Source organism: Drosophila busckii, chromosome 2R (genome assembly GCF_011750605.1).
Source record: "Drosophila busckii strain San Diego stock center, stock number 13000-0081.31 chromosome 2R, ASM1175060v1, whole genome shotgun sequence".
Taxonomy (NCBI): Eukaryota; Metazoa; Arthropoda; class Insecta; order Diptera; family Drosophilidae; genus Drosophila; species Drosophila busckii.
Window position 1 is genome coordinate 8,828,124 of NC_046605.1, and position 72,089 is coordinate 8,900,212.

The window sequence follows — 72,089 nt, forward strand, 5'->3', positions numbered from 1 at the left end:
TTTGTTGTCGTCGTTGTTGTTGCTGTCGCGTCTGTCAAAAGTTTTATTTACAATGCAAAACATTGTCGTGCATCACCAGTTGTCGCTTTATTTTTATGTGTGTGTCTGTGTGTGTGTGTGACAACTATTAAAACCAGATTCCAATTATGCGCAACTGCAGCAAGCAGCACGTTATGGCTGAGTCCTTGTTTAAACCAGTCTGTGTCAGCGGCATTGTCATTAAAGCTTAATTAACACAACCACTGCTATTTGCAGTTTTAATTCTTATTTTTTAAAATACATATTTTTCGTATATAAAGTGCAGCATGGCTTAGCGCATGGGTTAAAATTTAATTGGCTGTTAAGCCAACATTTTTAAATATTTATTGTGATTGTTGGCGCGTATACAAAACTAAGTTGCGATCTTTAAACTTTTTGCACGTAAAATTTATAAACTAAAAAGAAGCTTTGTATGATATATGACGCTAAAATAAATGGAAAGCGATCATTAAAATAGACTAGTATAAATAAAATGATCAATTAGACTAAGAGCACAAAAAACTGGCGAATGTGATAAGCTAAAGATGCTCGACTGGCTCCTTGTCCCAAACAAGCTGCAGATGAGCACCAAAGCTCTGCCTATCACAGCAATATTAACACCGACTTGGACCTACGCAATCAAAGTTTGGGGTACAGCCTACAAGCACCAACTTAATAGACTGCGTGTAGTCACAGTCGCGTGCGTCCGGCCTTCCTGGGTATGTAACAAACCAGGCAATTGAAAGCGACTTTCGATTTATACTGATCGGAGATTAAAGCAGCCGATACGCGGATAAACTCATGGCACATCCCAACTCGCTACCAATAAGTAGATTAAAAAGAATTCACCCAATTCTTCTATCTACCTGATAGAAGAATAACATAAATACATTACATAAATAATCCCATTAATTAACAATATTAATACGACCAGTCATATTCAAAAGTTTGAATGATTCCAGCCGCAATAAATAATTTAATTTAAAAACAAAAACAAGCTTAAAATGCTGCTAGCCGGCGAGTTGCTTTGCCTTGAGCAAATAATAAGTATATGATATTTTTGTATAATATTTATGCCATAAAATTCATAAAATCTGTAGCCTTGCACAACATTAAGCGGCGCTGCATAAAAGTCCAGTCTTAGTAGCTGCCATTTAAATTTTAAATTATGCACGAGTTGTGCTAACTTGTCATTTAGTATGCCCACAATTTTTGACATTATGCTGTTTGCATGTGCCGCCGCCGCAAATTATGCAAGATGCAGTTTGCTTTCGCGCCAGCTGAGATAGAGGGAGCGATAGTGGATGGGGGACACGGACGGGCAGCTGGTTAGCATAGTGGGGCGTAGCTGGTGCACGTTGTCTGCAAATGAGCACGACAACAATGTAATTATCATAATTAAAAGGTTGTCCCTCCACGCACAGCAAAACAGAGCCAAACTACCGAAAAAATAAATTCCTAGAAAAAAACCAACACACACAGCGTCAGAACGGCCGCAAAATTTCCAATTAAAAGCAGTCGCCCCGCATCTGCAGTAGCAACAATGACAGCGACTATGGGAACTAGGAGAGGAGCACTCAGGTGGCGGCACTTGGGATGCAGTTAGAGGTCACAGCTGCTGCTAACAGCGCACTGCATAATTGAAGCTGTCTACTAATTGTAAATGTAGCGCAGCTCATTTTGTGCTTAGTTTAATGTGGGGAAGCCCCTTGCAGTTTTACTTAACCGACGCGCGGCCAGCCGCAGTGCCCCCTCGGCTTGATGTAATGATGTAATTAATGCAGTGACAGCGGCTTGTTTGTTATTGTTGTTGCCGCAGTAGCGAATGCAGTCTTATCAGCTCTTATCAGTTGCTTTGAAACTCACCACACCCGCAGATTGTTCAACAGCTGGTCGTAGGATTAGTGCTCTTTCCAATGCTGCGCATGTCCTGGAATGCGCAGTTTGCCTTACAATTTTTAATATTTATGTTAAGAATTTTAAATGTTGTAAACAAAGGAAATATATAAAGATAACACATTAAAAAATATAGCGCTAACTATGCTTATTATTCTTTTTGAACAGTAAGTCTCACTGTAGAGTATAAATTTAAAAAACAATTGTATTTAAATAATGAGTCAAACTTATTCTTAAAAGTGTCACAATTAAATTTTATATTAGCGCATTGAGCATTAATATTTAAGTATTTAAATTTTCTGATTTGAACAGACATAATTTAAGCATTAAAGTTTCCATTTATTATTTTCTATTTGCTTTTAGTTAAAAACAAACCTTAAATATTTAAGTATATGCCAAATCTTGTAAAACTTTTATGCCGTTGACTTTATATTTAATACATAAATGTATAAAGTTCACTTCACATAAGAGAAATAATTATTAAGCTTACAAATATATATATCAAATAATATAATAATTATATTTTTATTAGTTTACTTAAATAAATCAAAATATTATTAGCATATATATGTATTTACAATATTTTAATATGTGCTGCCCGCTGCATGCAACAGTTTAATATTTGTTAGCAAGCGCTTATCACTTCCCAATAACATCGCATCTCGAGCCTTATCAAAATATGTAAACATCGCTGGAAGCAGCCGACGACGACTACGGCGGACACACTAACCTGCCTCAATAAAGCGAAGCGAAAGGCTTTTCACTTTCGTCGCTGGCCCACAGACCCACAATGAACGAGCCGTGTGTGCTCGAGCTCGGTTCGTCGTGCGGCGGCGTCTGTGGTGAGTTTCGAACACGAAATAGTCGTTACAAAATCTCGGACTTTGCCGAGTTGTAGTACGTTTTGAAACGCGTCGCGTCGTGGTTGTGTTTGGGACTAAGCCAGCGCTGAGTTTAGAACTCGTTGACAGCCAAAGGCGCTGCGACTCGAACGTTCAAGCGGGCCCAAAGACTTAGAGAGCCTTAAGTAGTTAAAGTGTGTAAATAACAAAATAAATTTAAAGTTAAACTAGTGCTGACAATGACTAAGCAACGAATTTAATTATTTTAAAATTATTATATACTCAAACTAATTGAACTCCTGAAGTTCTAGTGAGAGAAGCAAAGGTAAGTGACAAGTCCTTAGCAGCTTAAAGACGCAGGCGCTCAGCTAAATCCTTTAACGTGCTTGCTAAGCCCCGAGGCTCTTGATTGATCAATTTGCATAGCCAAGGCTAACAAGCACTTGGGGTGCGTGCGAGTGTGTGTGTGTGTGTGTGTGTGCAAATAAACGGAATCAAAGCTTTAGCATTTATGCGCATTATCGAGCAGCCTGTGCGTATGAGTAATGCAATTGTTATGCACTTGCTGCTGGCAATACAATTGCGCAAAAAAAATAAAGCGTAAGCACAACATTTACATACATGTGTATTATTGTTATGGCAATGCCAACTTGAGCTGCGGCTAATGCTGGCATAATAAAATTATATGTAAACTCAATTCAACTCAAGTCGAGTTAAGTCTGTGGATCTGGCATTGCTCAACTCAGTGGACTGCAAATTTTAAACGTAGCGTGCAAAAGTGTTCTGACCACGGCCCTTTCGCAGCTCACTGCGTACTGCTGCCCCCAAGCAGTTGTCAAGCATGGCAAAGGCTACGGATTCAATTCAATTAAACTGAAAGCTTTCCAAACCTGCCATATACAAATAAATTTAAAGCAGCTTGCACTTGCTGCTGCTGTTTGGCATTTTACTTATCTGCAAGCGATAATTTGAGCAGCACTCAGCGCTCGTGGGCCGCGTTGCAATTGATTAAGAGCTAATTAACATTGTTGCAGCCGAGCCGCAGCACAAAAAAAAATTGAGTATGAAATTGCCTCAAGCAAACTCGCGCACACACAGGCAAAGTAAAAGCGAATCAAAAGCAGCAATCGCACAGCTCTGGAGCGTGGCAAGTCAATTAATTAGGCAAGCAGTCTACAGGATACATGGCGCACAAAATGGCGCCACTCGCAAGCGGCACAGTTAGTCAGTCAAAAAGCCAAAAACACACAAACATACACACACACACACACACACCCATTGAGTGTAGCGAACGCACATTAAAAGCAAAGTCAGTTGTACCCGTTGTGCGTTGGTGGAGTTGGCGTAAATTGCGCATACGACGCGTGTGCCCAGCGCTAGGCTGAGCCAAAGAAAATAAATAGGAAAAACTGGCGCACAATGAACGCCAGACGAAGTGTGAAATTGTATTTTCTGTTCAGTTCTGTTCTGTTCCGTTCCCCCACCCACCCCCCCTTGCTGTTGTTGAGTGCGTTTTTGGCAAACTTTGCGCCGCTGTTAGGTAAATTAATTAAACTCTTTTGTTTGCCAACAAATTGCAATTAACGCCTAATTAATTCGGCAAAAATTTGCGCGTGCGAGACGCCGGAATTGGTCATATTTAATGTCATTAAGCGGATTTGTGTCTCTTTCTCTTTCTTGTGCGTGCAAAACGCACAAATATAAATAATTATGCTTCATTCGGCTTAATTGTTGCGCTTTCAGACACACACACACACACACACACAACTAAAGTTAATGCTTTTGCTTTTAATTGCAAAACGCTTTGTTGCACGCAGCTTTGTGCATTGTGTCTGCGTATACTTAACAAATGTTTGGCAGCTGTTGCTGCTCAACAACAACAACAACAACAACACTCAAAGGTCAGCATATTTGCATAATCACCTCATAGCAGCTTAATCGTTATCATAATTATATGCAAGCTACTTTGCTTGCATTGCGCGCTGCTCTTCACTTCGCTTCGTTATATATTTGATTATTATTTGAGTTAAGCGCAACGTTTTGTTTACATAAGCAAATATAATTAAAATCAACACACACACACACATAAACTGTAGGTAAATCAGTTTAAATTGCGCTGTCGGTTAGCCAAATGCTCAATTCAATTTAATAACAAGCGCTGCCTGGCTGAGTGGACTTAATGCTCACTAATTACTGCTAACTGCAGCAAAGTGCTTAGAAATTGAAATTGAAATTGAAAATGCAATGCCAACAGATTGACCGCATGATAAATAAATTTAATTCTGCGCTGCCAAATATTTATTTAAATGCTTAAAAAATAGCAAAATAATATTCAAGCTTCAACCCATTCAATTACTGCAGCGCTTATAATAGCCGCAGACTCACCACACATTACAATTTAATTAAATTCATATTTTTTTAGTTGTTTATTTTATTTGCCATTGCAAGCTGTGGCTTTGGCTCTAGCCAAACGCAGAACGCTGCTTTGTCAATTTCATAGAATTAAAGCTTAATTTATGCAAGCCACAGATTGAACGCAACCAAAGCTTTATACACTTTGAGCAGCGTAACAAAGTTAGGTAGTTAGAGCTAGAGATTGATATTTTCTATTTCCATTGCGTGTCGATATTTAAAAATGTGCATTAAGTCTGCTTGTTGTTTATTAAAGTTGGAAATTTTGAGTCCAAAACATTCTTTATGCGCTAAATAATAATTATATTTTAATTGGTAATTAATAGTTACATTTTTAAAATAATATCATTGATAAGTTGTGTTTTTATTAGGCTATACAATATTATTAATAAAAAGCATTGAAGTCGTGCGGTTGAGCTTTATAAAAAAAAGTTACAAATCTTTGATAATTTCTATTTTATACTTTTATTTTTTAATGCCGACAATTAATGCTTCGGCTTAAATTTGTAAATAAATTGTCAAATAAAATAATTAAAATGGAAGGTCAATGTAATGTAATATTTTCAGCATATAATGATTAAGTTAGTCTCATTTAGCTAGACGCTCAACTAAGTAGACAAAATGACTAATAAACATATATAAATGTCTAAAGTTGATGGGGACAGACTAGCTTCAAACAATCTTTAAATTTAAATAAATCATCAAAGTGTATTAAAGAGCAAAAGACAAGTGGCAGCTCAGTTTATGCGGCTTGAAGGACACTCACGGCGCTGGTGGTGGTGGCGCTTGAAATAAAATGAAAATAAAATGCGCTGATTGAAATATGGCCACAGGTAGCTGCTGAAGTAGCGTGCAAATAAAGCAGCCAATGCTGAAAGCTTGTTTATTATATGGCCAATTAATTAGCAACTGCTCGCAGCTGCTGATTGGCCGACCGCAGCCAAATTAAGCAATCAATCTAATTACACGTCGGGCGCCACTTAAGTGCGACGGCGCGGCGAAAACTACAAAGGCACGTTTAAGTTTTATTTAAAGCCACGCCCATGTGTTAAACGTTTGCCTAAACTGCCAGGCACGCCAAGCAATAAACGCATGCAAGTCCCTTGGCAGGGCCGTAAATTAGTTATGACTACTGCGTGTTAATCATTAATTAGCTTCGTTGATTGCGGCCAGCCAACGCATCAATTATGAAACGAACTTAAATGCCCAACGGGCCAGTTGATTGAGTGACAACATACAGCCCCCAATGCCGCCACGCCCATGCCTTCATTTTAATTAGCCAGCATTTGCTTTGATTTCAAACTGCGTCCTTAAATTTCCATTGCTTGCACCTGCTCAAGGCTGTGTCCCGACTGCTAATCGCTTGCCTTGCTGTTCTATCATTAATAACGTTTTGCGCTTTTATGAAATTTAAATATTAATGCTGCACAATTGATAGACCCCAGCCCAAGCTGTCATTTTGACAGCCTGTCAGCGCACATAGAACGAAAAAAAAAAATGAAACAAAGAAACTTGTCAATTACAAACATTAAAGTGTATAAATGTCATTCGAGCGTGTGGCCTTTGTGCTTGACCTTTCGCTAATGAGGGTGCAGTGCTATTGTTCAAATGTCAGCAGAGTTTGCATTTCATTGCTGCTATTTAATTATAATATTTAATTGAACATAGCATAGAAATTATGCAGCAGTTTACATTTGTTTATATTGCTTAATTATTTAAGCGTTTTGCTTTTATTGCTATATAACAAATTAATAAATAATAAAAGAAATAAGGTTTTTTATTTGTTATGAAATTTTACGATGTTTCTTACTTATTGTGCCCCATTGTATTTAACGACCAAATTCAGTTAGATGCTAACTTTTCTCGCTTTATGAACAAAAAACATATTAAGAAATCATAAAGTAAAAATAAATAAAGGCAGAACTTAATGATCTATATAACTTTGCAGTCGTCACAAGTTAAATAGGTCTTTAAATAAATATTTGTTCAAAATTTGTCTTTCAATCGAAAGTTCAAATAAAAACAAATTAATTAACGCGCAGTAAACATTTAATATATATTTTTAAATTAAAAGCTTTGCCTTAACCTATGCGCAATTTATTTATTATATGCATTTAATTATTGATTAATTGATTTATTAAGGCAGCCTTTAGCTCTAACTAGTTGCAGACTCTTATCAATAATTGTGGCAAAGTTTTAAGCTGCTGGCAATAACTGAGCACAAACTACGAAAGCTGCACAAAAGTTTGTCGTAATAAAGAAGAAAAATGCAAAGAAAAAAGAAAGCAAAGTAGCAAGGCAAAGGCAACAAAAAAAATGCTTGAATTGGTAACCTTTTGTGGGAAAGCAAACTGACAGCTTCTTGATTTGGAACTTGCACCTTTTCAGGCGCGTTCACTTTCTCTCGCTCTCTGTCACTATGTAGCGCCTTTTGATGTTCTGAACACTGTTTGCAAATGATTGCTACGCGTTTTTTTTTTATGTGCGTTGGACAGCGATTGCAGGTTACTGTGCTTGTGTGTGTGCGTGTGTTTGGTTATCACTCAGGAATGCTGCTGCGTGTGGCTGTGATTGAAGTTCATGGCGGCTAGCAACAGTTACGTGGGGGTGGACTTATGAAAACAAATGGCCAACTAGCGCAGGTAAGAAGACAAGGCTCGAACAAGGACGCGCCAGGCAAGTCAAAGTTGTTTGCCCAAGTGTCGTTACCAAGTTTGACGGCTATATGTAACCGACTATGTGTGTGTGTTTAAGTTATGGCGACAGTTGTCAGCCCAAGGGAGCTGCCGCTCGTGGTGGGGTTAAGCAGCGTTGAGTGCTGCATTGTCTGGCAGCTTTTTGTGTGTGCGCTCGCGCTGACAAAACAGAGCGAAAAAAAACACACACAAAACTTTATGCCAGCGCGCTTGTAATTTATCAACACTTGGGCTGGCTTAAAGCGTTGCCAGTCAAGTGTCAAGGTCGAAAACTACAGACGGCAACAGCTTTAACTTTCACCTATAAATATGTAAGCGCGTGTGGCGCGCTCATGTGTGTGTGTGTGTGTTAGCCTAGTTTGCCAGCTATTGTTTGCCTTGTTTTTATTTTATGTGCTTATTGTCGTTACGTATACTTAATTTCAGTTTTAATTTACGAGCGGCTGTAGCTATAAAAATAAATGTTAATGGACACACCTCTTTGCTGTTCAGCCACACACACACACATACAGCACAGCGTGTTATGTATTCATGTTCAAGGCTTATCAATTGACGGCCTGCCGCATTGATTGACATGAGCAGGAAATTAAAAATGCGCCAGCATTTTGCAGCACACAATAAATAAAATCGTAGCTAAAGTTGAAACAATTTAAATTTTATTTAGCACAAAAAGCAGTGACAAGAGTATAAGCCATTAACCAATTGGATTTTTATTTATTTGCATATGCAAGCTAAAAATGTGTGTCTGTGTGTGTGTGTTGCTGTCATGTTCAAAGCCAAGCAACCCCTTTTGGCCATAAATCACAGGCAGAACGCGCACAAAAGTCTGTCTAAAGCGCTGACTATAACATTCGCGTCGGAAGTGTTATTGATGAGCGTTTAACTTTTGTTATTTCCGACTGCGGTCGGTCTACGCTTTAAAATGGCGACAACAACAAAAAAAATCAAGTGGGGGAAGTAGCTGAGCGCTGACGTCAGCCCAACTATATGTTAAACTAGTGTTGGGGCATAATTTGCTTAACAGTTGGCAGCATGGCTTTGTTTATGCTTACATACGCGCTATTTGCTTTTATTTTATACACACACACACACACGCACACACACATGCACACAGACCAGCGGCCATTTTGTATGTGCGCATTTAGGCAAACGTTTTTTTTCTCTCTCTCTCTCTCTTTTGTTTTTGTTTTTGTTTGAGTGATTGGCCTACGTATTACTTGTAACTGGTTGGTCAATAAAGTGCGACGTCATGTTCAAGTCCTTGTTGTTATTTGCCATAAATTAAGCGCGCAGATTCCATTTGACTGGCATTTTACTTTTATAGCATTTTGTAAACTTGAGCAGCAGGCCCCAGAAATTTATGACCGCACGCTTACTACATTACTTGCCTTTTTATCAAGCCCGTAACAGTCAACCAAAAGCAAACTTACATAAAAAGCAAAAGCACACATGGCGTATGTGTAATGTGTCTGTTGCAACTTAAAGCTGCGCTTTAAAAATCATTTGATTTTCACGCTAACCATAATGAGGCATTAGCATGTTGCACAAATAACAGGCAAGCCGCAAAATAAAAAAAAAAAACAAGTGGACAAATTAATGTTGGGCGCCAACAACGTTTAGATACACTTTGACTAGAGCATCGATGGTAGGGGGAGGAAATTAAAAAAAAAATAAAATAAAAGCGTTCGGATTTGGATATAGGAGCAACTATATAACAAATTTGGTTGCTCTAGCATTTATAGTTGGTGAGATACACGCACTCATACAGACGGACAGACGAACAGACGGACATGGCTATATCGACTTAGCTTGTCGAGCTGATCTAGAATATATATACGCCTTCTTCTCCCTGTTACACACATTTGCACAACTTCATGCTACCCTTTTTCACAAAAATGTCAAACAAACCAAAGCGCTGCGTAAATTTTTACAACAATTTATGCGCATAATATATGAGCAACGTTTGGCTGCTGCGGTTTGGCGTTTTGCTGTTTGCCAAAATCAAAATTAATAAAATGCAAGTGGCATGCAACATGCTGCAATTACAGTTGCCGACGCCTACAGAACAAATGTTAACTTTTAATTTTCACAATTTCGAACAAGCGCAATTCCAACTAATTCCGAAATTCAACAGAATTAATTAAATGCCAGTAGTAGTGGCCTGAGGTCTTAAACAGCAAATTAGTTAACTAACATTTGTGCTGCTGTGTGCTGTTGTCTGTGTGTTAAATATCACTTGAAATAAACAGCTTTGCCCACTGGCTTAGCATTTAGGCAGCTGCTCAATTTTATGCCACACGTGCTACTCGCTCTAACTCTCTCTTTCTCGCTTTCTCTTTCTCACACTGTTTCTGTTTTTTTGCGCAATTTATGCGCTCACGTATAAATAGAATTGATTTTGCTTAAGCATCGCATATTTTACCTGCTGCCAGTGATTTAATGGCTGGCGACATAATCTGCCATTTGGCGCTTGGATACGTTCACATCACGTACGACTACACAACACACACACACACACACACAGCTTCACACACATACGTAGAAAATCCAAATCCATTTGCGCCCAAATTCTGTTGTGTGTGTAGTCGAGACAAAACACGCACAAAAGCTCGCTACGCAATTATATTGAAATAATATCTGAAACACGCTTCTCTAACTTTGCATTGTGCCTCGCTCCACGTAGTCGATTGTTTTACTTTTCAAGCGACAATCGCTTGTGTGTGTAAAATAAAAAGTAAAGCTTTAGCTCACGATTTTTGCGCAACTGATTGATAGCTGCTGTTGAAAATTATTAAGGTATATTAAGCATGTGCATGACGCATGCATAGACTTGAGTAAAATAAATGACGCACATGGCTGTGTGTGCGGGCGCATACTTATGGTAATAACTGTAGTAGGCATACAATCATTTAGTTGCTAATGCTGCAAACTTTTCAACTTTACAGATAAAAACTTGCTGACCCACAAAGGCAGCAGATCTCTTTGTTTATCTGATTAATGTTCAACTAATTTGAGTAAATTTGTGTGCTGCAGACTCTACAAAACTTTATGTTCTTATTGGGGCCAGTGACTGCTAAAAGCTTTAACTGATTTAACTTGGACTTATGGCTTGAAATTAAATGCAAAAAGCTTAAGGCAACAAAATTAGCTAAATAAATTTTTATGACAACTTACAGCTTAGAACTTGTGACAAGTCGAGCTGGCTTAAAGTTAATAAAACAAAGAGAAAGAAAGCAATGTTGCAGTTTTGTTTACATAAAATATAAATCAAATATAATCATGCATTTATTTATATACAGTATTCTTAGATATCTTCATTATATTCATTATTTATTTATATACATTTATTATATATATTTTTTACAATTTTAAATAATTAAAACCTTTTTGAAGAGACAATAAATTTCTTACGCCAAGACTTTAATTTGTAATCTCAGCACTAAGCGCATTTTTAGCTTAGCGACTTTATCCCCAAATAAATATATATTCCTTTTCTTATCTGCAGTCAAATTTAGCATACTTAGCTCATTGTGTGTTACTTAAAATGATTTATGTATTGACTTCAATTATTTGTAGAGTCGTTCGTATAAATGTCAAACTTCAAATTACGAGTTGAAGAATTTTTGCAATTTGCTTGTGAACGTTTGAGAATTAATTTTACCAACTGACTATAAAGGAACTGCAGCTTTAACAACTTTTTTTTTAATGTTATTATGCAGTGACAGGCGCTCAGTTCCTTAGTCAACTATTACGAGCAGCGACAGTGCATTAAAAGTAAATTATAAAGAGCGAGACGCATAAAGCATAAGATAACTTTTTTTTCACTTTACACTTGACATTTCGCATTGTGCGCAAGTCATGCATAATTTTCACTTTTTGCATCAAATAAATTTTTTAAAAGTACGCTGAATCCTCCTGCCTTGGACACATAAAGCCTTAACACAGCCCAAGTGCCACATAATCTCAGCAATTTGCGTGCTTTTTATGCGATTTTTGTTACTAGCATTAGTGGCCATAAAGCACACACACACAAACACACACACACACACACACACATACATTTGGTGTAGTGTTTTTTATATGCAAATTGTCAGCGCTCAATATATGAGCATAAATTTGAGAGCGCATTAGCTTCGTATTAAGCTGAAGCTCGCTAGGATTTTAAATTTTATATAAATATTGGCTTGGGTTTGGGTTTGGGTTTGCGTCTTGTTGCTGACCTAGACAAATAAGAATTCCGGCAGCAGTTTAAATTATTTTCAGCACTTCCGTTTCCGTTACTGTTCACTGCGTATCTGCGTCTGCCCTGTCTGCTGCTGTTTAAAAAAAATTATCCAATTTAAAAGTCAAATGTCATTTGTTGTGCGCGCTGCTGATGAGTTGCGTCTCAAACAAGTATAACTGTGTCTATGACTTGCCAACAGACAGCCAGACACGCAGACAGACAGACAGACAGTCGGACAGACAGTCACTCAGACATTTCATTTTGCGCAAAAAGGTAGAAGCAGAAAAATAAAATATACGTGAATTCCATTTAACGCGGCAACTTTGTCAGTCAGAGCCGCGCCGCGCCTACTTGTCGCCCAGCCAGGACATGCGTCTGTCACAGCCTCAGCAAAAAGGAAAGTACCTTGAATTTTGTTAATGTGTTTGCATAAATTTTGCGTAGAGGCGTCGGCGTCAAGTACGAAATAAAAATAAAAACTTTACCTGCACACGTAAATAGAGCTCACATTATGCTGACACACAGATCTGTCTTGAACGTTAGTTGTGCTGCCAACTTTTACATTTCAATTTGAACGTAGCTGCTGTTCAATGTGGCGTATGCGTAATGTGTCACGCACTTACTCCGCAGCGGCGTCTTAATCAGACAAATGTTTGTACTCAAATAAACGCAATGGCCAACCATCTATAAATGTCTGCTCCAGCGCTCAGCTCAGCTGTGTGCCAAGTTTAAAGTTTTCCAACAATTTCACCTGTCTATAACTTTTTCTTTTTTTCATATGCTCATGCATTAGTCCAGCTGTCTGGGGAGCGGGCCGGAAGCAACATTTGTCAAGTGGGCGGCACGTGGCCTAAGCCACTGCCAATTGATACACATCCTTTGCCTGCCCGCCTGTCTGTCTGTCTGTCTGGGGAGCTCACAACTCTCTATAAGGAATACACAATTGCTAGCTGTCAACATTTTGTGATTTTTGTGATTTTTGCTTGCTTGCAGCTGAGGTGTCTTTTAGCTACTATTTGAATTTTCATCAGCACGAGTCTATTTATAATTTATCATTTTGTAGGCAGCATAAATATTTTGCTTTTGGGCTTTGTTTAACGCGCTTGGCACGTAAAAGTTTATCAAATATTTATTAGATTTTTGCATTTGCAGCTTTACATGTGACACGAGAGTTTTGCAAACTTTACGAGCAGACAGAAAATATTTTGAATAAATTTTTGCTTTCATGTTGCCTGCAAATATTTGTAAGAAAAGTTATGTTTTGTTGGATTTACAACTAGCTGTCTGAAATTACAAAATTCAAACGAAATTATTTATGTAGTGTGAATTTTTAGAAATAATAATGCCAAGCAAACAGTTTAGCATTGAAAGAGTCAATTAAATGTAAAAGCTACTTATATGATTTTTAATATTCCACATACGCATTCGATTTTTATAATAAATATTATTGAAAAATCAGCGCATGTTCTGTAAACTGCTGTGAATTTGCATTTTACAATTTTTGTAAAATATATACGCAGCTCGCTGCCAAAGTAAACACAAGTTCCATAAATAAGATGCGCATATCGCGAGCGACAGGCAAACAGCAGCATATGTGACCAGCAGACAGGACCTGCATAAAAGGACTGGTCAAATACCCTATCAAAGTAGAGACAGGCAACAGTAGACGACAGCTGCTTGATAGCTGGCAGCCCTTCTCAACGTCTTCCAGCCAGCAATTTGCATTTCAAATTTACTTTTTAAAAATAATCAGTAAGCTAAAGCAGCTAAAATGTTGTTCATAAGTCGTGCGTTTAGTATTTAAATTTATTTATTTATTATTAAAGAGAAGTTTACAAAACTAGACTTACTTAGTTGGTAAAGCGCTGGCGACGACGACTTCAGCTTTTAAGGTTAATGATATTATGTCTATTAGTTTATTTGATAGTATTTTATTTAGTATTTAAATTAAATTGCATAGTTTGGCACAAGCAAATAAAAGATATACAAAAAGTTACAATATTATAAAGTAGCATGAGCTGCACGCTTTAAATTTCTCGAAGTCAGCGCCATTATATTTATAATATTCCATGACTATTAATGGGAATATATAAATACATCAATTTTAATTATGCATTGCGACTTTAATGCATAATATTTATAACGAAGCATATTTAATATGCAGCATATTCATCAGTTTCAATCATAAAGTTTCAGTATTAAATGATTTTAATGTCAGTTTATTTTGCGCTACTGCGACTTTTTGCGCTTAAGAATATATTGAGCTTTATATATTATTGGAATTCCTATAATAAAAACTTCAAATGCACCTAAGTCGCTGCTATTTGAATAAGCTTATAAATATTTAAAAAAGTAACAATTGTTTTGGTTAGTAAATTTGAAGTTCTTTGAGTTGTAACATATTTTGACATTCATAGCAAATATGCCGAGACTGCAGACTCATAAGCCATGCAGTCGTATAAGTAACGCCTCACAGCACTAAAAATTCGCTGTCAATTTCTCTGGAGACTGTGAATTGTCGCTACACTATTTATGGCCAACAGACGCACGCACACACACACACACAGCTACATTGTCTGTGTGTGTGTGTTTTGGGCGCAATTTTTATGGTTCATAAAACTCGAAATTAGAGCTCAGACCCCAAGAGATGACTGCGTAGCGCTCATATAAAGCACTGACTAACAATTTGTATGCTCTGCTCATGCTCATGCTGCTAAAGCGTGAAAAATCTGACAGGCCACTTGGTTTTGGTCGTGGTTAGCAGACGGCAGACGCGAAGTGGATTTTCTTATTAGTATTACATTTAAATGGCATATAATTTGTTTGTGTCATAATATTTATGTGGCTTGCCTTGGCTTGTGCGTCTTGTGTACACACACACACACACACACACATATATAGTATATAGACTTTGTTGTTGTCTAACGAGACGCTGGCGTGCTGAAAGTAATCCGCAGTGCAAAGAATCACACAAGTTTGTTTTCTTGGAAATTGTTGTATAATTTGTAAGCTGCTATTATTTTAAGAGTGCACACGCGGCGTATGCGCAATGTTTGAATGCAAAATTGCGGAAGTGTTGTAGAATTTCAAGTGAAAGCCAACAATGGCGTTGGCGTTGGCGTGCGGAAATTTTTAATTGCTGCTTTTAAATGGGCGTGCCAACGAAAAATGCCGCTCGTTGCCCATTTGATGTTCGAGGCGAAAGGCTTGTTGGGCACACAACTGGCCTCTGCAAATAAAAGCAATGTTGGCTTAACACACACACACACACACACAGACACACACGCAGGCAGGCAGGCAGCAATATCGCATGTCCTTGAGGAATGCGCCTTTGAGCATGTCTCAAGTAAATAGCTGAGCAAAAGAAAAGTAAAGAGAAAAGCGAAAAGAAATGCGCATAAATCAAAGCAAATATTTTGCTTACGTTTTTTCGTTAAATCTAAAGTAAGTAGCGTAGCTGCAGGCAAGTTATCAGTGCCCCCCCCCCCCCCCGCACCCCCTTGCTTTTGGTAAATGCAACGCAATCAAAGTTGTTACACAGGCTAATCAGTTTGCTTTTTTTTTTGTTTGCAGCAACGCAACTTCCTTCAACATACTACAGACTAGGAAGGCGCCACGCAGCAAATCGACAGGTATTTTACACTGAAGCGGATATGAGCTCAAGCGCCGCGACGCGGGCGCCCCAAGCGCTCAGCCAGCCGCTGTCTGGTTTTGTGGGGGCGTCAGCACGGCGCTTTTGAAGTGTAACTAACAACATTTTGTACTACCAACAATTGAAAGCAAAAGGCAGCAAAGCAAACCGCATAACAGGTTAACGGGCACTCCCCAGTCTGAACAGCAGGCACAAGAGCAGCTGCAATTAGCATTCATCAAAAGTGGGCGCAATGCAGCTTAGTGGGCAGTGTTTGTGGCTGCTGCTGCTGCAACTGCAACTGGTGCACGGCAATGTTACAGCCAATGCCGGCGATAGCTACAACATACGGCACGGACGCTCGAGGACACATTTGCTGCACAATAGCAATGGGAATAGCACGAGGCTGCTGCTGATCAGTGAACCGCTGGCCACGCCCACGCCCACACAGCCAGCGGGCGGCGAGGCAGCCGTCACGCATAAAATACGCAAATTGCACAAGAAGAAAATCAACGAGAGCATACGCAAGAGCGTCGACAAGAGTCTCGGTTTAGTGCATGCGGCCAAAAATCATCGCAGTCTGGCCGAGGCGGAGCATCTGCAGGGCCGTCCCACCGACGATGAGAGTGTGGGCGAGACGGCGGCGCTGAGTGAAGTTATGCAGCTGGCGGATGAGATTGATTTGGAAAACTCATTAGAGTCGGCAGCTTATGCCAGCTCGGCCAATGGGGCCGAGGGTAAGCAGCAGCTGGCAATCGCAATGCGTCAATTTGTGCGTGATGATGGCAATTATGCGGATAGCGATGAGCTGTCAAGCACGCCAGTGGCCACAGTGGCAACCAGAACACGACTGTTGCCAGTCAGCAGCACAGCGGCAACCACAACTACAACAACAACAGCAGCAGCAGCCACACTAGAGCCAGAGGTTAACAACTCAGCTGCTGACGACGACGACAACGACAACGACGACGATGATGATGATGATGATGATGAAGTGGTTGATTTGGATACTGATACGGTTACTGATGTCAACAGTGGCAGTGGCAACAGCACAGATGCTGCTGCCGCTGCTGTTGTCTGGTCAGAGCAGCTGCAGGCCATAACGAGTGCACAAGAGCGCGATAGCTCCAGCATGGAGCTCAAGCAAATCAACTTGAACTTTGACAGCTTTCCCGAGCTGGATGCTGCTGAAACGGCCACGGCCATAGTCACCGAGTCAACGCATCAGCATGAGGAGGTTAACATGCTGGACACCTCGGAGGTCACCATGGACGATGGCTATCCGCCCGAGGTGCTAATCGACGACAATAGCAAACAGCTTGTCATTGGCGATGTCGATGAGAGCGTCGCCGTCGAGTCGAATCAGATAACCGCCGATGTGATAAATGCGCGCGATAGCAAAATTGACTTGGTATCCAAGTTTCTGCAATATATCGAGCAGCAGCATCTGATGGGCTCCAACTGTGTCGCTGGCACGTCGCTGAATTTGGGCGAGGGCGTCGTCGACCGCTACGCACAGGATCGATTTCGTGTCGAGGCCGAGGTGGCTGTCAATCGTGCCAATATGCTGACCAGGTAAGCAGCCTCAAACTCATTCATATGCCATTTGAATCGACCACATGGCCATGCCGAAACTTTTCTAATTCAAAGTTAGCGCCAGCAGCGTCGCAGCTGAAATCAAATCAGCACACAAAATGACCAAAAATAGTGACTGGGTGTGTGTGTGTGTGACTCAAATGCAAATTCAAAAGGATTTTAATAAGCATTTCTTGGAAATGCTTGCGTTCGATTATAATGCCAAGCTATTAAAATTGATATGCATTTAATTAGAATTTAATACTTTTGAATGCCTTTGTAGTCGGATTATTGACAGAACACATGCTGCGTATACGCAATAATTAAATGATTTGCTTTGAATTTCATTTTGACGAGAAGTCAAACACCTGCACGCAAATAAAGCAAAATGAAATTGAAAGCTGCGTATACGCAATAATTAAATACTTTGGCTTAAATATGAATTTAATTGAGCTGTGAATGCAAAACTATGTGCAAATAACTTTCACACTACTACATTAAATATTTATTTAAATAGCTTAAGTGGTAGCAACAATGAACTTTATTTAAATACATAAATATTTGCATTTAAATTTAATAAATGCGCAAGCAATGTAAAATTAATAAAAAAATATTTAATAATTGCGCTTTAAATTTAAACTTTTACGCTATTTAAAGTCTTTCAAATATGTTTATATTTGAAAAATATCGATTCATCTTATTAAAATATATATTATTCGTTTACTGTCACACTGTTTATCCAAGTGTGGCAAACAAAAACAACTAAACACACATACGCACACACACACATACATATAACTGTGCCTTCGGCTATGAAAAGTTGTCTGCACTTTTTGATAAAAGTTCAATTACTTAGTGCGCCAGGCAAAACAGTACGTGGCAGCAGCAAAGATGAATAAAAACGTAACGTAAGTCTGCAAAGTTGGGGCCAAAAAACGAAAGCTAGTGATGGGCCCAGGCATTGATTTACTTTGACAACCGCAACTATGGCAATTTTTTTGCGGTTATTCCTTTTTTTTTTTTTGTCTGTGTGCTACAAAAATCTGCAGCTGTCAGCTGTGCGTATGTGTGTGTGTGTGTGCATAGTTTTTGTATCCATTGATTTGAGGGCTGAATACTGAGCACAGCGACAAACTCAAGGACACGGCTTTACTCTTATTTCAAATGCTGTTGCTTTGGGGGCGGCTGCCCAACCAGCAGCGACATAGCCTCGTCTCCTTCTGGTCAGTCAAGCACAATAAACACGAAAGTTTCCAACTCGTACGTATGCTATGTGGGTTCAGTTTCCATTGGCACTGTCATAGCCACAACCTGCTTGCAGTGACTGTTGCTATTGGTAACTAACTGTCTGTGTGTAACTGAGTGCGTAGCTATGTGTGTGTGTGTGTGCTCACAGCATGTGCGTGTGCTCGCTGCAGACATTAGACATTGAATTTATGTTTCTGTGGCTGCAAAAAAAAAGAAGACAGACGCTTTCATATATACTCTACCTTAATGGCTTCAGTTTTTGAGCTTAACTCGAGAGCAGTTTATAATGCTAATAGACTGATTGCTTTTAAGCCTAGAAGTCAAACGAGAGTGCGTAGGCTAAAAAGAATGAAGAGTTAATAACTGTAAGGCAATAGATTGCTAAGCACATTTTTTTATGCTTTATATAAAATAACGTACATATATGCTTTTATATTAAATAATTTATGTGATTTTGATTAGGCTTAGCTGACTTGCTGGCTCGGGTCTTGACCATATGATCTTCAGTAGTACCATAATTAAATTCCGCTTATATCCTTGGGCACTAATATCCTCAATTTATATTTAGTTTATATAAATTATGTTTCACTGTTCATAATTATTCTTTTGTTATTATTTCCGATTTGTTTAAGTTGCCCAGTCAGGTAATAGTGCACATATCTTTGTTATCATTTCTTTATTATCCCAATAAAACAATAGCTTAGAATTGCATGCTGTTCAGTTAAATGACACAAATAACAAATAATATTATTTTTTAAGCTACGCGTAGCCTGCGATGAATTTGCTGAACTTATTTAAAGCTGCACAAGCAATTTACTTCATTGAATTCAAGTTTCGAAACTTTTACTTTTGCATTCACAGTGAATTTTATTTCAATATAAATTTATAGCATACTTTGCTGGGCCACAAATCTTTTTATTCAATTCGTGCAAATCACTTATTCTTCACTCTTTTTTTGTTGAAGAGCATTCATTGTGTGCTGGCCGCACAAAACTTTCAGTTTACTTGTCATTTTTTCTCTACCTTTGCTCATTTTGTGCTTCAGCAAGAAAATGGCTAAATGATTGCTACATAATTCTTTCGACGGCGATAAAAGCAGTTCGTTCTTTTTTTTTTTTTTTTTTTTGTTGCTGTTGACCTTTCAAGCACATTGATTAGAGCGAGCTACAAAGCCATTTGTACAAGCTCAGCGTAAAAGCAATTTGCTAAAAAGCAAAGCAAAAGGCAAGACAAGCTGGCATATCTAATGAACAAATGCGCAGCTGTCAATAAAAATCCAAATAAACAATTAAGCGCGCAGACAGCTTGACAAATTAAGTGGATCGCAGCAGCAGTAGCAGCAATTGCTGGCGTCATGCGTCATGAGAGCAATAAATTGCCAAAAGTGCCACTGTCAATAAATTAAATTGCAAGCCCAGAGGCTTCAAACATTATTTTATTTAGAGTGCCATATGCTTGGGTGTATTTAATTTAATGCACTGTGCTAATCAGTTTTGCTTTAGGTTTATTGGAATTTTTAGTCAAACTTTTGCGTAATTTTTATTACACGTGCAAATATAATCAAGAACTTCCTGCTGCTGCCCACGCAACGCAATTCAAAAACTTAGCTGACCCCCCAAGCTAACAAAAAAAAAAAAAGAAGAATAAACGTGCCAAAACGCGGATAAGCAAAATGAAGACGAGGCTACTTCCGTTGTAGACATAACAAATACCAAGAGCAGGCAGCACACACACCCACAAACTAATTGAAGTTATTGTTTTGTAATACATTCTCATCCTTGTTGTTGTAACGGCTATGGCCAGGTTTTTACATTTTTTTTCTTGTTGTGTTGTATCTAAGCATTTCCGTTTATTTGTTAGCCAAACAAAAACAAGCCAGGGCACAGTTAACAACAGCAACAGCAACAGCAGCAACGACAACAAGAACAACAGAAAAGAAAAACCCAAGCAAGGAAGGAAGACGTGAGAAGCGGGCACAAAAACAAAGCAAAGCGGCAGGAAAAACAATATCAATTCAAGTTGAAATTACGAGCTTCAATTGTTTTCTTGTCTTGGCCACTTTTGCTAGTTTCCTCACACACATACACCCGCACACACCTTGAGCAAAAAGAGTTGGGCGCAAAAACTTTTAAGTACTTAAATGTGTTGTCGTTGCGCCACGCCCACATTTTGCAGAGCTGCCTTGGGCGCAAGCATGTCACGCGCTTGCCTTTTGCCTTTTTGTATGACTTTATTGAAATTGAGTTTTCGCATCGCATCGCATCGCATCCAAAAGTTTACTCTTGTTGCTCTATCTGGCGGCCACATTCCGTTGCGATTTTGTTTTGTGCTTGCAACTTTATCGATAAAACTGAAGCTGAAGCTGTGCAAATACATGCACGATATATATATGTATGCGTGTATATAAAATGCCTGTTGTTTGAACTCCTTTTCAATTTGTCGCTCACAACTTTTTTGGCGTTGTTATCAGATCCCGACAACCGCCACCTCCAGCCCACAGCAGCTCATGTAGCGCATTCGCGTATTTGTTTTCCGCACAAATCGAAATCTGCATAAGCGATGTGCATTCAACGGCAACGGCAACGGCAACGGTAACGGCAACGGCAACGGCAACGGCAATGGCAACGGCAATGTCAAATGGCAACAACAGCAATAGTAAACAAGCAAATATAAAAAAAAAGAGGAAAACTAGCATCAGCTAGCAATTGCCTGCGGTAATAAAACGCGACAAAGATGGCGACATCGACGCTGACATGACAACAACAAGGTCAAAGCGTCGACGCCTCCCCTCCCACCATGTGGGCCATGTCATTGTCAACATGCTTCAAAAGTTTGCCAGCGCAAACAAATAAATATGCAAGCTCGGAGAAGACGACGCTGGCAGGCGGTAAGACACAGGATACGGCATTCAAATACAAATACAATCGCAGCTACAAATACAAATACAAATGCAGCAGTGATATAGTATATAAGCTCTAGTAGTATGCTCACGAAAGTTGCATAGCGCAACTGAGAGCAAGTAAAAGAAAAGTGGTTGAATATAAAATAATATAATAAATAAAATAAAAGATAAATATAAATATAAAAATAAGTATAAATTAAAATATAAATAAATATAAATATAAATGAAATTTAAAAAATATATAATATAAATACTAAATATAAATATAAATATAAATATAAAATATAAATATATTTTGAACATATAAAATAATATAAAAAATAAATATATAATATAAATAATAAATATAAATAATCAATATATACAATATAAATATAAATATAAATATAACTATATTATATGTATATGAAATAAAATAAAATAAATATATATAAATATAAATATAATATATAAATATCAATATAATAATAAAATAATAATATAAAAAATATAAATATAAATATAAATATAAATATAAATAAACAATATAAATATAAATATAAATAAAATATAAAATAATAAATATAATATAAATATAATAAGAATATAAGCATTGTGATATAATAATATCATATAATAAAATATAAATATAAATATAAATAATAAATATAAATATAAATAAAATAGAAAATAAATAATAAATTAGAATATAAATAAATATAAATATATAATATAAATATAAATATAAATAATATATAATATATAATATAAATATAAAATAAAATATAAATAAAAAAATAAAATGATAAATATAAATATAAATAAATAGATAAATATTAAATATAAATTAAATATAAATATAAAATAAAAGAAATAAAAATAATAAAAAAATATAAATATAGAATATAAATATAAATAATAAAAAAATATAAAATAATATAATAAATATAGATATAAATATAAATATAAATATAAAATATAAATACAAAAATATAAAATAAATAAATTAAATATAAATATAGAATATAAATATAATATAAAATAAATATTATAATATAAATAAAATTTAAAATAAATACATAAAATATAAATAATAAATATAAATATAAATATAAATCAAAATGCCGAAATGCTTGCATTCGCAAAATCAATAAAAATCAAATAAAATATAAATTTAAATATATGTATATATAAAACAAAAGCCAATTAAATATAAATATAAATATAAAAAAATTAGAATATAAATAAATATAATATAAATATAAATATAATTAATAAATATAAAATAAATAAATAAATAAAATAAAATATACAATATAAATATAAATAATAAATATAAATATAAATATAAATAAAAAAAATTAAAATAAATAAAAAAATATATATAATATAAATATAAAGTATAATATAAATATAAATATAAAATAAATAAAATATAAATAAATATAAATAAAATATAAAATATAATAAAAATAAATAAAATATAAATAATATAAATAAATAAAACTAAATATAAATATAAATATATCAAAAATTAAAATAAATATAAATATAAATAATAAAAAAAATAAATAAAATAAAATAAATAAATTTAAAATAAAATTAAATCCATGAAGATGGGAAATAAATTTAATATTCAACTCGTTAGTTTAGATTTTCCGATTGCTCAGTGAAATTTCCAATGCGTAGCTTTAATGTGGGTTCGCTTTAGGATCTCTGCCCTTGGTGTACCTAATTTTATTTCACCGTTATGGCTGTCCGTGCATGTGTAAGTAGTTTGTAGCTTTAGGAGCACATGGCCAACATCCGTTCATTGCTGTTGCTGGCACTGTTGTTGGCTCTTGCTTTTAGTTGCCGCTTGATTTGCTCTGCGCCATGGGTGGTGCTAATAACGCTGCCATTACTCATGGTTACCCCAAATCCGCTCCCACACACACACACACACACACACACTGAGAAAGAGACAGAGAGATAGGGAGACAAACAAACAGCAGTGGGGCGGGGCTGGGGCTGTGGCTGGGGCCCTTAAGCAGTTCCCTTAGCCGCTTAACTCGATGCGTGGCGTGGCAGTGGCGCGCTTTTTATTGTGGCAGCGGCAATGGCAGCCGTGGCAGGCAACAAAATGAAAATTGTTTTCATTTCGCACAAAACATTTCTAATGTGGATTTTCATCTGGCGCTCGCACTTGGATTTGTTTGCACAACAATGCAGCAACTGCAAGTGACAGGCAATGCGACTGCGACTGCGACTGCGACGCCAACGTCAGCAGCGCTGCCTGTGGCTGCTGTGGCCAACGTCGACTTCTCAGCCACACGCTGCATGCAAAAAATGCAAATGCCAAACAGTAAATGTTAAAGCGCGCTTTTTGCTTCAGCTCAGTTCAGTTAGTAGCAGAGTCCGCAGTGAGTTGCAGCATGATGCATGTGGCAGCATAACTGTTGTGCAACATATGTTGGCATAACTTAACAGCTTAACCAACTTGTATAACCCACAATGAGCGCGAGAGAGCGCGACTCAAGTGGCGCTTAGACGTCACTTGGCGTATGCGTAATATTTAAGTCAAGTTGCTCAGTCTATTTTTGGGCACAGCCGAAAAGTCATAGACACTCGCGACCGCATTGTGGCAAGCACAAAAGCTGCCTGCCCCCACGCCCCACCCACTGCCACGCCTCAAGTTACGCAGTTGGCTCATTATGGGCGCGCTGCGTGAAAAGAAAGCTGAAAGAAACTTTTACGGTCAAAACAAAAAATGTTTGCCAAGTTTCTCGTTTTGTTGGCGCTGCTTTTGTTATTTTTGTTTGTAGCCGTAGCCGGCAATAATAATCATCAGGCACACACACACACACAAACGCAAAGTTGGCAACTGCAAAGCAATTAACGCAACTGAATCAAAAAAACATTTTTCAAACAAAATACAATAAAAAAAATATGAAAAGGCAACGCTAAGTAATAAAGGCGGCCAGCAACAACAACAAGCAGTAGCTGTAAGGCAGCTTAAGCATGTGCGTGTGTGTGTGTATGTGTGTGTGTGTGTGTGGGCTTGTGGCTTGCATAAACATGTCAACAGGCAACTGTTGGCAACGCTCGAGTCCATTAAGTCGTTTAGCCAAGAGCGTCACATGCCGCCCACGCAGCTTTTAACTTTTTAATTAATTAAACTCATATTTTTTAACGTATAGCCAGCTAATTGAACACATATTGAAGCCGCACCACACACACACACACACACCAACAGCATATGTCAATTAAAGCTTTACGCCAGCACATCAAGCAATTTGTTTGTGCATAGATCTCATTGTATTGAGAGGAAAAGCCACAGTTTGTTTTGGTTTCTGCTGCCATTTGATCATCTAATTATAGACTAATTAAAATTTTGACAAAGTCCTTGGCCGCTTGTAGGCTATCCCATTAGGCTAAAATAAACAGCCGAGGGAATTGTGACAACAAACTTAAGACAAAAGCAGACAGAAATAAGAAAGATTCGTTGAATGTTGCAAAGAGCATTAGCGAACTGTTTTATACACTAGCAAATTCTTTAAGGTTGGATATAATAATAATATATAAATATAATATAAGTATGTATCAAAATGTTTAGCCAACTAAGCGCATAAGTAAAGCTTTATGAGCTTAAACACTTTGTCAATTAATTTTATTATTTTGTCTCTTTGTCTATATTTGTTATTATATATTTATTGATATTGTTCAAATAATTTGTTAAGCACTTTGCATGCTTATTATTATATAGCCTTGGGGTTTCTTCATTATAAATTTTTGTTGTATACATTTATTTTTTTTTAATTATTAATGAGTTTTAAACAAAGCTCAACGTTGACATTAGGCTGTCGCTTTGGTAATCCCCAACACTTGTCCCACGTCCAATTCCACAGATGGCGACGACAAGAGCGTTGCTTGTGTTGTGTGTCTTGAATAATTAAACTGGTACATTTCGCCTTCAATTAAGATGTCGACACTGGGTCCACGGGCATTCGAGCAAGGTGCTTGAGCTCAGCCAAAGGCCAAGCCGTGTCTGTTTGGCCTGCTCGGCCTGTTTGTTTGCATGCCTCAAGTGTCTTGCAGCCGCTTGGTTGCCAATGTGAATTTAATTTGCCAATTTCCAACTGCTTTCTTTTTTGTTGCCTGCATAATTAATAAGTTGTATTTTATAATAAGTATAATGGCATTAATTTAAATGCCAAGCAAAATCGATAACAAGTGAGAAGCTCAGTGCGCATTTGCAAAAGCTGCTTAAACTGTTGCCACTGCTGTTGGCCGTTTGTTTAGAGTAGGCATAAGCCGCAGTGCTAGCCGCAGCAGCACTCACAACAGCTTAGTTGTCATTGTGCTGGACTCAAAGTATTAAAGCCCCAGCAACGGACTCGCTCTCTCTCTCTCACTAATAAGCTGTCTTGCCAGCTGCCAGCAGTCAATGCAATTTAATTAAATTTTAGCGTGCTTAAAGCCAACTAACCGCAGACATTGCTGCTGATGCTGATGCTGTTGCTGTTGCCCGCCTGCGTGTGTAATTAAAACCGCATACAGCTGTGTGATCATTAAAACTTGCCAAAGCTACCACTTTCAATAAGGCCATGTACTATGCGTGCCTGTCTAGCCAACAACAGCAACGCAACAGCAACAGCAGCAACACAACAGCAACAGTTACTTATTGCTGAGTGCATCAACAGCATCTTGTTTGTCGTATGGACTATAAGCTGCAATAGAAAAGAAGGGCAAGGACACTCGCTAGCTGCCATTTTGAATATAACTCATGCTATAGTCAGCAGCTGTTAAGTTATGTATAAAGTATAATATATAAAATATTCTAAATATATTTAGAAAATTATTAAATGCACAATTGTATACAAAAATGTATTATAATGTTTATTTTTTCAATTTGATTCATTGAAATTGCTTGCTTCTTAAATATAGAACATATTTAATTCTATACATAACTTATACTTATGCATGCACTTTATTGGCTTTATATATATTTTTTTTATATTTATATTTTATATTTAAGTAGGGTAACTTCTAGCTGCGTTGCTGCTGCTATTTTAACACGCTCTCTGTCACTTCAATTACTGCCCGTGACGCACCTGCCACACATTTTCTTTTCGCTTTTGCTTTTCTTACCCTTGCAGCACTTAAGTGCGGCAAAGTGTCTTTAACACACTTTGCAAACACTGCAAAGCTGCAACTACTCTACTTAGAAATTGCCACATTTTGAGAAATACTACAGAAAATATGCAAACTAACAGCAGAAGTGGTCTCAAGTCTCAGCTATGCGACAGGATGTTGGTGGCTTCGGTCTTGGGCTGCTCACTTGAGTTATTCGTGTGCTGCTAATTAAACATTTGGCTGGCCAGACTGCTACGCACATTTTGTGCTCATCATAATAAATGACCCGCAACCGAAAATATAATTTATAAATGCATATGTATGCGTCTTAATTATGTGTGTGTGTGTGCCAAAATCAAGAAGCTGTCAGCCAAGTTGTTGCAGAGTCAGCATTTGCCATTAGCAAGCGGCAAAAGTTTTCTTAGTTTATTTTTATATATAGAACACAACGATTTTTTTTTGCTGCTGCTGCTGTGGGCTGTGCCCACTGACAAAATGTCGCTGACATTTACAAATTAACTTTTAGCAGATAAACTAATTAATGTGCCACGCCTACAGCGAGGCAAGCCTGCGAGGCAGCCGTTCGTACGTTCGAGTTCGTTGCGTTGAGTTGAGCTGAGCTGAGTTGCTGCTGTTAAGTGTTGCACATTAGCTGATTTTGTTCAATGTATTGGAAAATGAAGTCAGGCAGCTAACACACACACACACACACACACACACAGACACATTAGAGCTAACTTGGCTTGTGGTTTGAAGTGCGCAAGGTTAACTAATTGGCCGCCAGATGTTTGCAGCACGCTTGACTTGTTTGACACTCAACCTTTTTGCTTTGGGCCGCTGAAAATGTTGTAAACTGTATAGAAGATCAACTGAGAAATGGGATTTAGTCTTTAAGTTATATAAAAAAAAGGACAAAAGAAATAGCAGACAATGACTTTATATAATAATATAAATAAAGCTTGCAGTTAAAATACTGCCTATGGATTAAGTAGTAAACTAGTTAATAAAATATAAATTCAATTCAATTCAAAGAGCAGAGTTAACTATACTCAAGCTAGTAAAAGGTTTGGCGGCTATGACACGACACGTACCGTCGATTGTCTGAATTTGAGCAAAAACTCACTTAGGATAGTTACAGGCTTCCTAACGGGACATTGTAGACTGCGTAAGCATCTGCACAAACTAAAAATTGTGGACAATGCTTTTTGCAGACTCTGTCTAGAGCATGGCGAAACTCCAGAGCACCTACTGGAGGAGTGTCCTGCGCTCTTAGACATAATCAGTTGGGAGCTCATACCCTAGATACAAGACAGATGACGAACTTGAAACCAGAACCAGGAACTTTAACTCATCTACCAGTGGGAGGCACAATAGACCTTTTAGGCCGCAGCGCACTTTACTCCAAATAATAATAAAAATAATAATACTCAAGCTTAGAGAATAGATAATTAAATGTATTGTAACTTGTACATAAAATCAATCAAATCATTTTAACAAACATTCGCTTAAAGCTTTGACAAACTTTATACATTTAATAATAAAATGTATTTTTGGACAACATTGCTGCTGTTCATTTATTTAAATACCAATTGTGCTCGCAATCCCAAGTTGACCTTTGAGCCTTTGTCAAGCGACTGCCACACAATGTTGCTGTTTGATAGAGAGTCGAGCTGGCTTCCTTTTGTTGCAAGCTTTGCTAACATGCTGGCATTCAATTAAAAGCAATGCCAGCTATGTTAGAAAAATGTTGGCAGGCAGTTTGACCATACGCATGTGTATGTAGTGGATAGCTGTGTTAATTGTTGTATTTATGGCTGCAAGCAAATGTTTTGTTAAAGTGACATTTTAATTAATGCCAAGCAGGAAGCCGCAACAGCAGCTTAAGCACTTAAGCAGTGACTGCCAGGCAGCGTAATCTACAGTTTAATTTTACCCAAGCAGAGAGGCCTACTTATAGTTAGCAACAGCCAAAGCAGCACAATAGACGTCGCCACTAGTCCACTTGAGCATAGCCCTAAGCAGCATAATGCGCTGTGCCTATAAGTGCACTTGAGCCTGAGCACTGTGGCTGTGGCTCTGACTGTGGCTGCTGTAGTTGCCCGGGCAACCAAACCTACGGATTGTAGCGAAGCGTGTATAATAATACGATAAATGACAGGACAACACGATGAGAGGATGCGCTGGTGGCGTAACAATAATGAGTTCGCTCGCTCAGTACATTGGCCTGGGCCCAGTGGTTCACATTGAGCCACTTTTGACATGTTTAAATTTCATGCCTCAGCCGCGCGACTTGCTTATTATTTTACAATATTCCATGATTTTTTAATGCAATTTCTCTGTGTTTGTGTTTGTTGCAGAATATTCAAGACAACGTCGCGCTCCGCACAGGAGGATGTCAACCTGCTGCACGCCTCGGTGCTGTCCATGGTGGAGTTTGATGATGACATATTCGCTGCTGGGAATTGCTTCGATTGGAACGAGCATCCAGCGCAGCCGGGACTGTTCTGCCCGTTTGCGTATAGGCTGCCGCCTCCAAACTTGGGCGCCATCTTTGCCAAGGATCTGGCCATGGAGTATCATTATCTGGGCAATACATCCGAGTGGTTCTTTCTCGCGCGCAAGAATGCCGAGAAGGTGATAGCGCGCAACGAGCAGTACCTGAAATGTAAGTGCCACACTGATTTATGCCACATTTTGTGGCAGTCAACAGCGCCAGCATTGAATATTTATATTTGCTGCGTGCTTTAATCTTTGACTTCATTAGTCACTGTCCAAGGGGGAAACAAGTGGCGGCGGCTGCTGCTGCTGCTGTCGTGGGAATCTCTGCAAAATCTACGGCCATAAAAGCGTAGCAACTGTTCCGCTGCTGCTGCCTAATTGCGTCGCCAAAACGCCAAGCGGCAAGTGGCAAGTGGCATATTTTAGTTGAGCGCTTTATCATTGCCAGCGCCCACGCAATTAAGCAAATAAATAACACAAATAAATGCAAGCGAAAGCCACTTAAAATGTAAATGAATACGCAATGCCGAAACTAATTAGTGATGCTCCAGCACAGAGCCTCAGGCTTCACACACACACACGCACGACAAGTGCTGATTATAGCATACTTCAGTGCCGACAGCAAATCAATCGCTTGCATGATTTCCAATTGACAATTGCACTAATTACTGCGTGAAATTTAATCCAGTCAATTCAATTTACGCTGCTCAACGTTCAGCGCTCAGCTTGCAGCTATAGATCTGCGCATTATAATATCTGCAATTTGGCTGTAGACTGCATTGGCATGCGGTTGGCGCAACAACATTTCGCATATGCATAATTTCCAAATTAAAGGTTACGTATACGCCACGTAGCGTGTGTGTGTTGTCCCCGTTGCCACAGTATAGCGATGTACATACATGCGGCTTTGCTTTGCGCTCATGTTGGTATGCAAATTATTTGTTTGCCTGACTGCAGGGCCGCCAACTAATATTTCTGCTGCCGCCGTTACGTATACGCCGTGGAATTTCCCTTTGCATGCCTACGAAAAGTACAGTGGCAGCCAAGGCCGACAGCGTTAATTTAAGTTCCCAATAAATTCTACATTTTTAGCTAACAAATTTTCTCACAGTGCAGTTTGCCAGGCAGCCACGACAAATTGCATGTGATCTGCATGCGATTGGAGGGCGGCGCTCCACCAAACATACAAATTCAAAATGACAAACGGAATCGAAAACAAACACAGCCACTTGCCACTCCCCCCGCCCCGCTAACGTACCTAAGGCCTAAAAACGCTAGTTGCATGCATACTAATGCCATTTGTGTGTGTGTGTGTGCAATGGGATTGTATTTCTAGCTGATTGCCCCACTGCTTGCCGCTGGCAAATAAAAGCGCTTGCCACAAACAAAAAAAATTCATTTTTTCCAGCAGCAAAAGCAAAACTAAAAAAATTTACTAAAATAATATTTGCAGCACAAATAAAACGTTCAGCTGGCTAACTATATATACATGTATGTGTGTGTGTGTGTGTGTGTGTGTGTGTTGACCGCCATTTGACAGACAGTCATTTATCTTTGGAAATACGCCAAGCACGTGAAGCGTATAAAACTAATTTGAAAGATGCCGCGCGCTATAAACACAACTATGAACTATGATGTACGAACAAGCTGCTCATGTATGTGTGTGTGTGTGTGTGTGTGTGCTACTAAATCCGACACTAGAGCGTGCTAGGAATTGCGCCTTAAGGTCACCATCACTGGGATATCTGCATAACGACGCTGACTTTCAATTTATATGCATTTACATATTTGCTTTGCCTCTCTCGCTCTCTCACTCCCTCTCTCTCTCTCTCTCTCTCTTTGAGTTTCTGTCTTGCTGCTGCCTTGGCTTGCTCTTAGCCCTGCTCCCCACAGTCATGTTCATAGCCGCATTAAAGTTTTGCGCCACCAAACTTTGTCCTGACGTTGCCTTTGCCCATTGCCGCCATAAATCGAGCGTAAGGCAAGCAAAAATTATTAAATTTGCAGCATTGGCTTTTCTTTTTGTGCAATGAAAATTGTATAAATCAATTGAAAAGCACAATCAATTGCTCGCCCATTCATGTGCAATTAATTAAATGACTACTTTGTTTGCAATTTTTTTATTTTGCACTGTCGCCGCGGCTGCTTATTGTTTATTAATGAGTGCAAGTTTGGTTTATAAAAAAAATCAATAAATAACAAACTAATTAACAGCAGTATTTTATTTTGTAAATCAATTGTTAAGCGTCATAATGTGTTTTTAGTTTTTAGCCACAAATTACTTTTATAATTTTATTGCAATTAATTAATTGCATGTATGCGATTTATGGCGCGCACTTAAAAAGCAAATAAATTTATAAGTAGTTAGGCTATAGAATTATGAGTTTACTGTACTTGGTAATGTTTTATAACTTGACTACTTTTTGGTATAAACATATACAGTGCTGAATATATTTGGGTGTAGGTGCTTGCGTAGGCATAAAAACTAAACTAATAAAGCAAGTTCCATAATTCTTTTCTTTCAACATTGTTTATTGAATTCTAAGCAAAAACATAATAACAAATACATGAATAGACTCAATGGCTTAAAAGTGAAATCAAAACAAGGCGACTGGACTAAGCTTAATAAAAATTGTTTAAATAAATAATTATGCTGGCATAAATCCCAAAATCAGCTACAGACAGATACATAGACTAAGCTGATTCCCAAACACTTTTATTTAAATTAGTAGCATTTTTAATTTACTTAGCTTAAAGCAAAAAACTTTTATTGTTTGTTATATTCAAGCGACTCATAAGAAATGCCTAGAAAATCTTTTTATTTAGTTAACTCAATTCCAATTATGTCATAATGCTAATCTGCATAATCCATAAACCAACAAACTACACTGCGCGTCATTTGAATAGAACTTGCATAAAACTATTTTTATGCCTTTACTGTTTCAAATCTAGAGACTCTAATTTAATTTTGAGACTCTATTTGCAACTCAAATCCACTTCGGCAAATTCATTTTTGCTGCTTTGCTTAACAACTAATTTATTGCCCCGCCCCGCATATTTTATGATTCATATAAATACTTGAGTGTTCTTACTGTATTTTACTGTTATTATATGTTGCTGGCTAATGTGCGACTGTGTGCGTGTGGCCAACTAAACCGCAAATATATGTCATAATATTTGTATTTTTTATATAAATTTTGCTATTCAGGCAGTGCTTTTGTCATTGCGATTGTTGTTCTTGCCATTGAGCGTTGTTGTGGTTACACATACAGACAAACAAATAATACAAATGTGATTGTGTGTGCGTGTGTGTGTCACGTGTTTAACATAAAATTTAAATAAAAATCACATGCAATATGTATGTAAACAGTAATATCTACGTACGCTTAAGCTCACGCTCATGCTCACATCCTGTGCGCATCCTTGGGGCGTCTTGCGTCTTTTACAAGCGCAAATATGCTTATATGTCTTTGTGTGTGTGTGTGTGTGTGTGCTGATTATTGCTTGGCTTGGCATTGTTGTTGCTGTAATTTCCGTTTGTTAACGCAATTTGCAAAAATGTTTGGTAACAATTTCGTTCGCCGCTTTGCGGCTTTTCATTTCCATTATGCATTCTTTGCTAAGCAATTGCGCAGCGCAACTAAATCAGCTAAAGCTACTGAGATAAACTATAACATATACAAATTCTATGCAAATGCGTCTGTGTGTGTGCCTGTGTGTGTGTGAGCGTCTCCCTAAGCTCTCGTATTAGCCTCAATTGCAAAGCGCGCACTTGGCACGCGCGTGAATTTGGGGGAGCAGCGGCGTTGCCCTGGCTGTTTACTTGGCATAATAAATAAAAGATGAAAATTCTGCTTAATGTATAAGCAGCGTGGATAAGCTGCTTTAAGCCAGTGTCAATTCGCTCGTCTACTGAAACTGCTCGGCGAGATTCATCTGGCGCACTATGGTAATGATGCTGAATGCAAATTTCGCCACCTGTAGCAAGCGTCGACAAATATTTGCAATTAAAATCGCATATACAGCAGCAGCTGGGACTTACACTGAAATTGCTGCTCATGGATATGGGCAATATGCCGCCGGCTATGAAGATAACGGGCTGCTGCACATGATGCATAAAATGCACCAGCGTGGATTTATAACGCGGCTCCGCGTCCGTCCAGTTCGATTGGAAAAGCGTGTTGGCCAGCTCCTCGCTGTCGTCAATTAGCAAATTGCATGTGTAGCAAAATGGAAACGTTTCCATCAATATGGTGATGACAAACATGAACGAGGCCAGTCCACGCCAAAAGTCCGAAAAGAAAAATATGTTGATGAGCGTCAGTCCCAGTATGGAGCCAATTAGCATAAACTGCACAAAGATTGTGCGTGAGATCGCCGGACGCAGCAAGTCGCAGCCTCTGCTCAAATTCAAAGTTTCAATTGTTTAACAATTAAGTTGGATTAGAATTTTGGGTTACCTTAGTAGAAGCTTATGCGCCAGCACGCAATCCACCAGCTGCTCATAGTTATACTGCTCCGTTTTGCTTGGATCCAGCCGCAAGTTGCGCACATGATCCTTGAGCACCTCAAAGTGCGCGCGTATCATAGTCAGAAACATCAAAGCAAATGTATCCGCCAGCAGATCCTGCAGCACTGGAAACATTACCACTATATACTCGAGTATGCAGTGAGCCCAAAGACTGAGCAGGCCATTGTGCCAGTCCACAATGGGATTGAAGACTGCCCAGGCGGGTCTGCCGCTTATGGCGTAGGACAGAAACGTCATAAACGAGAAGCCGCAGTAGGTGAACATAAAGACGAGAAATGCCAAATTGCAGCGTGCCACCATCTGATGAATTCGCTGACGATCGCTGTCAGTGCGCAGTCGCTCGTCCAGTCTGTCCACCAGCTGCACCGCCTTGAACAGCCGCCCCAGCGATAAGTACGTGATGCTGCACTTCACCGAGGCGCCATAGCAATTGAGGCCCACCTGCAGCGAGGTGAAGAACTGGCCAGGCGTAAACTGCTTAAACTCACGCACATAGCTGATGGCAAAGCCAAATGGCAAATAGAACACGCCAAAGATAAACGGTATGCAAGTCCAGAAGCGATAGAGATAACGCAGTGCGCCCTTTTTGGGCGGCACCCAGCCTATAAACCGCATTAGGCGATACATATAGATGTTGCCATCGCTGGAGCGCACCTGCTCTGTCAGTGGTGCTGGATAGATGCGCTTGAATACGGACTCCATGCTCTGTTTGACTGGCAAGACTGGCAATTGTGCTGCCATTTTATAGTTTGCCAAAGTGACAGCTGCTTGGCTTCCCCAAAGAGAATTCGCTATCTGTTGCAGTCAAAAGTTTGTCTTGGGTGTAACTTGGCATTTATTATTAACTGCATTGTTAAGTGCAATAAGTTTATCTTACTTTATAACACTAGTCAGCAAGCGCTTAAATATTCGCTAAAAGTGTTTGCCCTAAAATGTATGCTTCAAAAAATTGTGCGCTTGCATTTTAAAAATTTATTCATACAAACGAGCCAGAAATATTCAAAATTAAGTATTAACAAATTTATTTAACACCCCCTAGGTTTATAACCTATTTATTGTTATATCCTATTATTGTATTATTAGTATTACTATAGTATTATAGTAAAGTTTAGTATAATTTAGTAAATTATAATTAGGAAAAGTTGCCACAAAGGTAATAGCAATACTAATTTCACAGCAAAATATTTTATAATTTTATAAAAAAGCATATTTATTTACTATATATTTTATTTGTTATTTAAGCAACAGACATAAACTGTTTATATAAAATGTACTAAGCATTTGCAATACTCAACTTCAATGCTCAAAGTGCATTACATTTATTTTAGTTCGCTTGAAGTATAATTTTTTATTCAAGCGTATGTTCATTCATCTCTAGTCTCTACAACCACTTAAGATCCTTTATGAATCCGATTAAGCAGCACAAAGGCATTGTATGAAAAGTTACGACTCCATTTTGCTGTTGTTAAAGCTAAATTCGCAGAATTCACAAATCTTTCTTTCTTCTTATTGTTTGGAATTTTCATTTTGAAATATTCCTAGTACAAAATGCTGGTCAAAATGTTTTATTAAAACAGTTAACACCTGCCCTGTGGCATGTGAGCAAACGCAAAAAACAACAGCTGCAAGCCAAACTTTTGCTTAATAAAATATACAAAATGCTGTACTGGGTCAGCGAATATTAAATTCTAAGTTAAGCGCACGGCAATAAAAAGTTGCTTGATATAATGACTTGCTTTATTTAAACGAGCTAAGCTATTATTTGCTGCTAGCAAGAAAGTCAAGCCAGTGCTTAAAAACTCATTAGCTACAGTTTTACGAAGGTCAAGTTCGGTTACAAGCCAAGCTGCAAGTTGCTGCTGCTGATCGAGTGTCATTAGGGCTTATCGATTATGTACGAATTGCAAGAAACAAAAAAAAAAAAAAAAAAATAGAATGCAACGTTTTGTTACAACATTTTGCGCTTTGTTTGCCATTCACAGCTTTTCATCTGTATTCAAATCGCACCGAGGAGCGCATCGAGGACGACACGCTGGCTGTGAAGTATGAGGATGGGCGCTGGTCGAAGCCGTATTACGATTGCGGCGGTGGCAATATCTGGATGCTAACGTATACGGTGCCATTCTTTGGCTACGAGAATGGCAGCTATCATTTCAAGTAAGTCGCAAAACAATTGCCAGCTCAGAATGAAAATCACAAGGGAAATGACTGCTGCCACATGCAATCAAGTGGTGGGCGTGGCAGCCCACCAACCAACCAACCAACCAGCCAACCAACTGCCATAGCATTCTATAAATAATTTGTACACTACAATGGCCTGAAAAGCGCCCAGTTGGCAGCTCTTTTTATATACTTACTATATATATTTGTTTGTTTTTTTTTTTTTGTGTGTCTTTTAACTTTGAACTGTCAGCCGCAGCGAGCGTTGACAACAGCACGAAAATATGAGATACTCTTGAATGCAGCCACATCAGCAGCATTTGTTGAACATTGTGCTTTGGTTTTGTGGCAAGTTTTTCGTTTTTGTTTTTGCCGCTTTTCACACACAGTGCAACATTGAATACTGGCCGTAATTGAATAGCGTCCGAGTCACATCATCATAACGATGACGACGACGACGACGACGACGACTTCTTGCTACAGCATGTAGCATGTTGCACGTGCAGCACTTTTATTTTACTCACGCTTCGCACAAACGGAATATAATATGCTTTTGAAAATCTATAAAATAAAAAAACTTTATCACGCGCTTTTGTCTTGCCGCCTGCTTCGAATCTTTTTTTTTTTTCGCTTGCATAGTTTTCCCTTTTGAGCGCGGGGGCGGAGACGCAAAACTTTTCGAAATTGAATTTTGAGGCGAAGCCCCAAGCAGTTAAAGCAACTTTTGGCTGCAAGCTGTGCTGTGCTGGTTGTGTGTGTAAAACAAGTTACACAATTCAATGAAAAATCCCATTGATGTTTTCGGCCAAATCAATAAATTTCACTTGAAGCACTTCGAGTGGCGCAGGCAATACCCAAAGTGCACTTTGCTTGCGCATATTTAATTAATTCACTACGTTTCATTAAATTTGTTAAGTCAGCTGTAGCTGTAGCTGTCTGCCAGTTGCCAGTTGCCAGTTGCCAGTTTGGCTTTATTACAAAATATTTGCTGAATCAAAGTCCAGCGCCTAGTAAATTGCACTAGACGTGAATTTGAGGAATGTGTGCGCTCTAAAACATCAAAACGCAAAGCCTTAATATAAGCATAATGACATCTGAAAGCCACTTTATTGCCCCAGTCAGCGCAACAGCCACTCAGCTATGTCGTAGACTCGGCAGCCCTGCACAATTAGCTAGTTGTCGGCCCTGTCCGCACTTCCACTTCGCTTCATGCATAATTTGTAATTATTGCTGGGGCAACAACAAAAGCCAATAACGAGCGACAGCCCAGAACAGAGCGTTGCGAGTAGGCAGAGCAACTAAACAACTGTTTTTATTATAGTTACAACTTTCGCAACTGGCATACAAATTGTAATTACGAACGCTAGATAATTTTTGATTCGTTGTGAAATGTGTAAGCGAAAATGGCTATTGCTATTTATGTCTGAATTAAGGCTCGTTGCCAGTTTTGATTATTACGTATACGCAACTAGTAATTTGATATAATAATCGTGCAGTTCGCAGCTGGTTAAGGTTTATTGGTGCAAAGCCTTGAGCAGGACTGCAACAAGTGTCTTATTTGCTAAAGCATCAAAAGGGAATATTAAAAGCGTAAGCATATTTTAAGCTAAGACAATTTGCAAACAGAGCTAAGCTCTAACTCATAGAACAAATATTAGTTTCAACTGAAATTAATCAAAACTAATTGGCTTGAAATGCATTTTAGTTGTGTAAGAGTTCAAAGACGCAGGAAAATATTTAAAAAATATTTCAAAAGCCTAACAGCAATGATTGAGGAATTAGCTAGACATGAGATCCTTTCTGTGAGAGTTCTTGCTTTATTATTATTCTATTCTTATTAATTACATATACACATGCATATGTAATTATTAGTATTTTGTACAACTTGCCAAGCTGCCAATAAAGCAGCAGAAAATATGTTCAAGTCAACTTTACAAATTTTAGCTAATGCCAACCAAAAATCGTTTGTTCGGACCATACTCTACTGTATGTTTTCATAGCAACCACTTATGAATAGATTGGACAGCAGCAAGCTGCTTTGATATGCAGCGTGCGATTTGCACTTAGCATATGCCCTCCAGGGATGGAATATAATCAAACTAGACAAGCGCTTTGACCCCTTTATGTGGCTGGGCAGCATAAGTGACTGCGATGATCATAAAAAGTACAAGTTATGGTTAAACCCAAAGGAGGTAAGCCATAGAAATATTCTTATTATGTAGCATAAGCTGCAAGGCTTGGATTTTGAACACTAAAATTGGCTTTGAATAGTAAGCAAATCATAAACTAAATAATAATAATCGAACACTTATTTTATACATCAAATAAATATGATGCCTATTAAGTAAAATAAAATCCAATCTAAGTCAATCGATACTTAAACTATTAAATAAAGATGTACAGCTTTAATCAACACTCAAGAATTTTCAGCTGTTAAATAAACTTTATTGTTCTCGCTCTCAGTTTATATTAAAATTAACAAATTTAAATCAATTTTATGCCAATCAATTTAGTGTTTAGTTTAATCATCAATTTACTATAAATATTTCCTTGGGTTCAAGTTATATTAAAATTAACAAATTTAAATCAGTTTTATTTCAATCAATTTAGTGTTTTGTTTAATCATCAATTTACTATAAATATTTCCTTGGGTTCCTGTATAAATTTCTCATAGCTTTTGGTAGTAGCCTTGTCGGCTTCGCTTTCGATTTTGGGCGTGTAGCAGAAACAGGGAAAGACCTTGCGCATCTCCAGCGGCTCCGGAGTGCGGCCCGGTCGTGGCGTTGTGGTGAACCGAACTTTCATTGGCCCTAGCCCCAATTATAAAGTGAGAGCCGCTAATTAATATAATTGCAACTTAAACTGTGTGTGGCAGCACTTACAGAGCGACTGATAGTAGTGTTTTTGCCAAGAGTCCAGTGGCTTTTGTTTTTTAGCCAGCCCCAGGCCGAGCAGCGGCAGCAGCAGCAGCATGAGTATGAGCAACAGCTGCGCTGGCTTTGAAAACATTTTGCTTTAATTTGCTGCAGCTAAATTGAAATTATATACTGCACAAAAGTCTGTAGCTGTAAATTGTTTAATGGCTGGCATAATTATAGCTGTTAGCAGCGCTTCATGGGCTACAAAGCGTTTAAAATTTCATTAAAATTAAGACGCAACAGTAACAGGTGGGCGGCACACACACACACGCACACACACATAGACGTTTATGTTGCTATTAATTATAAAGCAGGCAGCCACGCATGGCAAGCCTCATGTTCAATAGCTTGCTCGATAAATTTCAAAGCACAGACAGAGCTGCAAGTGCAATTAGTTGCAACATAAATTTTGCGTTTGCCTAATGGCTGCATGCAACTAAATTAATGCGGCAAGCAGCAGCAGCAGCACCCGAGCTTATTCATTTAAAACAAGCCCAGGCAAGTTGGTCAACAACAAAAGCAAACAACACAAAAGCGAAGCGAAGCGAAGCAAAAAGTTGTTTCGTGTTAATAATGAGCTTGGCTATCAGTATGCCATTAGTTGTGAGAATTAATTTGTTTACGTGCTGCTGCTGTTGCGGCTGCAGCCCGGAAAATGCTGCGGCAAAATGCCGGAAAAGTGGCTGCCAAGTGGCCAAGCAAAAAGTTGCTAATTGATTTAATTTATGCATTACAAGCCGCACAGCTCGAACAGCAGCAAAAGCAACAACAACAATTGGCAGCAAACATTAACTAAATAATATTAAAAATTATTTGGCAACAACAAAAGCAAACTGCGCGCTATTTTCAGCCACAAAAGTCGCTTTGGCAGTTACAGTGCTGCGAAACGCAAATAGAAAGGCACAAATCACATTAAGCGCACGCTGTGAGGGCAGGACTAAGAAAGGACAAGCCAGGCTGGCTGCTGCCTGCTGTGGGGCAATAATTTTATTTGATTTCATTTAAGTTTCGTTTAGTGTGTGTGTGTGTGTGTGTGTGTGGCAGCAACAAAAATTTAACGCGCAAGCGAGACGCAGAGACTTTCATTAATCTTAGTTCTTGTGATTATGCGACTTATGCTTATTACAGCGTGTGCGTGTGAGCGAGCTAGCAACAGTTGACAAAGCGTAATGACGCAAACGGAAACGGAAGCGGAAACACTCGTATCAAATATGGCTATAAGCAGGGGGCACTGTGGGGCGTCTGGGCAAGCAATTGCTTGTTAGCTAGCACTGTAGTATGAATATGCATGATTATCAATGGCACAAGCTACAATTCATAACTGCGCATATGTGTGTGTGTGCGTGTGTGCAGTTATTTCAACTTGACTGCATCTGACCAAAGGCACTGGCAGCTCAGTTGCCAAAGCAACCGATGCACATAGCTGTGTCTCTACTTATTGCATTACCTTAGTGGCAGCAATATGCTGGGCTGACTATCATGTTGAGTTCTTGGGCAACAAGAGTTTCAATTTGTGCAGAAATTATTTCAATTTGAGTTTCTTTGTTTGTGCCAAGAGTTAAATCTCACAAATACACAAGTTGTTGGCAAAGTTTTATTGCCAGCAGCAGCAGCAGCAAATAAAGCAACAACTGCTAACAAAAATTTTTAAATCAACATTTGGTGTGACTTTGCTAGCAGCAGATTTGGGTCAACACTTTGGGGCAGCAGCACTGTCAATTGGCACACATTGCGTATACGTAAAACATGTTTATAAAAGCGTGTGGCCATAAACAATATGCGCAATAATGCACTCCACATTGCCACAAACTAACAGCAACATCAGCAGCGTGTACTTAGACGTATTAGCAGTTGCCATTTTGAAAATGTGACGCACGTGCTAACGCGCTTGTGTTTTAAGCTCGGCAAAATGCATTTCAGTTATGCACGTAATGCGCGCTTTAGTCGCGCGCGTGAGTCAGCGCACGTGCTGCTTGTCCAGCATAAGTTTAAGCTGCTTAAAGTTTGTTATGTTAAGCATTTGTTGCAACTATTTGTTGTTGAGGCGTGCACAAATTAATTGACAGCTCATTTGCTAGGGCAGTTAATCAAAGTCACATTGCGCATACGTAAAGTAAAACTAATAAATCAATATGGAAACCCAAGCGGTCAGAGCGATAAGCTTATGTGCCGTTATCCGTTTACAAATTATCTTCAAAATTGTCAACGACTGAAACCACACACACACACACACACACACAGAAAAATAAAAGGACGCAGCACTAAAGTAAAAAGGGCAGACACAAAGGCGTTGGGATCAACTGCAGCAGAATTAACATAATCATTATTATAATGTAATATGGCTCCCCATTGTATAGTCCGGTTGCGTGCGTGTGTTATCCTTTTTTGCGCCTTGCCTTGCCTTGCCTTGCCTGGCTTGCCTACTTCCTCTTTTCGCAATCAATAAGTTGTCAGAAACAATCAAATAAATACAAAACTGATATGTCAATATTAACTGACAGGCGCACGAAATTCGAGACACAGACCCAAGCAAGGCCCGCACATATTACGCCTGTCTGTCCATTTAACTGTCTGTCTTACTATATGTCTGACTCACACACACACACACACACACACGGAGACGCAGAAAGGTCGCCAAAGTTGTTGTCAGTCAAGCAGACAAATGGAACCATGTTGAATAAATGTGCAAAAGGATGCAACACAATCCCATTGGCTACAACGTGCTTCGCTATAATTGCCGTTTGATTACAAATTTTACATTTCATCTAAAAGAACATATGCAAATTCTTTGAATAAATTATAATGTACAAATGTGCGTTAGATTCATAAAAGTAGCAAACATACAGTGCATATATTTTGGTTGATTCATTTTGATTTTATAAAAAGCAAATTGTCATTTTTTGCTGCATTATTACAATCTAAAAATTATACATTTTATGTTTGAATAGTTTGGAATATTAAAATTTCAAAGCACTTTTTTTTGTTTATAAAATTATAAAATTCCTATTTTTTCAGATGTGTATTTTGCTGTTAAATTAGTTTGCTATTACCTATGTGGCAACTTTACATAAATATTATTAAACTAAACTATACTATAATAATACTAATAATAAAATAATATGATGTCAGAATAACTAGGTTATAAAACTAGCGCAAAATATAAATTTAAATAATTTTAAGCTCACTAAAAATAATCAATATAGTCGTTGCTTTACATTAATTTCTTTGTCATTTTATTTTTGCAGCATTTAGATCTAAAAATTCCTTATTTAATATTTGCAAATTTGAATTGTTTATTTAAGCTATTAAATTTTTAAACCAAAAGTCTCTTATAAAACGTTTAACTTATAATAATCAATATAGTTTTTGATTTTACATTATTTTCTTTGCTCGAAATTTTCTTACAAATTTAAATTGTTTATTTTCGTTATTGAATTTGCAGTGCACAAGTTTCTAATAGAATTGCTTAGTTAATAAAATTAAAATTTTGTAATACTCAGTATTTTTATGTAAAAAAAATGGAATTTAAATTTTTTACTAGTATTAATTATCAATTTTTTTTTAGTAGTATAATTAGATATTTAATCTTTTATGTTATCCCTTACAAATATTTGCACACTAACTAATGGATTATTATTATATTATGGGGAACTTTTGGCATTTCTGCACTTAATAGCACCGAACAAGCAACTGTAGCTCATCTACCAATGGGAAGCATAATTGATCTTATAGGTCTTATACTCCATTTAAATAAGAATAATAAATAATTCGCTTGTAACAATATCTTTGTAGAAATAGAAATTTATATATATATTTCCTAAAACATGCTTCCAATCATTTTTTTTTAATAAATAAAATTTAATTTTAAAATTTAATATAATAAAATTTAAATTTATATTTTTTAATATATTTCTTTCAAATTTCTTATACCAATTTCTTATCTGCTCAATTTAAAATATAAATTTGTTTGCTTCGTGTGCTAAGCACTGTGGAAAGTTTGCTGAACGCCGAAAAAAAAATGTTAACAGTGAGCTTGGGATTATGCGTAAAATTCTACATGTGTTCCGGCTGTTTTGGGTGGCTTTCAGTAGCTGCTTAGGTATGCGTGTAATTGGGTGTGGCTCGCACCGCTGGCTAACTGTGGGTGCGTGGAGCCGCATAGGATTGCTGTGCTGGCATTGAGTTTGGGTCCGGGGTCAGGGCTTAGTGCACCCTTTTCATGGCTTTATGTCTTTGTAAAACGACAAGGCAGTCAACGACAGCGAAACGACAAGAAAATAATTTTCTACTATTTTTCCTTATTCTTTGAGCTTGACTCGGTTTTTTTTTTTGTTGTTGTTGTTGTTGTTGTGCGAAACCGGAACCATAACAGGCTTGTTAGTTTCCGCCTGCTCTTTATCCTTTAGCCATAACACACACATAGACGCCATCAAAGGCGGAATTTATTGTTTGTTATCGCTACACACACGCACACACACACACACACACACACACACATATGTGAGCAAGTTAGAGACTGGACTTTGGTTTGCTGTCTATCTGTCTGTCTGTTATAAACATAAATCGCTGGCGCTGGACGCGCTGAGCGCATTGCACGTTTTATTGAATTGATTTTTATAAATGGCGCCATTTGGCTTAAGTGCCGCCCAGTTGATTGTTCAGCTGACAAATTAATAACATAAATTTTTAACGCCTTTGCTGTTGCCTTTGCCTTTGCGCTGCTGTCTAATCTCAACTTGAGTGCTGCTTTATTTCATTTGCAGAGGCACATCTGGCATTGATATTGACTTGAGGCGCGTGGACATCGATCAGTGCCCGCAGCGTCCGACGCCCGGCACCAAGCGCCCGTTGAACATCTTCGCCGGCACCGACAAGTGCAAACAGCGCACAACTATGGTGTGTACTTGATAAACGGCAAACGCTTTACACTTTTTTTTCTCACATTTACCTTACCTAACTTTTAACTGCCCCCCACCTGCTCATCAACCACAGTGCGAGGCTATAATGGGTCTGGGCTTTCGACGCGGCTCCTACAAATGTCTATGCCGCAAGGGCTTTTATTTTCCTGACGTTATTGCGCAGAACAAGTTCTTCAATGGCAGCCTGCTGGAGGAGGAATACGAGAAGCTCATGCTGGTACGTTACGTATACGCCGCGTGGCATTAAGCCAATGCCGAACCGCTGACTCAGTTGGTTTCAATAATTGCACGCAAACGTTCATTAAATATGTAGTTGTCTTCCCCCATACACATTCTCATTTTTATCTGTGTGTGTGTGTGTGTGTTGTTTTTTTTTTCATCCTCCGCAGGGCAAAAATTCCACATACAACAGCAACAACGAGTACGAATGCCAGCCCTGTGCCGAGGGCTGTGACTCCTGTGAGGATTCCTCGCCCTGCATTGCGGCCCTCAATTGGCCCATGCGTACCAGCATCCTGGCCCTTGCCTGCATTGTCATCGGTCTGTTGCCGCCAGCCGCTTGGTTTACATTTCGCTATCAACAAGTCAAGGTAAGTAAGTTGAGCTGCTTGCCCAGCGCAGAGCTCTGCAGCAGCAGCGCTTGATAAAATAAAATAAAATAAAATTATTTTCTTGCACTTCCTTGTCCACCACTTGACCATGTGCCATGTAGCTGTGTGTGTGTTTATTGAGAAGAATATTACAGAAAGCTGATTTAAGTCAGGGCTGCAATGAAATTTAAAATAACAAGCTAAGCAAAAAATTTGAAAGCAGCTAACTCAGTTAGGCATAAATCGAATTGAACTCTTTGCAATATCAAAGAGCTAATTAAACCTTATATATATATTTAATGAGAGCAAACTAATGTCATTCAAAGTTTTGCAGTCTTAAAATAATTTATATGAAATACTTCAAAAATGTAGCAAACAAATAAAACAACAAAATTCAACAGTTTAACTATGGCTAAGAAGTTAAAAGTTTTGGTATTTAACTTATTTAAATCTTAAATATAATATGTTAGTCAATGAATTTTTTACTCTTATACAAACAGTTAATTTACATATAAATATCCTGAATCTTTTCCATATTTACACTTTCAATTAATACTTATTTATACTCCATGAAATTAAGAGCATTTAGTAGAAATATTCTTAAATTATTTGTATTCTTTTTTGTTGTTAAGGAATCGAAACATAAGAACAGATTTAATTTATGCCAAAATTATTGAATTTTTAGGCATAACATTTAGTTATTCTCTTCGAATTTTAAATTTCAATTAATAGCTGCAATAGATTCACTTAAATTAAATTTACTTAACATTTGCTTGAATGTTTGAGCTGCAGTGCATTCGTTTTGCTTTTGAAAGATGCTGTCTCATTAATTGACTTATTGCAGCCCTGGTGAGTGACCACGACAAGACCTCAACTCGACTGCGCGCCAGTCAAATGGCTTAGATGCGATGACAAGCTGGCAGCAGTGGAGGAGTGCAGGCCAAGTCAGTGAGGCCAGCCAAACTAAGCTGCTGTCATTTGAGCAGCTAAGCTGCTTAGCATTGTTAGTTTCAAGTTAATTTTGTACGTGCTGCGTCCGAGTGTCGTCCGTGTCCGACGTGGTCTAACAATTGCTGCGGATATTGTCGCGTATAAGCGGAAGTGCAAACACACACACACATACAGAGCCACAATACTGCCAACTTTGCAGCCAACTTGCTGCTGCTTGGTCGCTTGTGCGCTCATTAAGGCAAGTCCATGGGGTTTGTCGGCGCTGCTGCCCGCCTGCTTTGCCTCTCTGTCGTATAGTTTTAAACCATTTTGAACTTTTAAACCATTGGCCATGCGAGCCACTAAATCTCTGCTATGCTGTGTGCACATACCAGCTTCTGAATTATTTGAGTCCTCCCAGGCCACTTGCCGCTGGCTGTTTTTATTTCTAATGCGATTCTGTCGCATTTGTGTCCATGTCTATGAGGTCAAATGTCGAGCCTCATGTCTACGCCAGCAAAGCATGGCAAACTAATTAAATGACACTAAACACTCCGCACTTCAGCTGACAGCCACGTCAGCCAAGTGCCCCCCGCCAGTCCCCAGTTCAGTTCATTTGGCCATTTGTGCTTTTGTCTGACTTGAGCGCGCGGCAATTTCAATTTGATTTTCCAACTAAGTTGCGACACGTGCAAATTTTAGTTACTTGAACGCTCGCCCACTCGACTGCTCAGCTGTAATTCGGCAAGTGTTGAGAGCGGCGTCGTCTTTTCGCTTTGTTTAGTCACTCAAAGCAGCCAATTAAACGGTTTAACTTTTGATTATAAACAGGTTGTGCGAGCCGCCAGTCCAGCGCTTTTAAGGGTCATTGCATTGGGTGCCTTCTTTATCTACTGCACGGTAAGTTGCTTAGAGTTAATTAACATTTTGAATTAAATTTAATGCCCAAAACAAAGCCAGCGCTTGAAAGTATGCTACGTTATTTGGTACAGCAATATCAATTTTGTTTAAACTTTTATGTTTGGTTTTAACGCAGTTTAATGTAACGTTTAATTTAATATCCTTAAAAAAAGGCGCATAGCCTTAAGTGCTATATACTCTAATAACTGAATTATTATCATTAATTTAGCTTGTTGATTTAACAAATATTAAAACGATTTAAAGCCAATTAAAATTTATTTAGTTTGCAAGTTAAAGCTAAATCTGAACATGCAATTAAATAAAACTAGTGCAGTTCATTTTGTTGTACACAATTCTGTTGAAATCAAATATTTGAATTTCGAATTCTACGAATTTTACGCAATTTTTAATTGTAAGCACGACTGAGTTTATTTCAAATCTAATCTACACTATGCAGAATTGGCTTAGTTGCATTAGTTAGAGTACAGAATTTCTAAGCAGATTTTATTCAAAAAACATAGAATGTAAGTTTTTCACTTACAATAGAATTCTAGGCAATTAAAATCAAATTTTTATTTGCAGCAAAAAATTTTGAAGCATTGCAAGCTGGTTTAAAGTGTTATAAGCGCTTGCAGCACATATAGTAAATTCAATGAATCACAAATCAGTAAAAACATGTTGGTCAAAAGCAGCTTAAGCCAACAGTTCACGTATTTTTACATTAGAGTAGCAAGGTAAACTTTAAGTGCAAGCAAAATGCAAAACATTTTAGTTTGAAATCATTGCAAAACAGCAATGCTGAAAATTAACCAAGAATTTCTGGCTAAAAAGCAACTGCATCGAAAAAAAAATGAATAATAAAAAAAATTGCAGCATTGTTGTGCATTTCACTTTGTTTTGCAAGGCTGCCAAGCATTTCAATATGAAAATGTTGCAAGCTTTTTTTAGCATTTAGCTAGTTGCAATGCCTTTATGGCTGCTCAGCCAATTTAAAGCAATGTGCAGAATTTAAAATGCACGTTTTATATATCAATCATAATATATAAGAGTCTAAATAGCTGACATACTAGTTGGATATTCAAATGATGCTCAACTGACCGCACTCCAATCAAAACGCTTACGTAGGCAATTTCATTTGATTGATTTATGGCACGTTGCGCACAAGGAGAGTTCATATTTTTTCAGCTGCACACAAATAAGATATATTATATGCTACTTATCCATAGATTGTTTGTCTGTCTGTGTAACTGTTTGTGTGTGTGTGTGTGTGTGGCCACTTGGCAGCACAATGAACGCAAGTCTAGCTTGCGTCTTTTGTTTGCTTTATGATTTTTTAATATGTGCCAAGCAGTGGAGCTTGAGACCGCTGTCTAGTGGACTTGATTTATTAATACACACACACACAGACACACATACATACAAACGTATATTTTTAAAGCAAGTTGTGGCGCAGCTCAAGTGAATTTGATGCTGGCAAGTTCAACTTAAATGTGCCTGACATATTTTTGTTTATTTTTGTTTTGCGTTTTTTGTTTTTGCTACAAATTTGCAATGCAAAGTAGACAAAAGTGGCCAGACAACAATCAAATAAGCGTGGGAACTAAACAATTTGCATATTTCCAACACTCTACACATTTCGTGCTCTCTCTCTCTCTCTTTGTTGCTGCAGAACATTGTGATGTATCCGAATCCGAACCTCTACACCTGCACCGCACGCATTTGGCTACGTGAAATTGGCTTCTCACTGACCTACGGTGCACTGATGCTAAAGACCTGGCGGTACGTACTATAGCTTTCTATATATATAGAGCAGAAAGTTCAGTAAGCTTTATGGATCTCTTTGTTCCTTTTTTCTGTTGTTGTTTCTTTTCAGCATTTCGGTTATATTTCGTGTACGCTCGGCGAAGGCTGTGAAAATTACAGATGCCGCGCTCCTGAAGCGCTTGGGCATCATCTGTGGTGCAATTGGTACCTGCCTGCTGGTGCGCACTTTGGTATCGCCGCCGGATGTGGTGGTGGGACGCACTGCCGATGACCTTAAAGCGTTTCTATGCAAAACCGATTGGTGGGACTACACATTCACCTCCAGTAAGTGCCACTTACTTAAATGCATGCACCAAAAAACAGCAACGAAAAAGCCAAACAGCCACAGCCACTGCCACAGCAACAGCAACAGCAAAAGCAAATGCAATGCCAACGTTTCAGCGCAATCAAGTGCAAAAATATGGCAAAGCTGTTGCCATGGCAAACGCATGCAACGTATGTCCGCTTGACTTAAAGCAAAATCCAGTCACAATGCCAACGCCGGACTCCTGCTGCTGCCATTGCCGCTGCCGCTGCTGCTGCCAAATGCGAGTTTTTATTCGCATTCTCTGTCTCTGCAGCTTTTGTGGCTCTGTGGCTTCAGCGACTTTATTGGGTTTATTTACAAATTGCAAGTCATCAGTGTCCTGAACACAAAAGCTGGCACTTAAATTACAAACATATATATATCTACTATAGAGCGAGAACGACGTGTGTAAACAGCATTAACTGTTGAACAATCAGCAAACAATGGATAATGACAGTCCAATTTTCAATACAGCTTTAAGTCTTGGATTAGTGGTGATCAGTGCTGCCAGTTTAGCAATTAAGTTGCTATTAGCCACAAAATTTTTAATTTTCATTTAGATATTTCTTATTTTTCGAGTGCATTTTGGTCTTTTTTAAACTTTTTAAATTAAATAGATATCACTTTTGACGTCCTTTTTATCCTCTTACTCATATTAACTCATTTAATAAGCAAAAAAAAAGTTCGCAAATTAGTTAAGCCATATTTATTGATTTAGCATTTTTTCTTGCAATTTTTGGGAACTTTATTTGCTTAGTAGATTCTGGCAGCACTGATTATGTGCGCATGTGTAAAAGCAGATAAGCAGCTGAGTACACACAGCTGTCTCTGTCTTCCTTGTTTGCCCAAGTCGGCTGCGCTGCTTCCATGCGTACTTTAATTCGCTCAGAGCGCTTTGACTTCTGAGAGCGTAAAAACCAAGATGGCGGCGCTGCCTCTTTGACTTTTGTATGTGCGCATGTGTAACAGCAGATAAGCAGCTGAACCTGCTCAGCTATTGCTGTCTCTGTCTTGCTTGCTTGCTAAAGTCGGCTGCGCTGCTTCCATGCAAACTTTAATTCGCTCAGAGCGCTTTGTGTTCTGAGAGCGTAAAAACCAAGATGGCGGCGCTGCCTCTTTGACTTTTGTATGTGCGCATGTGTAAAAGCAGCAACGCAGCTGAGCGCACACTGCTCTTGCTGTCCTTTTCTTGATTGCTTTGCTGTTGATATTGAAATATGCGCACCAATTAAATGCAGCCAGCTAAATATATTAACTCATTTGATAAGCCAAAACAAACAAATAAGCTCGCAGATTAGTTAAACCATATTTATTGATTTATCATTTCTTTCTGGCAATTCTTACATAATTTTTAGCACCTTTTAGTAACATTTTTGCCACTTCTAGTAATTTTTGCTTAGGAGATTTTAGCAGCACTGGTGGCAAGCACTATAAAATAAAGATCTGAATAAAGTTAATTTAAAGCAGTGCGCCCTACACGACGTGAAGCTTTCTACATTGTTCCTCATTTATTTATCAGTTGTAAGCTGAAGACCCTAACGATTTTTAAGTTCAAGAAATTAATAGCTCAGCCAAATAAATTAAATTATAAGTAAGCTGCTATTTCTTACTTAAAGTCTTGCGCGTCTTTTAACACTATAATGTGTAGCTCTTTACTTTTATCTCTCATAAAAGCGGTGATAAAGGCTGTGATAAGTGCTAGTTTGGCCCATGAGTAAACTTATAGTTCTAAATTAAAATCTTTTATGGCTAAACTCACAAAAAATAGTTGAATTAGTTACAGCCATTATAATTTTTTGTCTTTTATATTAGCAGAAATATCAATGAGTTTCTTACGTTAAATAAATATAATAATTAATATAAAAGCCAGGAAATTTAAATTACAGCTTCGATTTAAATGCAGATAAGAATGTAAAGTTTAGCTTTTTATTCAAGGCTTAAAGCCAGCTAACAATATTCGATAAGAATTTCCATGACAGTGCATAAGCTATATAATAAACTTTTGCAATTTCACAACTATTCGCAAACTGTGTGTTGTGTGCGCAATAAGTCATAATCACAGCACTAGTGTCGCAAGCAGCACTAGCGTGTTGCTGAGTGGCCAGAGAGCGAGCGAGCGAGCGAGCGTGTTGTCTAACTGGCGCTGACTGGGGATGTCTGTCAAGCGAGTGTTTGGCCTGACACCCTAAAGTGTGTAAAGCGAGAAGGCAAGTGCTAGTGCTTGCATTTGATAAGAAAAAGAGACAAACACACCACTGAGTGCCGAGTGTGCTGCTGTTGAGAGCGTGTACTGTTTGCATGTCCTTCTGCTGGTCCTTTCTCTTTCTCAATGTGCTGATGCTGATGCAGCTAGGGTTTAATTAAAAAACTTGTGCCAAACAAAAGCTGCACACATCTGCATGCAAATGCTGCCAAACATGCTGCTGCTGCTGCTGCTTTCAACGCTCAACTTATTAAGTAACTTAATTATTTTTTTACTGTTTTCTGTTTTTTTTTTCCTTTTTTTTTTGGCATTTTAACGCTTAAATTTAGTTTGTGGCAGCTGCCAGCAAAATGATTGCTCGCTTAATTACACATGTAGTAGCATAGCTCATACCTATGTATATCAAATTGAAACTGAAATATAATATAATGAAAATTACTAGCAGGCATTTTGGGCGTACGCTAATTAGGCAACCGAGCCATAAGCTCACCTCAAGTGTGCTCCACACAAAATGTGCACGTTTTTTTTTTCATTCTTTTTAATTAAAAATTCAAAAGCAGCCATGTTATGCGTTTAAGCCATACAAATGCATAAAGCGAACTGCCATAAAAGCAAAATAATTTCATCTGCTCTCTCTCACTCTCTCTATTCGTATTCCACAGTGGAGGTCTTATTTTTGGCCTGGGGCGTACGTCTCTGCATCATGGTGAGGAAAGCGCCCTCGGAGTTTAACGAAAGTCGCTTCATATCAATGGCCATATATAACGAATTTTTGCTTACCTGCTTCCTAAATGTGTCCATGTAAGTAATGATTAGTTAAAGAATTTTATACATAAAATTAAGCAATTTTTAAAAGCTTTGTTTAATTGTTATTTATTTTAATTTAATTTAAGTTGACCATAGCCAACTGTTTAATTTATTTTGCTTAGTCTCTGACATCATTTCTCATACAGACAGAAAGACGAACAAGCTCTAATCCGATTATGATTATCAAGTTGAAAGTTAAAACAGCAAAACTTTATGATAGCTTTTTTTTATTTAATTGATAAAGAGCCAGTTAAGCTTGCTATTAGGTTAAGTTGCCACATTGAAAGCAAAAGCATTTCATTTAGTAAATTGAACTTTGTTAGTCGAGCTTAGTCAAATGTCTTTGTGTTATTAAAATTATTTAAGCAACAATAGCAGTAATTATTATAAAAATATATGCAAATAAAATTATTTTGAAATTATTTACTACATTTTGTTGCATATGCAAAATGCTGAACTTGCAGTTTTATTCGCTTGACTCTTGTGTTTAGCTAATATTTTTTTATGTATATAAATTTCATGCTTATAATTAGATTTTTTGCATTTAATAATAACATTAATATGCAATTTTATTCTCTTGACTGTCAGTTCAGACACTGCTGTCATTAATCTTTATGATCTTCATAAATTTAAATTGTTTGCTTCAACATCTTAAATTTGTTTTTCTACTCACACAGGTTATTCCTGCAATCGCCTGCCAATCCAGACTTGCTTTACATCATCTTCTTCTGCCACACCCAGCTGACTGTGACGCTGTTGCTGGCGCTTATCTTTGGCAGCAAGGTGCGTGTGTGGCAAATTATTACAAATAATAAAACAAACACTTTAAGCTTAAAGCATTAATGGCCCTGTCTTCTGTTCATTTTTTTTTTGTTTGCAGGTGTACATTGTGCTGCGCAGCGGTAAATCACATCAGGAGAACATTGGGCTGGGAGCGAAGGCGTCGGGTGCTAAATTCAATTTTCGTCCACAGGTGCGCACCTTTGCGCATCCCAGTTCGATGACCACCTCGACGGCGCCCATAGCGGGCAACACCTCGGCGGGTAAGTGTCGGGCCAGTTTGGCTAATTGCAACATTAGTGTCAAATAGCTTGCCGCATGCCACATGCCGCACATTGCAAATGGGCAGAGCAGTTGACAAATGAATGCAGACAGCCCAACAGACAGCCAGCCAGACAGACAGACAGTCCGAAGTTCAAGGCTGTCTGATTAAGTCATGTTTGCAACTTTTATTTATGGCTCTTGATTTGGCAAATTAAAAAATAAACTGTTTTGCCAGCTTAGCAGTCGATGCCAATGGCGTCAGCTTATCGCATAGTCTGCTAAACACACACGCACACACACACACACATATATATATGTGCGTATATTTGATATCGTATGTCAACCCTAGCGTTGATTTATGTCTCTAAAGCAAAATGTCGCTCGTGCTTGCTGCGGTTAACCCAAGAGCACATGTGTGCTTGAGTGTGTGTGTGTGTGTGTGTGCGTAGGCAGCCGAGCGAAAAGTTTCGCACACCCACTGCGAAAACCATTTTTGGTTAGTTAACTCAATGTGTAACCAGGACTTCAATGTAGTCAACAATTTGTTGACGCTTATGGCTGCTGCTCCCACTCGCCAACAAAATAAAAAGAAAATTCATCGCTTTAATGTTAACAAGTTGATACCACCATTAACATGAAAAACAACCGCCATTTGGTTAGCAAATACTTATGAAACAACAAAAACAAAGTTTGCTAGAATATAATTGGCAAATATAAAAGGCTTTGAAACGATCAAAATTTCAAACAAATCAACTTTGGCAGCAATTACAGTCAACATTCTATAGATGCAACATATGCGCAAGAAAATTATTAAAGCGAACTCTGTACATAAATTGGCGTGTATTTATTAAATGTAAAATAATTAGTAGCATCACTATAGAAACATAATATATAAGCGGAAGGGACTTGCCACATTGTTTAGTATGAGGAATTAATGTTCGTAGAAATTTCTAAAAAAAAAAAAAAATTCAAAGCAATTCAATTTCATTAGAATCAGCAGCGACCGTTGTTGATAAATCAGTTCTGAAAAGAGCTAACTAATTAAAATAAAATTAAATGCTAACTAATAAAACTGATTGCTTAAATTTAAAGCTTAGACTGTTTTTTTCTATTAAACAAGATAAATTTTGAAAATGCAGAGAGATATAAAAAAAAGAGAAAGGGTCTAGAGACAGAGAAAGAGAGAGGGAGATAGGTAAAGAGAGAGACATAGAGAGAGAGAGAGAGAGAGAGATAGAGAGAGATAGGTTTAGAGAGAGAGAGATAGGGAGAGATAGAGAGGGAGATAGAGAGAGATAAAGAGGGAGATTGAGAGAGAGATAAAGAAGAAGAGAGATAGAGATAGAGAGAGAGAGAGAGAAAGAAGAAGAGAAATAGAGATAGAGAGAGAGAGAGAGAGAGAAAGAAGAAGAGAGATAGAGATAGAGAGAGATAGAGAGATAGTCTAAAAGTGAGTGTAAATAGAGAGAGAGCTCTGTAAACGGAAAGAATAAGAATGCTAATAGAGAGAGAAAGAGAGAGATAGTTTTATAAAGTAGAGAGCTGCCTAAATGATTACTCAGAAATTGTCAATTGAGAAATAAAGACACAGAGTATTATCTTTTTAGAACACTAACACTAATGCACTTAGCTCTTCACTTCGATCTGAATACGGCGAGGGCTGATCGCAGACTGAGCTCGCTCCAAGCAGTGGGCCGCCTTTTATACCTGACGGACCTAACACACTCCCACACTACACCACGCCCACTCTCGCTGGCCTTAAAGCAAATTTTTCTAACTGAGGCGCGACAGAATTTAAAATCAAACTCAAACCCACATAAAAATGACTTTGAGTACAGATTCCTCCGCCTTGCTGGGCAAGGGCTGCATTTTAAGTTGAATGATAGCAACTCTTAGGGCTAACTTAATATGCCAAGCAACCAAAAAATTTCTCTAGCTGCTTTGGTTTGAGCAACTTCAGTTCACAGCAGCTGAGGCAACTTGAATTTTTTTGAATATATTTATATTTATTGTCGCAAGATTTTATCTAAAAATGTTTTGTTAAAAAAAATAGTTATGTTTATGCGCATAAAGTTTTATCACTTTGCTTGCACATTGCATTTAAAATTTATATAATTATTAAATGAATTGCCTAAGCTGTCTGTGTAGTATATAAAAATGCTAATGAACTAAAAAAGACTTTTAAGCTGCTTAGGCTCACAATCAAAGCTTTGTGGCCGTTCCCTGGCAAGAGTTACGGTGCGTTCGGTCTTGCTGCCAATTTGCAGGCTAAAATAAAATATTGTTTATATGCTAGCATTTTAATTTGTTGCCGTGCTGCAAGTTTTATCACCAGCGCAACGCTCTTTATGTTTTAATGCTTTATGCGCAACCTTTTTTGTTTTTTTTTTATATTTGTTGTTGTTGCTGTGGCACTCATTGGCCTGCTTTTGCTTTTTACGCTGCCTTAATTTTTTATGGCAGGCATTTCTATTCTTTATTTTTAGCTTGTGTATCTCATTTCTGTGGTTGCGTAAATTGTGCGTTAAATTTAAAAAACACTGCGCATTGTTTTTGTTGTGCAGTTTTATTTTTTATCTTATTCGTTACATTTGCATATTTAAATTAAATAATAACAAAAGCAGCAGCAGCATCAGCATCACACGTTAGGTAGACAGCAAAGTTGCCCGTTTATGCACAAAGTTTTTTCTTTGTTTGTAAGCAGGCGAGGCTCCTATATTAAATTCAATTCGCATGCTGCTGGCTTCAGTACTACTCTATGCTTAATTTCAGCGCCATAAATCTAAATGTGCCAGAGTTGTTGGCAGTTTTGCTCTTGCGTATTGTTTTAGTGTTTTTCATTTTTTTCTTAGTTTATTGAAAATCGCGTCAAGTAGCGCTGAGTGTTGCTCACTTAAATCACACTGACAGGCTTTCAGCTGAATTGAACGGCCATTTATCATCGTCCTTGCAGCAAAGCACACACACACACATACTAAAACGCACGCTACACAGCAAGAAAAAATGCGTTGACAGTCGACAGTCTATTTGAAAAAAAAAGGCTTAAGATTAAACAGTTCACAGTTCACAGCTCAGCGCAAAATATTAAAATTTTAAATTAAATTAATATTTATTTATGCAATGTCAGGCACAGTTGACAGTTTAAATAAAATATGTATAAAGCAAGTTAAAGCTGCTGCTTTTAAAACAAAAGTAAACATAAATATAAATTTGCGAGCTTGCACGCATTAAAATAAATTTAAAAACTCAATAAGTAATGATAATGAAGCACAGCTTTAAATTAATTTATGTGGGTGTGCAATTTAAGTGTGATGCTTATCTTATGCCAAACAAACATATTATCATTTAATAAGAATTTTAAATATAACTTAATATACTTAATTTTTGCGTAGTTGAGCTAATTCTTGCAGAAGTTGCTACAAAACAAATACAAAGATCATTTATATGCAAAAATTAAGCTAACGATTAAAAACTCATAATGATTAATAAACAAATCATTACGTTAATTAACTAATTTAATGGGTATAAAACATATAGTATAGTAAACATAACAAGCAAAACATAAAGACAAAGAAAATAACTTTTTTTGAAAAACAATTTCAACTGGGAGCTGGGAGAAGTTCAGAGATTTGCATGTGCAGTTCCTGGCGATTGATGAGTGTCATCATTGACATCTTGATACCATAACTAATAATAATTTCATAGTTAGTTGTACTAAGGAAATAAATATTCAACATATATAAAATTTTATATTGATTGAGCTACATAATTTTTTTAACTGTAACGTTTGTCTTGACTTAAAGCCACGTCCATTTTCATTTGTATGCGCCATGTTTTGTTTTGTTGTGTGGCTATAGCCAAGTCCAACTTTTGACATGAGCGCGACTTTTATTTTAGTTGCAGGGAAACTGCTCGGCCCAAAACTTTTCCATTTGGCGCTCAGTCCAACGTTAATTAGTAGCGCTGCTTAGGCTTTATGTTCTTATTTTTCTTTGCTGTCTTGTGCTTCTTGCAGAGAACAAGCTGTCGGATCAGGAGGCGCTGGAGGAGATACGTCAGCTGAGCGTGCAGCTGCAGCGCATACAGGAGATGGCGCCGCCCAAGGGCGTGGCCGTCATGACTATATCGAGTCTGCTGGATGGTCTAAAGACGCCGGGCGGGCTTATGGTGGTTGCCGCTGGGGCGCCGCATGCGTCGAGCACTGCAACGTCGCAGCGGCAGAGCGCGCTGCCGCTGCTGGCGCTCAATGCAGAGATGCAAAAGTATACGCAACAGCTGCAGCAAAACAACAACGCCAACGGCAATGGACGCGCCAGCGCCGCAGCGCGTGGCAGCATACCCACCATGGTGCTGGAGACGCCGCCCTCAACCGGCACGCCCACGCCCACAGCAGCGCAGTACGAGGAGCGTGCGATGAACACCGAGCTTAGTGGCGATGATTTTCGCCAGCAGCTGCTGCGCTACAGCGCCGACGGTCACATCATCTGCAGTCGCTGCCTGGACGCGTCCAAGGAGCATTACTACTGCTGTGCGCCGCGCAACGCCTGCGAGCAGTTGGGTTCGCCACAACACGAGGGCAGCCTGAGCTTTGCCAACATTAAGCTCGACTGCATGTGCTCGCAAGCGGATGATTTGGATCAGCAGCAGCAACAGCAGCAGCAGCGACGTCGTCCTGCAGTACGCAGCGCTGCTACCAATACGCCGCCCACTAGCTGCAAGCGCGGGCCGCGCAATCTACTCGAAGCCGAGATTAGCATTTCGTATCAAATTTGTGATAACTGTAGAAATAAGTCTAAGCTTAGTGAGCAGCCGCTGCCAGCGCGTCGACGCAGCGGCAGCTGCACACAAGCAGCGCCGCCACCGCCGCTGTCCAGTCAAGCGCGCAGCAGCGAGCAGCTGCTGGAACGTGCCAGCGTAAGCTGCAACAAAGTGGCGCGCTCCAGCGACGACATTGCGCTCTATACGAGTCGCTGCCTCGAGCCGTCCACTGAGGCGTCCACTGAGGCGTCCACTGAGGCGTGCGCGGAGGCGGCGGCGCCTTCGCTGAGCAATGTCTCAAATGCATCGAACAACTCGACTAGCCAAACGGACAAGTCGAATGGCACGCGACCCAAGCGACCCGACAAGCTAGTGCTGGATCTGAACGATCGCTCCAAGTATACCAAGGAGGTTTCTGTCTAGACAGTGCAACACTTTTGTTTCCCCCACAAAAAAGACTTTGAAATTTAATTGCATTAACTTATATATATATATATACACATAGTTATTTATTAAAGAATACAAGCTGCTCTAATGCCTCCGCACACAGCGCAGCTTAGTACGCCCCAAAAGGCTGCAACAAATTATTTTGCAACTAACATGAGCCCCATTGAGTTGCAAATATTTGTTTGTTGCAAGCTTTGCTGTTGCACAGGCATTTGTGCGAGCGAGACAGAGCATGAGCTATAGTTGTTGTTAGTTATAATTATAATATGTACATTTAAATAGTCAATGCCATTAATTAAACTAAACAAGCTTACTAATTGACTTTATGTCTAGCCATTAAATATAAAACCCCAAGCATTACAAAATTTAATTTAGCTGTAATTTAAGTGTCGTTTATAACAAAACAAAACAAAAAAATGGCTGTAAGTTTACACACACACACACACTCATACACATAACTGTTAGAGTTTAACTGTAATATAAACATATCTCTGCCATTACACAAAAAGCAACAACAACTGCTCGCATTCCAGAGCTTAGTCTAATTCTAGCTAAAAATTTAATCTAATATATAAACACACACACACACTCGTATATATACTAATATTTAATGAATTGCAATTAGCTAAGTATTAAAGTTACATTTTGTAATACATTAAATGTACAACAAACACACACACACAAATTGTCTAACAAAAACTGTTATTTATTTAACTATTGTATAATGAATGAATAAAGATTTATTATGTATGTGTAAAAAGCTAAATTCGTGCGCTGTTTGCATTAACTATGGGCCACATTTATAAAAGGTAAGCGTGTGTATAAACTAAAAGTTACAGCAAAACATTTTAATAAACGAACATTGCGCTTAATGCAAAAATATTGCTTAAACTTTTAATACAAATTTGAGTAGTGCTTACAAGTTTTCCAAATGTTAGACAACTTTTATTTTTTGCTTTAAGTTTACACATAAACACAAAAGAAAATGTTTAGGCTATAAATGCAATGGCTTTTTATTTTTTGAGTAGTAGTAAATTTAATAAAACTTTAAAATGCATAAGCTTTGGCTTCAATTATCGTTGCTTTGTATACTAAAATATATTTCAAAGAAATGTTTTTATGCGTTGATGAACGCAAATAATTGTTGCATACTTTAGTGCTGCAAATAGCTTTAATTATTTAAGCAATGCTGTTCATAACTAAGCCTAACTTTCAATATGTTGATGAACATTAAAGAAAATATGTCATAAAAATTTATACACTTGACAATGAGTACGACAAAAATCTGTTTGCAACTATTTAAATTGGAATTTTAAAATTTAGTTCACATTAAAAAGTGAACATCAAACAGCAGTGAACATTTAAAACAAAAGTGAAAATGTTTGGGGCTTAGACTCACACGCATTGCACACATATTTGATTTGTTTATATGTGTGTGTACAGCTGTAGGCAACAGTAGCATTGAGAGCACAGAGAGAGACAGAGAGAGCGCCACACACTTGACGCCTCTTTCGGTTTATGGTCTTTATCTTTATGGACATGCTACGGTGTCTGTATATGGGAAGCGTATGACCCTTTTGCCATTTATGTGCGCATTTTATGAATGCTTTACATACATACAAGCAAACAGGAAACGTGTATGTGTGCATGTGTGTGCGTCTGTGTGTGTGTTTTTGAGCTAAAGGAGACGTTAATTTAAATGTTTTTACAGCATTTTGTGTGTCGTGTCGCTTCATCTGCTGTTTGAGTTTCAAATTAAAATTTCGCAGCTAGGCGCACAAGTTTTGTGTGCGTGTATTGAATTTTAAGCAACTTGTAACAATTTTAAATTGAATTAATTTGCGCACATGCAAGTGCAAAGACTTTGCTTTAAAATTCAATTTGAAAACAACGCTACTAAGCTGTCAGCTATGGGCATGTGTCATATTTTTTTTTGCACATATTATGTTATTTATTTTAAGCTGGCTTTAAAACAATACACACACACACATACATGCACACAAGCGTGTTGCATAGCAGCCAATACATGTGTGCGGCAGCTTAAAATGTCAAAGCCTCACTAAGGCAGCAGGCAGGCAGTTGATTAAAAACTTTAAAGCGCATCAATTTAATAGCTTGGCTTATGCATATTCAATCAACTAGTATTTTGTTTAACAATTTAAGGGCAACTGTTGCAGACGCTTTATTTTACGGCCAGCCATAAATTTGTGGCAGTGACAGTAAACAAAAGCAAGCATTTTACATTTTACATTTAGCAGATAGCAAAAAGTCAAATTGCCAGACTTTTGGCAACAGCTCAATGCTGCAGTAAGAGCAAATGGCAATTGCTTTCTCTGTGTGAGTATTTCAAGCATTTTTCATTACTTAATTACGGTAATAAATGCCAGTGGCAATTTCTTAGCGCCACATCAAAATGGCATTAAATAAAAACATGTTAACGACGCTGCAGGCCAAAAGCACAAAAGCCATTGCAAAAAGTCAAAATACCAAATACAAAATGCCAGCCAACAAATTTATGTGCAAAACAATAAAGCGACAACAAATCTCAAGCACACACACACACACATGCATACTTAGCGCTGGCAACATGTCAGCAACATAAGTAAGAAAAAGTTGTTTACTTTTTTTTTGTCTCACGTGCGTTTGAGCGTAAAGCCAATTAAAATTAAAAGCAGACGCCAAATGGTTGCAGCTATAAATGTCCTGCTGCGTTGCTTGCATACATATCTATATATGTGTGTGAATGTGTGTGTTATGCCGAACAATAAGTACAATAAAATTAAATTGCTCAACACCTTATTAACAGCAGCTGTCTCTAGCATGGCCAACAAAAGCAAAAGCAAAGCAAAAACTCCCAGGAGTCTAAGGTTTGAGCTTAGGCAGTTGGCTAAATTGCCCAGCTCTTGTTTCAATGCTATTGTTGTTGTTGTTTACGCTGCTGCCTTTTCACTTTTATATTTGCCATAATGTTGTAATTTTCTAAAGAACTAAGCACAGCACAGAAAAAAAATAGAAAACAAACAAGCATTGAACGCTGTATACTCTAAAATGCATAGCATAAGTTAATTTAGGCAAAAGTAATATGCTTAGATAGCTTTATAAATTTGCAGAAGTGGTTAATTTTAAAATTATATTTGGCATATAAGTTTTAAATTCATTGCTGCTATTCTCAGTTCACTTGTTTTTAACTTAAAGTATCATATTTTGTTAAAAGTGCTAAGCTGTGGTTTATCTTAATTGTTAAATAAGTTTGCTTTGCAAATATTTGAATTAAACTTTTGATAAAGACAAACTTTTTGTTTTAAACGTAGCTGCATATATTCGTCTTATACTATTGTTGAAATATCAAAACTTATTGAAAGCTAAAGCCAGTTGAATTAACCTTTATTTGAAACTAGTCGAAGCTTTGAAAGTGGAGGCATCATCATTGATTTAAATCAAATGCAGAATTAAGGCAACTAAAAATCACAGTTTATAATAAAATAATTGCCGTATTAAAATTTAAAAAAAACTAAAGAGTTGAAAAGAGTTAAAAAAATGCACATTTATGTTTATTTATTTTAATTGTAGCCTAGAATTAAATTCTATGGTACAAAATTGATATTGCCAGAGCAACAAAGGCCTTCAGGCTGATTTATGTTTATAAATTGTTTATTTATATGAATATTATGTGAAATTTGTAATATTTGTAATATTTATTATGTGAAATTTGTAAAATTTAAGCAATATTTTGCACATTTTTGTAAACTCTCTTGCGCTATAGTTCGTTAGTGTATACAAACAATTGCTGGTGTGCTTCACTGATTGCCTTACTTGCTGGCCTAAGTACTCAATAAAGGCCAGAAATAGCAGCGAGCAGCAGCACTTGTGCCTACTATTTTGACTTTAAGTTGAGCTTTAAGTGCAGACGCTCGAAATTTTTGTTGTTAATTGCTGCATAGACAAGCTGCCAAAATGTAGTTACTATAAAGTTAGTTGTTCTATATTGTTTTTGTTTTTTTCTTGCTGTTTTTTGGCTCGTAGATAAAAACTAATCTGCTACAATGTTTACACAGTCATAACTCAAAAGCCTGCACAAATGCATTTAGCAAGCAACATGCTGGCAGATAAGCCAATCAACTCACACACACACACACAAACAGTCTAGCAGTTATAAAAATATATGTAGTTGAGATTTTCATAGCTCAGGTGAGAGCTGAACTTTGGCTGTATGCAAAGTATAATGGCAAATGTCTGTCCAGTTGAATATGAGCATGAGCAAAGGATAATAAAAAAAAAGGAGTAGATATGCAGTAGTGAGTGCTTTCACTTGAAAAATGCATTTTAATGCACACGTGAATTGCATTAGAAAGTTTTTGCAAAATGTGCGCAAGTTGTAGAAATGAAATAAAATAAATCTGAAGCGAGAGCGCAAGGACTACGACACCTGACAAGCATTTTGAATAAGCAGACGTTGTTGTTGTTGTTGTTGTTGGCTCGTCTTTAGCTTCGACGTGTCAGTTACAAGCAATTGTGCTAAATGTGTCGGTTGCCGGTTGCTGGTTTGCCGCTTGCCGCTTGCCGCTTTTGGTAACGATGCGTATGTGCGATACGTGTACATGTGTGGCAAATGCAAAAATTGAGTCTAAGCCCGGATAAGCAGACGTGTAAAGTGTGCAAATAGTTGTGCGCCAGATAAAACTCGTAACGAACAGCAAAAAAAAAAAAAAAAAATAGAATAGAAAATACCTCAAACTAAAATGTCACAAGTACATACAACTGTGTTTTAGTGCGTGGCTTAACTGCCGTGCGCTGAGCTTGCCACTCAATAGAACTGCCTGGCACTTCAATTGAGCGTGCAAATGTAAGCACAGGTGATTTGGCGTGTGCTTGGCGCAAATGAAGCGCCACAGCGATCACTTAAAATTCAAGTCAAAAGCCAACAGCAGGAAAAAAAAGGCAAGCGCACTTTGGCTAAATCCATTTGCCTAAAAGTGCGCGCGCGTCCCGCGTTTGAAGTCGCACAGCAGGCGAGCGAGGGCGTGAATAACATTTTATATAGTTTGGCAGCTGCACTAGCTTGAAAAGGCGCGCTTAATTGGATTACGCATACGCAGCGTAGCGCACAAGTCTTGAGCTCTATTGTAACTACTTGTTTAGATTTAAAGCTGTGATTTGTTTTAATCAAGTTCAGGCTGGCATGTTACTTACTTTAATAAAATTAAATTAAATTTAAAGTATATTATGCTTCATTATTTATAAATCATTGACAGACACAGCAGGCGTCAAATTACGCTTAGTAATTAATAAAAAGCATGCAATACAGTTTTTTATGCTGAACGCTGCAGCAAATTCAAGCAACTAACAGTTGTAAGTGCAAACATTAAGGTTTTGTAATTAAAATATTAATTTGACAGTCAATTATCATAAATTTGTTTATTTTAATTGTAGCCAAGAATTAAATTCTATGGTACAATTGGTATAGCCAGAGCAACAAAGGGCTTCAGGCTCTAATTATCATAAATAAAAATAATAAGCATATGCTGCCGATCGTTGGAGTCATTAAATTCTGTTAGCTTGCTGTAAAAATATTTGTCTAATTGTTATTATTATATTCTTGCTAATTATGTGTAGTTACAAAAAGTCACATGCAGTTAATGTGATTGTCAAGCTGCCAACAAGCTACAAAATTGTTTCTCTTTAATAGAAATGCGCAAAGCAAAATATTGAGAAAAATCTGTAATGCTCCATGGGACATAGAAAGAGACCTACAGGTTCCAATGGCTATAGATTGGCCCTGCACCCCAATGCACTTGCACAACGTCTCACATGTTACGTGGGTCGAAAAAGACTAAAGAGGCAAGAGGCACCCCCAAGACTTGTCAACTAGGTTTATAACCTAGTTATTCTCATATCCTATTATAGTATTATTTTATTATTAGTATTATTATAGTATAGTTTAGTATAATTTAGTAAAATATAATTAGGTAAAGTTGAAACATAGCAAACTAATTTAACAGCAAAATACACATCTGAAAAAAATACTTAAATATAAAAAAAATTACTAGTTTATATCAATATCAAAATTATGCACACACTTATATAGTCTAAGCTTAAGTAACTGCTGCTAACTGCTGCTCTCTTTAATATTCTTTTTAAACTAAACTCGCTGCTTTACAAACTATACGCACGCTTTAAAGTAGGCAACACTTTTGTGAACTGCAACATTTTTACTCAATTTTAATTAATGACATTAGTGCTGCGAGTCCTCCGAGAGTTGAAAGCACAGCCTTGTTGCCGCTTGCTACTTGCAACTCTCTGTGCTGCGCTGTTTTCAATTTCTTTCGTGGCAAATAAGATTAAATGCAGACAGTTGCCAAACGCGTCAAGTGTGGACTCTTAACATGTGGCGTCACTTTGCTGCTAATTGAGCTTTTATGCATTTGAAATTACAGTCACAAAAAAAAATGTATATAGTACTAAAGCAGGTAAAAGCAACGACTGTCATGTGCAACAAAGTGAAAGCCACATGAACACACAAAATAAAAGCGCAAAAAGAACAAAACAGCAGCAAAAACTACACACACACACACACACAAGTACTTAGGAATATGTCAGTGTGCATAGCTATGTGAGCTGCACACACACGCACACTAAAACACACGCGTTTTTGTGTTAGAGCAATTCTTTATGATGCGCCGCATTTAACAATAAAACCTGAAATGTTAGTAATGAAAAGAGCAAAGCGCCTATAAAGCTCACACACACACATACACACGCTGCGTATGTGTGCGATTTAAGCACATGTATTGTTGCTGTAGCTACTTTTACTTAATTGCTGCACTCAGTTAACGCTTAAGCACAATTGAGGTGTACAGCCAGTCAACTGAGCAATAGACGCAATAGCGATAGCAAGTGTTGAAGTGGGGCAGAGAGAGGAGTGTGTGTGTGTGTGGGGGGAAATGCATTTGTGGCTTTTGCCAAGCCAAAGGCAATTTCATGTGCTTCTGCACTTAAATTAGTTGTGCAAACAGTTGTGAGGAGAGAGAGAGAGAGAGAGAGAGCAAAGCGCATTTCAGACTAATCAGTGGCATTAAAATACATTTGCAGCACTTAATTAACTCATTTGAAATTCGCCAACCAAAACGCAACGCAAATTGCAGTGAATTTGCAGCTAATGTTATGCGTTGACCAAATTTGTTGACAGCGCGTCATTGATTATTAACGTGGTTATAGTTATTGAGCTTTGACTGCGCCAACAACAAGCAAGCAACAAATTAAAAATGAATGCGCGCAAGAATCTCAAGGATTTTGCACTGCGAGCAATTCCACTGTCTGTAGTTCTAGAGAACTACAAGTGATTTAACGCATGGCTGCATCCAGTGCCAGCGCATTGCATTCTGTGGCACAGCGTACTAAAATTGAACTCGAATTTAAGCGGAAATCATTGCTATGGCAGCTCAGTATATTTATTATGAAGTTTAGCCGCCAGCCACTCAGCAGCTTATTCAGAATAGTATAGATTAATAATAGAATTAAAAGAGTAAGCACAAGAAATGAATTTGAAAAGCAACAGTTAATAAAATCAAAAGTTAGTTAAGTAGCAGCCACAGTTGGGCACAACAAGTAATAATTATTGCTATATATTTGTTATTTATTTAAAGAAAGTGATTACAAAAATTATTTAAAGTTGAATTTAAAAGAATGATTCAAAATCTGCACTCTAATATATTTAATAAAATCAAATGGGCTGTTTGGTCATGCAAGGCCAATAAATTTGACTTCTCAGCTACGAACAGCTGATCTAGTATAAGCTCTCACTTTGGCTTCACACAGCGCTGAAGAAGCTCAAGCGCTCCCATCTTTGTGCGTTTTCATTAAGTTCTTGTCGCTATCACTAATCTTCTATGATTTTATTTATCGCTAACAATTATGAGACCGAGCCTATAATTCTCTTCATCTTCACTTACATTCGATCGTCGCAACTCGCAAGTTGAACCTTTCCCCTCGCAAGTCCGTCGTACCGTCGCTTGAACTTTAATTTTGATTCTCGAAAGTCGGCCGTGCCGCAAAATCTCAATTGTACATATATTTGAAACATTGTAAATTTAACTAAACTAAACACACATAAACCTGCAGAAGGCAGTAATAAATCTACATATTATAAAGAAATTCTCGTCGTTTTTTTATAATATAAATTGGAGCGTTAAATCGCGATTAGCAACATTACAGCTAGCGACGAGTCGTTAGCTTAACATGGGCTTTAATTATTTCTAATCAATTCTAATTCCTAATTATTTATATAAATAGAAGCTGCTTAAACCGCATATAAATTTTGAAAGTAAGCAAACAAATTAAATTTCTTAAACTAGCTAAATTCTTGCTCTGCATTCGTTTGATAAAATTCTTTTTGCTAAGCTTTAAATAAATAATTTTGTTGTGTCATAGCAAACCAAAAACTGATTTAAATAAACTTATTTTAATGCATTTGCCAAAAACTATAAAATTTGTTCAAAGCTTGCAAAACAGAATTTATTATTAAAAATAGTGTGCACTTTAGCCATTTATTTAAATAATGCAAACCAATTAAGCTGCTCGCTGCTCTGCTGCTGCAATTGCTGAGGCAGCTTTAATACTTATATATCTTTCATTTGTCAGACATTGCAATTTTTGGAGCAAGGCCAGCCAGGGACATTGTCGAACATTTGGAGTTTTGGCCAGCAATTGCCATAAATCAGAATAAATGCAAGTGTTTGCGCTGACAGCTGTGCAAAGTGCAAGCGCCAGGACTAAAGAGAGCACAGGCTCGGGCATTTATCAACAGCAGCAGCAGCGAATCATTTGATACTCTAACAAAAGCTTTTATGCTGTTTAAATTAATAGACAAAGTTGTCTGAGGGCTGTAACCAGCACATGCATCATTTGCAATTGCAGGTATATATATATATATATATATATATATATAGTAGACTTATTTTTATTTATTTATATATATAACTGTAGGCTTAAAGTTAAAATCCAAGCTTCAGAGGAGGCAGCCTTAGCTACTGAGGCTTTCGGCTAGGAATGTGAGAATGTTTTGCTTATCATTATTATTATTTTCATTAGTATTAATCTCCACTGGCTAACCAGCTCGCTTAAAATAGTGAACGTTGAATTGCCTGCTCCAAGTCGAATTAATTATTTAGTTGCCCCTTTTCGCTTAGTGTTTGTACTATTAACAATTTCTATAGTCTTTATTATTATTGTATTTATATAAAAATACAAAATGAAGAGTATATATATAATAATCTTAATAAACCAAATAAATATTATTATAATTGTTTTAAATTTTGCATTATTTTTATCATAATTTGTTATTAACATTAACTCTGCTTTGTCTGCACTTAGTAATTAAATTTGCTTAATTAAATTTGTGCAAGTTAATGTTGTCTAGGCCAACTTTTTGTCTGACAGCTAACAATTGTTGGTTAGTCTGAGAGGCTTGACAGCTTGCATTGGTGATTTGCAATTTACGAGATAAACTAAGTCAAAGATAAAACGCAGCAAGCGCCTGCAACTTTGATTAAAGCAACAACAACAAAAAAACATCAACAACAATAAATTACGTAGACAAACAAAACTCTGAACAAACACGTAACGAGGCAGTAGAGAGAGCTCGAACATAAGAAAAAAACGTACATTGATTGACATTTCAATTAAATTATAGCATTTGCTGTTGACGGCATGTTTCGAGTGCAGAAAGTTTTGCTCAACGAGTACCAGGAGATCTATGAGCCCGTGCAGGTGGAAAGTCCCTTCACGCTCGTCGACACACAGGGCACGGGGGTGCGTCAATACCAAATCGCGCTAACCAGCAGCAAGTTGCTATTTGGCTGCGATAATTTCTACAAGCAGGATGAGCATTGCAACTACTATGGGCGTGGTCTGGATCCGGAAATCGAATGCTTCGACTTAATAAGCCTCGTGCCGTTGCAGTATCTGCGCTTTCACTTCTATCGCAAGCACGATCGCTGCCTCATGATGCTGAGCGTGCTGCCGCCCACGCAGTGTGCACAGCTCAAAAGCGAACCGCCCATGATATTCGAATTCGGTGGCCACATACACAAGCAATATTTCTGGTATACCTGGCGCGAGCGTGTGGCCACTATGCATATCTTTCAGCCGCAGTTTAGGCACATTACAGCCGCCTCGCCCTTCTCCAGCAGCGATGTGCAGTTGGATGAGCAGCAGCATCAGGCGCTGGTGCATGCGTCGCCTCCAGCCGCACGTGCAAGCTCCATCTACAGCGTTTGCCTTAGCTCAAGCTCTGTTGGCGGTGCCTAACACACACACACACACAGGCGCACATTGTTTGATAAGCCGTAGGCTAAGCTGCTTAGGCTACTTTGGCCGCAACGCAATTTGTTTAATGCAAACTTTGCAGCCGAAACTATAGAACTTTATTTATTTATTAAAAAGGCCACAAACTTAGGGCACCTTTTGTTTATTTTGCTGTAAATCAGCACGCGTGAAATTAAAGCCAGCAAAAACATTCGGCTACGTTTTGTTTGTTTTTTTTTGGTTGCGTGAATTTCTCTTGGGCTTTTGTTGCAGCCAAAAGTCTCTGGTTTGGCTCGCGGCATTTGCGGTTTAAGTTCGCTAAGCTAAGCTGCAGCTAAGCTCAACTAAACAGAAATAAAATGTAATAAAAATATAAGCAGCCTTAAATTGAAGCATTTGTTTATTTTAAGATTTGAAAACAATTACAGGGTATTTTAGTTGTTGAGTTGCCTGCTTCTTTTTTTTTTGCTGTGGTTAAATGTTGGCCTGGTCACGATAAAGTTTTCAATTTGTCGACAAACTTAAGCCGCAGCCGCAACACTTGTTGTAGCCGCTCACACAGCTGGCGCTGAAAATCAATTGCAATAAAATGCCAAATAACTAAATGCCAAACATTTCATGTAACGTTCGTCATGCTGTTAACTGTTTAGCGAAAGAGAGAGAGCGAGCGAATGAGCGAGCAAGCGCGCGCATATTTAATGTTCAAAGTTTTTGGGCAAAACGTAATTTATTTGATTTGCCGCACAATGATAAATTACAATTTATTTTTAATATGAATTTACAAAATGCGCGCATTAATCATACGCCATGTGTTGCAATACAGATTTTGCCGTTAGTTAATTATAAATACGCACACCATTTTAAAATAATCAATCTAAAACATAAAAATTTATTAACTCCACTGTCTGGGCCAACAATTTAAGCCAAATACTATTTCTGTCTGCTTATTACTTATGCCAAGTTCAAAGTCAAAACGGCAGCCACATCAAAGCCGCAGCGTAATTGCTTAACAGCAGCAGCAGTTTGAACTGAAAATTGAAACTAAGTTTGTCTTAAAGCGCGCAAGCTTAAAATATCAAAATTTGAAGGCTTCATCAGCAATGTCGGTTGAGCAAGTTTTTGGCTTAATTTATGAGCATTTCATGAGCAACAACACATCGATTGACATCGTGTTGCGCCATTAAGCAGCGCTTTGTACAACTTTAAAGCCACACCCACACACACGCACACGCACACACACACAGCTACAGCCTGGGCCGTTAAATTAAAGCACAGTTGCAAATGTTGGGCTGACAGTGATGAATGTGTTTTATATTTATTGAAAGCCGACGCGACACGCCACTGCCGCCATAAGCCGTGCACACTTATAAGTGTATTGGTGACTACCTTACACACTCACAGACAAGCAAATTTGCATAGCATGTATTATGCCCACAACAGGCTTTTAATACACTCAAGCTATAAAGCAAGTACAATTTGCTTGACTAACTAAAAACCTTCAAAGTCATTGTAATCATTGCTCATAAGCATATTTTTATTTTTATATATTTTATTTATACATTTATTTGGTATTGCTTATAAAACTGAAGCATAATTCTTTACTAGTTAAGACTATTTATAGTTTCAACTTTTATAACACAATTTATATTTAATTATTTGTAAATTTGTTTTGCTTATATTAATAAAGAAAATTTTATATACATACTAGTATTTTAAAAAATCTAAAAAAATAATACATTAATTTGCAATTATTAATTTTCATTAGTAAATGTATTTATTGCCGAAATTTAACTCTGTTTACATTTTTAGTAACGTTCCCAGCTGAGCATTTTAAAAAGCTCTTGCTCATTTTTTTTTTAAACCTATTAATGTAATCTAATTTTTAATTTACATTCATGCATGTAAATTGTAAAAACACTCGCTTAATTAATCAGCCACAGCAGCCGCGCAAATTTATACAATTTATAACAATTAAATGAAAAAACAAATAATAAATAAATGTAATAAATATCGAACTTGCATTTCAAAAATTGCACGCCATATATTTGTTATAAGCAGTACACACTGTAAGCAGACTTATATGTGTTAGCATAATATATAAGCCTCAGAGTTAAGGTGGCAAGACGCTTTGCTGCCAACACACCCACGCACTAAGCCAACTTGGCTTTTGCTTTACGCATTTACAATTCTCGCTAAGAAGTTTGAGTATTTTTTTTTTGCGCATAACTTCTCAACTAGTAGAGATAGATACTCGTATGTGGCTATTTAAAGCGGCTATTAAATGTGCTACCTGGCGCAAATTGAAAACAATTTTCCACTGCTTAAACACACGAGCTGCTATTGCTATTGCTATTGCTGTGGCTGTGGCTGTGGCTGCTGCTTGGTGCTTGAGCTAATTCTATTTGATTTTTACTTGCGGTCGAGCCAAACTTTTAAATGAAATGCTACGTGCCAAGCATGTTGAGCGTTGTTGGCCAGGTTGAATGACCACAAAAGCTACTGCTGGCTGGCCCGAGCAACAACCGCAGCAAAAGTTTTATTTTTATAAAAACATTTGTGTTGCAGAGCACTTAGGCCGCCGCTGGAAGTCGTGCCCTGCCGAAAAGTGCTTCATATTTCAAGCAGCCAAACTAACGCAAGACGCTCACTTTTAAAGTAAATGCGACAGCGCAGCTTATGAGGTCTGCCTGGCTGTCTGCTTTGGAGGCGGTCGAGAGCTGTAATCAGTGCCAGCGCGCTGCAAAGTATGCTATAAAAAATACGCCAAGCTGCTTTGTAACTTGGAACGTGTAACTTGTAACGTGACAGCCGAAAACTAAGTGTAAGTAAAAAGGCGTTAATGTTCACACACACACACACGCACGCATACACATGCAGGTAGCAAAACATGCATATGTCAAATTTATAGCCTCAACTCTATTATAAAAATGTAGCACAAGCCGACACGTGACAGCCGCTCAACACTTTAATGTGCGCTTTGAGCCCCAAGGAATTAACATGTCCGCATTCATGCATTTAAAATGCAAGCGAAATTAGTTTTGCATACGCAAATCAAACAGCTTGACATTTGTTAATTATAATCCGTTGCACAAAAGAAACAAAAATTACATAAAATAGTTATAACTGCACAGCAAACTGAGCTTTTAAGCATTAAAACTGTTGGATTTTCAACTTTTTTAGTTGCAAAATTATTTATGAATAAGCTGACAAAACAAGCATAACATACTTTTGTTCATGCCTAGCAAACATGAAGCATAAAGAGCGTTTCAGATGTTATATATGCTTTAAAACCAAAAATAAATAAATATTTTACAATTTAAAAGTATTTTATAAATAAATAGAAAACTGTTAATTTACTAAAACTGGTAGCTTAACTCATTTGGCATAATTTATTGCTATAAGATCTCAAGAGAAGAGTTACAGAGTCTAAAAATATATTAAACTCATTGTGAAGATTCACAAAATAAAAAATTTAAAACATTATTTGCTTAAACATTTAGCACAACCCATTAAGCAGCATTAATGTAAATAAATATATATTTATATATGCATAAAATGAAAAGCAATTTATAAATTTACAGAGTATTATTTGTTTAAGCAGCGAGCTTACAGCAAATAGTTGATAAACTGCAAGTTTGGCGTATGTATTTTGCTATTTTGTTTGCTTGTTGTCACTTGCACTTGCATGTATTTTGCATATTAAATGGATTTAAGCTAATGTGATTTCATTAAAGTAAACAACAATATTAACAGTCTTGCTGTAAGGTTAAGTACAAACAGCTTAAAATTCAATTGACTGCCAGCCTGGCAGGCAATTTGGCAAATCATAAGATTGCCAGCTAGCTTTAGCTTTAGCTTTAGGGCTCACAGCATAAACATTGCTTAAGCAAGCGCATGGCAGAAAGAGAAAGTAAGAGAGAGAGTGCAGCAAACAGTTTTGGCAATCGGTTTGGCATTTAGAGCCTATTAAAATGCAAAACTTAAAACTGTTGCCAACCTTGCTGAGAGGACACTGCCTTGTAATTTGCTGTGCTGTTGTACGCACTCGAAAGATACCAAACAACGAGCACTTAGCTATAGCCTGGACAAACAAAACGAGCCCATGTACATGTGTTGGTATTTTCTATGGGCAAATTCCATTGGCCAAAGCTCTGTAGAAATAAAAAGCAGAGAGCACGTTAGGCAAATACAGTTTGCAGTTCATTTTGCACATTAAACGCTCACAATATGGCTTTGAATTTTCAGACAAGTTCGTAGCCTAATAAAGCTCAAAGCCATAAAATATATTGAAAACACTAATTTATATAAGCAGCAATTGCTTACTGACTAAACCCCCTTTGCTACTAACTAACTACGCCCTTGTGCTACATTTAGCCCCAAATTGAAGTCGAGCACAGACAGTCGTAAATTTTGATAGTCGCTTTAAACACAA

The 72,089-nt window shown here is 37.7% G+C and overlaps 4 protein-coding genes across 4 annotated transcripts; 2 read left to right on the forward strand and 2 right to left on the reverse strand.

Moving 5' to 3' along the window:
- Window positions 1–3,055: 3,055 nt before the first annotated feature.
- On the forward strand, window positions 3,056–57,368 carry LOC108597560. Its single transcript, XM_017984169.1, has 14 exons — window positions 3,056–3,081; window positions 15,663–17,295; window positions 28,897–29,204; window positions 35,552–35,726; window positions 43,411–43,543; window positions 43,640–43,783; window positions 43,956–44,156; window positions 45,918–45,986; window positions 47,656–47,765; window positions 47,860–48,074; window positions 50,962–51,100; window positions 51,784–51,889; window positions 51,987–52,149; window positions 56,166–57,368. The coding sequence occupies exons 2-14, from the start codon at window positions 15,974–15,976 to the stop codon at window positions 57,329–57,331; spliced, it is 4,251 nt and encodes a 1,416-aa protein (XP_017839658.1). The 5' UTR covers window positions 3,056–3,081; window positions 15,663–15,973; the 3' UTR covers window positions 57,332–57,368.
- On the reverse strand, window positions 32,537–34,310 carry LOC108594615 (odorant receptor 59b). The gene is made up of 3 exons (XM_017979759.1): window positions 33,499–34,310; window positions 33,081–33,438; window positions 32,537–33,016 (listed from the first exon to the last, which is right to left on the reverse strand). The coding sequence occupies exons 1-3, from the start codon at window positions 34,308–34,310 to the stop codon at window positions 32,948–32,950; spliced, it is 1,239 nt and encodes a 412-aa protein (XP_017835248.1). The 3' UTR covers window positions 32,537–32,947.
- Window positions 38,325–38,716, reverse strand: LOC108597561. The gene is made up of 2 exons (XM_017984170.1): window positions 38,612–38,716; window positions 38,325–38,539 (listed from the first exon to the last, which is right to left on the reverse strand). Exons 1-2 carry the CDS (start codon window positions 38,700–38,702, stop codon window positions 38,355–38,357), a joined length of 276 nt encoding a protein of 91 aa, XP_017839659.1. The 5' UTR covers window positions 38,703–38,716; the 3' UTR covers window positions 38,325–38,354.
- A 9,554-nt stretch (window positions 57,369–66,922) lies between the features above and the next one.
- LOC108595751 lies at window positions 66,923–67,856 on the forward strand. The gene has a single exon (XM_017981040.1). The coding sequence runs from the start codon at window positions 67,061–67,063 to the stop codon at window positions 67,658–67,660; it is 600 nt and encodes a 199-aa protein (XP_017836529.1). The 5' UTR covers window positions 66,923–67,060; the 3' UTR covers window positions 67,661–67,856.
- The last annotated feature ends 4,233 nt before the right edge of the window (window positions 67,857–72,089 follow it).

What these genes read in the sequence shown, in the direction of transcription:
- LOC108597560 (XM_017984169.1), top strand. Translation starts at nt 15,974, where the DNA reads ATGCAGCTTAGTGGGCAGTGTTTGTGGCTGCTGCTGCTGCAACTGCAA. An exon ending in CAACGAGCAGTACCTGAAAT is followed by an intron (nt 29,205 to 35,551) that starts GTAAGTGCCACA and finishes TGCCATTCACAG; the next exon opens with CTTTTCATCTGTATTCAAAT. An exon ending in AATACGAGAAGCTCATGCTG is followed by an intron (nt 43,784 to 43,955) that starts GTACGTTACGTA and finishes CATCCTCCGCAG; the next exon opens with GGCAAAAATTCCACATACAA.
- LOC108595751 (XM_017981040.1), top strand. Translation starts at nt 67,061, where the DNA reads ATGTTTCGAGTGCAGAAAGTTTTGCTCAACGAGTACCAGGAGATCTAT.
- LOC108594615 (XM_017979759.1), bottom strand. Translation starts at nt 34,310, where the DNA reads ATGGCAGCACAATTGCCAGTCTTGCCAGTCAAACAGAGCATGGAGTCC. An exon ending in GCGCATAAGCTTCTACTAAG is followed by an intron (nt 33,439 to 33,498) that starts GTAACCCAAAAT and finishes GAATTTGAGCAG; the next exon opens with AGGCTGCGACTTGCTGCGTC. An exon ending in CCATGAGCAGCAATTTCAGT is followed by an intron (nt 33,017 to 33,080) that starts GTAAGTCCCAGC and finishes CGCTTGCTACAG; the next exon opens with GTGGCGAAATTTGCATTCAG.
- LOC108597561 (XM_017984170.1), bottom strand. Translation starts at nt 38,702, where the DNA reads ATGCTGCTGCTGCTGCCGCTGCTCGGCCTGGGGCTGGCTAAAAAACAA. An exon ending in ACACTACTATCAGTCGCTCT is followed by an intron (nt 38,540 to 38,611) that starts GTAAGTGCTGCC and finishes AATTGGGGCTAG; the next exon opens with GGCCAATGAAAGTTCGGTTC.